The following is a 66,034-nucleotide window of genomic DNA, read 5'->3' as shown; positions in this document are numbered from 1 at the left end:
GAGATTAACAACTATAGGTCACCGTACGGCCTTCAAAAACAAGAAAAGCCCATACTGCATACTCAGCTTTAAAAGGCACCGAAATGACAATTCAAACGAGAAAATTAGCGGCCTTATTTATGTACAAAAAATGAAGGAAAAACAAATATGTAACACATAAACAAACAACAACCACTGAATTACAGGCTCCTTACTTAAATGTGCATAACAAACTAAATGTATGTTCATATTGAAACTGATAGAAAACCAAAAATTGGGAACTTTGGAAATAAAGGTGGAGGGATAAGAAAAAACATTTTCCTGTCCCCAATAACCTATGACTTATGATACTTTTGCTGAAATTCTCCAGTCATTCAGTATTTTACAAAATTCTTTCCAACAACACTTTACATACTTTAAACTATACGCTCTGAATGCCCGCGATTTCGCGGGTGTGTTCTAATATGAGGAACATTTTAACAATTGTTTACTACGGTAATGATACTGATGATCCACCACAAAATAATATAAATAGAACCATACAAATAGTAAGCAAACACATATAAAAAAAGATGTGGTATGATTGCCAATGAGACAATTCTCCACAAGAGACCAAAATGACACAGAAATTAACAACTACAAGTCACCATATGGCCATCAACAATGAGCAAAGACAATACCCCATCATCAGCTATAAAAAGCCCTGAAATGAAAATATAAAACAATTCAAACGAGAAAACTAACAGCCTTATTTATGTACCAAAAATTATACAAAAAGCGAATATGTAACACACAAACAAACGACAACCACTGAATTACAGGCTCCTTATATCATGTTATCAAATCTTTATATCATCTCCCATTTAGAAAAAAAAACACATGAAAAAATGAACCTATTATGTGTTGCTCTCCTAGCTACAAAGTGAATCAAAAATCAAAGATGTGGAACATATTCGATCATAATCATTTGGTAACTAATGTAATTACTGTCTCTTCCATGCCCATCTTGAACATAAAAACTAAATATTGAATAAACAATACTCCTAATGCTCAGGTTGGTTGTCCTCGTGCAACGCCGTTAATAACACCATATAGGAAAACATAGAACTCCCTTTTGTCATAAGTAACGTTTTTACTGTCAAACATCCAAACATACTATCCACACTCATCTGTGTCCACACTTGTTAATGATTAAAAATATATATTTTTGATTTCTTAATAATTTTTCAATTTTTATATAATACAAATGTATATGTAAGTAATATTTTTCAATTTTTATTTTTAATTTTTGGTATAAGATAAAAACAAGATACATATTATACATGTAAGTGTTTGTAAGTGTCAAGCAGCATCTCTCTAGTGAGTTTCTCCTTGAAGCACTCAGTAGTGGTGCTGCAGGCTATTGGTTCAGGTAATTTGTTCCAGTCTTTTATAGTTTGGCAGAAAAATGAAAATTTGTAACTGTCTTTGCTGCATCGAATTTGTCGGTATGTTTGTTCGTGGCTAGACCTGGTGTTTGATTGGCTTTTAATTAATGTCAGTATGTGGTATATCAATTTTGTTGTTTGTTATTCTATGGAACATATTTAATCTGCTTTTGAGTCTCCTTTCTTGTAATGTTGGCCAGTGAAGTGTGTTAATCATGTTTGTTACACTTTCAGTATATTTCAGCTTATTCGTAGTTATAACTCAGAGAAAATATTATTGACGATCTTAAGGAAGCACAGGTAGTTCCACTGCATAAAAAGAATAGTCAGTTAGAGGCAGGAAACTACAGACCTGTTAGCATTCTTCCGGTGGTGTCAAAGTTCTTTGAAAGGGCCATATATCAGCAGCTAATAGAATATTTTAGTAAAATATTTCATCCTTCCTTGTCAGCTTTTAGACCTGGCTATGGCTGTAACACCGCCTTACTAAAAGTCATTGAGGACTGGAAAAAAACAGTCGATCAAAATTTATATGTGGCTGCTGTGCTAATGGACCTTTCTAAGGCCTTTGACTGCTTACCCCATAATTTACTTCTTTTAAAATTGAAGGCATATGGCCTGTCAAATGAGGCACTTAATTTAATTGATAATTATTTATCAAATAGGAAACAGTGTGTAAAAGTCGGTGCATATTTTAGTACCTGGCAAAATATCTATAAAGGTGTACCGCAGGGCTCGATTTTGGGTCCTGTGCTTTTTAATATTTTTCTAAACGACATTTTCAATTTTGTGAAAGAAAATGAACTGTATAATTATGCAGACGATAACACATTGTCACACTCAGGACCAGACCTAAATGGATTAGTTAAATCTTTGGAAAAGGAAAGTGCTGTTTTAATTGATTGGTTTGCTAATAACAAAATGAAAGCTAATCCAGATAAATTTCAGGCTATTGCTGTTGGGAATAAATCAAAAAGTGGGAATATTAAATTCAATTTGGATGGGAATGAAATTGTATGTGACACTGAGGTAAAGCTCCTGGGGGTGACAATAGATTATCAACTCAAGTTTAAAACTCATATCTCTGATATTTGTAAAAAAGCATCAAGGCAGTTAAATGTTCTTAAAAGAATTGGAAAACATCTATCTAAATTGGGAAGGTTAACTATTTATCATTCATATATTATGTCTAATTTCAATTATTGTCCTGTGGTTTGGCATTTTTGTGGGGAGGGTAATACTAAAAAGATGGAAAAAATACAAGAACGTGACTTGAGGTTCATATATGAAGATTTTGATAGTGATTATGAAACTCTGTTGTTAAAATCTGGTTTACCTTCTTTAAAAATAAGACGCCTAAGAATGATGGCAATAGAAACTTTTAAAATATTACATAAAGAATCACCGGTGTATCTCCATGATATCATTAATTTTAAAAATGTATCTTATACTTTTAGAAAACAACAAACTGTTGAAATTCCACAGGTGAGAACCACACATTTTGGCCTTCATTCATTAAGATATGCTGGAGCTACACTATGGAATGAGTTGCCTGACACGATCCGTGCACAGAAAAACCTAAACCAGTTTAAAAGTATGATCAACAACTGGAATGGCAACTCATGCAGGTGTGGCTCCTGCAGATCTTAATACCTTTATTTTATTTTGTGTTAAATGTTTGTTCCATGTAGCTTATAGAAATTAGTTTGCTTTATTTATTTCATTCTGCTTTGCATGTGCTTATGTTTCAGTTTTAGTGCTTTGCTTGCATGTGCTATGCTTTTTATTTATGAACTTTTTACTTGCAATATAGCTATCTTAATTTGTATGTCTCATGTATCTTAATATGTGTGTTGTTATTGTTATTAATGTCGGCAAAAAGCTCTACAGAGCTTATGTTTGTATTTAATGTAACCCGACTTGAAATAAAATTTCTTATCTTATCTTATCTGTTACTGTTTTACTGTTATATCGGTATATCCACTAATATTGCCGTAAACATTTATCTTTATATATATATATATATATATATACTCAAACTTTTGCATGGTGTGAACTTAATCAATTACAAATTCTTAGCAAATCCAGCACCCATAATTGGGGATATTGCCATAGTCGCCCCCCTTACGTTCTCTTGGAAAATTTTGGTTGATTATATGGGGAATCACTGAAACCCCGTCTTAGGGCAATCAGTGCTCCACCACCCCCCTCTTTAAGCAAATTTCTAGATCCGCCACTGATTGCTAAAACATATATGGTACATCTCCAATAGAAATATAGGGATAAACTACTAAACAAGCATAATGTGTGAAGTGCTCCATCTCCAAAGAAAAAGATATGTACACCTAACTATCATTCCATGCACCAAATATAGTTTGACCTAAAGGTAATAAAATATGAAAAAGACAATCATGAAACTTCACATGATCAGTGAAAAATAAATGTGATGTTATGGCCAGATGAAACTTGTGCAACTAATATCAACACGTTAAAACTATTCCATACACCAAATAAACTGGCAATATTGTAGATTCTTAATTAAAAGACAAAACCCCAAACACTTTACATTGTCCAATGGCAATGGAACAATAAATTAAGGAGTCGGATGAAACCAACCAGAGGGTACACTTTGCAATAATTTCATCAAATGGTTATAGTACCCGAAGGCAGGCAATACAATGAAAAAGTAAAATCACAAAAATATCCAACTCCAAGGAAAGTCCCTAATCAAGACAAAATCAAAGGCACACACATCAAACGAATGGATAACAATTGTCATATTCCTGACCTAATACAGATGTAGAAAATGGTAGATTTAACCTGGTTTTATAGCTAGCTAAATCTTTCACTTGTACGACAATCGCATAAAATTCCATATATTGACGATGAAACTATACATTGAAACAGTGATCCATGAAATGATGCTGAGGTTACTAAGGTGATCCCTGGCGAATGGACATGCAGAACTTGGAAGGATTTCATATACAAATAATGCAAATATAGTTATCTATTACTGATTAGAATTGAGAATTTCCCATGCTCACTTTTTTCAAGCAGTAGCTGAACCATGAAAATGATAGACATGACAGAGAGAAACTTAACATGAGGTATCTGTGTACCAATACGCTATCCTTTCAAGTGAGAATAAAAGTAGTTAAGTCACTGAACAATGAAAATTATACAGCTATGAACATAAGTTTGGTGGTCAGTTGATGATTTCTTTCATATTAGTATTTCTTTACAAATTGTAGTGCTGACATGTTTTGCACTTTTTAGTTCATCGTGACAACACTGAGTGGTTTTTTTTTAACGACATTGACTACTTAAATGGGTTATAATTGTCATTCTAGGACATTGACTCATACTAGAAGTTTCTGATAAAATTCTAGGACATTAACTCATTCGAGAAGTTACTGATAAAATTCTATATAAATGAAGGATAAATAGATCATGCCAACATTTTTTGTCAGATAATCTGTTCAGATTGTACTTTTTAAGAAATTTGACTTTTTTGTATTAGTATGATCTATTCTTAGTCATGGTGGCTATAGTTGTTGCAAGACCAAAATCAGTTACAACTTGTGAACTAGACAGTTAAAAGACAAAAGCCTGTGTTGGTTAATATTAATTGGTTTAGCTAATTAAGGGATCTCTGAAATAGTTGACAAGGATTGCAGTGGCGGATCCAGAACTTTTCATAAGGGGGGGCCCGCTGACTGACCTAAGGGGGGGCCGCTCCAGTCATGCTTCAATGATTCCCTATATAATCAACCAAATTTTTCCCATGAAAGGGGGGGCCCGGACCCCCAGGGCCCCCCCCTGGATCCGCCTATGGATTGGAAGATAAAAGCCAACAAGGTGATGCACATACTGGTCTGTCTGATTTAAGTAAATAACAAGGAACAACTTTTATAAGCCTCACAAATTCAAAAATATTATAGTTTTTTTCCTTTTTATTTACACAATCGGAACGCATTTAATACAATTGCCTACAATAAAACATAAAACCATGATGAAAGTAAAATCATTGTTCGTTAGTTGTGATTAAATATAGCCACGTCCAACACATTAGTTCTAAGATGTAAATTTTTATCCAGAACCCTAAAAACAAACATCTTGATGTCTTCTTCTAAATCCTGAATGTATATTCTGACATTAGTTGGATGGATTTGTTAATGTTGGTTTAAGTCAAAAAGATTTTACTTTTTAGAGAATCATTCTTAAGGTTGCAACATGACTTGTACTTGTCTAATGACTTACTACCCTTAAGGTGGATTAAGTGTACAAATAATTGTCCTATTACTTAACAAATAATTAAGTTGGTTGTCTAGTTGGTTCCTTAATTTTAAATTTGTAGGAACTTAACTTCCAACATTCTACAAGAAATCTTTACACCTACCAACAGAACACGATAAATTGTAAATAACATGCTGCCTTTTATACACAGTACATGAACAGTCCACATCCGTAACTCTTTGAATGTGTTAATAATAGCTTTAGCCTTTTAAAAAATAGAGAAATTTTATTTTGACAAATATTAGTTTTGTTTAGTTTTAGTAATTTAAGCTCCTACAGCATCAGTTAGTGATTTGATGGTCACAAATACTTGTATAATGGATACGCTAACCGCCACCAATAAACTGATTTACAACCATCAAATCACCAATTGAAGCCATCGGATATAAGATAATAAAACTTGACTCATTGGATGTATGAAATTAATCTTTTTATCAAATGGATGTCATATTTTGCAAAGTTCATGATGTTTATGAATGAATGATTGAGAGATGTAAGCGGATTCTCAGATGTTTAAATGTACATTAAAGAAACTTTGTTCACGTTTAGGGAATATTTTCCACTAAATAAAATCCAATGTCATGAAAAAGAACAATATATATACATACAACACACAAGATTGTGAAATAGCACTTGTGTAACGATGGATTTTAGATTTGAAGCAATGAGTAAAAAACAATATAGTAATAAATGATTTCATCTAGTCTTTTCTTTGATCTGTTCATGGACTTGGACTTCTGCTCTTAGATCTGGCAACTGGTGACCTATAATTAAAAGGCAATAGGTCAAATAAAAATATTTCAATCAATATGAGGCAAAAAGTGAAGAATGGTTATATTGTCATGATAAGTGTAAATTACGAAAACAAGCTCTCACACATAAAATATGAAGATTTTCTGATCAGTTGAACTAATGACATATGTCACTAAAATCAAAATACATTGTCAACAGCTACATTTTTTGTTACTATAAATCAAAACAAATTTAATTTATAGGTTTTCTCAATAGAATTATTTCATACTTTTAAGATTTGAATGTCCAGGCCTTTTCTACCCTACACTAAACGTATGGGTTTTTCATACAGTTGTCTATAGTTGTTAATATCCACTTCATATGAGCTTTAGTGGAGAGTTGTGCCATTGGCAATCCTACCATATCTTCTTATTTTCTTACTGGTAAATCCAGCAAGTGCTTACACTTTGCAACATGTCAAACTACAGACCAAATAGAGTAAATATGTTTTCAGTCAGATAAGTGTAATAAAAACATTTGTTGGACTCAAGTACAAGGGGATTGCAATATTGCTACGAACCAGTGTGATAATTTAACACAGCTTAATTATTTAAATATATAATTTTTCATATCTAAATCGATCTTGATATTCACTTCTATATATCTGGACCAAGCTGGTTAAAATGCTTACCTGCTACGAGATCTTGAGTAAGATCTTGCCTTGCCCCTGCTATTACTCCTGGATCTGGATCTTGAGTATGATCTAGACCTATGAAAGAGACATCCAAATACATTAACAGCCTAATTATTACCCATCACTAAGGATTACCACCTGTGTACTGTTTTCACTTAGGTTAGAAATAATATAATTTTCTGTTAATGTTTACCTACAACTAACATGTTTACATTTTTTTGTGGCCTAGTTCATATAAATTGCCTTTTAATTTTTAGACTTTCAATGAAATTGTCTCCTCAAAAAACATCCATTTATTTTCAGTAAAATAACAAAACCACAAGTACAGGCATGGCATTTTGAATTTTGATGAAATTTCTGTCCATCAGCAAGTTAAAGCACCATCTCAAGATACAATTTTAAACTTTTGAAATAATTCTGAATTCATAGACTAATTCTATTTGTTGTATTTAATTTTTGTAGAAAATTATTAATTATGTGTATGTGTATGTTGTGCCATTTGTTCCAAAATGGTGTAACTGGGGGAAAATTACATCTTGAGATGGTCCCTGGTTATCCACACCCTCCAAAAGAGTGCTCTTTTCGAATTTCTCCTTTAAAAATCCCCTGAATTTATAGAAGATATACTTAATATGATACAACTTTTAAAATCCAGCAAATTTCAAGTTTTAAATCTGCACTCTTTCATATTCAGAAATTCCCCACTTACTCACACAGCTGTCATATGCAATTGTTAAGATGATATCAAAAATATGTAGTGCTGTTAAAAATCTGTTGAAGAAGAAAAGATGAGTAGAAATCGTTCTCAATGTGTTTGGGTTGTGAAGAAATCATTCTCATAGGGCGAGGATCTGCTGGGATGACATTCTCAGTGTATGTAGAAGAGAATTGCCGAAGAGGGTTCGATAGTCGTTCTGACAGTCCTAGTACATGAGGGCTGAAGCAGATTCTCATAGGCTGACTGATTCTCCTGTAGGAGTGAAGAGAACTGAAGAATGACGATCTCTCTCGGTAGATTGAAGGGTTGTCTCTCGGTAGAATGATTTAAAGGTGTGAACACTAAGCATGTTGCCTTATCATGTGATCAAACTTTTGATGAGGAGGATCACTGCTATCAAATGACGGTGTTCTGCAATGCATGGATAGGAAAAACTATTATTTTATCATGTCGACAGAGAAGACAAGCACACACCATAGCCAGCATGCATGCAAAAATAATAGAAAAGTCAAGTTCTTTCTATACAATAAACATAAATGACAAAAAACATCATTTCTGAAGTAGTGATGTCTTAAAATGTGATCACTTTCAAAGACAAGAAATAAAATATAAACATGTCTACTTCTATGAATATTCAATAAACTATTTTTTCTTTTTTTCTTTAACATTTACGATTCATATTAAAAATAATTCAACAAAAACCTGAAATCAGAATGCAGTGTAAAAATAATCAAGTTAAAATATCTTGTTTATAAATAAATGTCTAGTACAAAAGTGTTACATTTTGCTTACACACTGAAAATAAGAAAATTCTGATCTTGAACAAGGAGCAATTCAATTGCTTTAGCTTAAATTTAATGGTAATTTTGTATGTGTGTGCGTGTATATTATCTTTTTTCTTTACATCTTTTTCCTTAACAAAACAAAAGATTTTTGAACCAAATCTTTATCCAACTAAAATGAAACAATGTTGACTGAAATCTAGAGCATAACATAGATACGAGGATTAGCATTAAGACTGAGTACAAAGACACTTACATATATATCGGTTGATTTTTACACTATTTCTATACATGTATGACAAATGTCATTTGTATTTATAATATATACATTTAAAATTTCTTTTTTTTTAAACGTTTGACCAAATGTGCAAACTTTTAAGTCAATTTTTATGCAGTGATATTGTTTGCCTTAAATTACCGTAGAATAAAGGCTTTTCCCCCTGGAAAAGAACCCCAATTTGAAAAAAATAGCTTAAAATTATTCCCAAAAAGACAACTTTTTTCCCCAATAGTGCATTCTCAGTAGTAATGTAATTGTGCATGAATACAAACTGGAAAACATTCGTTTGAATATTTACATGCCTAAAATGACTATATGTGCGGATTTAAGGGTCTATCTATGTATCATTACTGAGAATAAAGGGTCTTATTTCAAATGAGGGTTAACCTTTTGAAAAGGGGTCTGCAAATTGAAGTTCCAGTCAAATTCATGGTTTATTATAAATTTCCCAATTTGATGAAAAAGACGCATATTTTCCCAATAAAAAAGGATACAGGTAGTTTTGAAAAAGCCAACAAAATCACTGTTATGGGATTGCGAATATCATGTGTTCAAATACATGTAGGTGACAGCATTTTGTATTGATGACTTTTTTACTTTGAACTCTTAGACTATTCCCACAAAGTATCATTAAACAAAATAGCTTCAAAATGTCACAGCAGACAAAAAAGATTCAAAGAAACATCTGAAATTCAATTTCTAAGGTTAAGTTTGAAACATACCTTGATCTTTTTGAATAACTGCTGCTCTTTCTAGCTCTATCTTTGCCTCTGTAACGTGAACAGTCGTAGGCATAATGGCCTTTGTCTCCACACTCGTAACATCTGTCTGCTGGATCAAAAGGTTTACGTCCCCCTGCTCCACCATCTCCTCCTCTGCCACCACCCCCACTTCTTTCTCCTCCGCCTCGGTCATCTCTGCCTCCACCACGGCGGTCATCTCTTCCTCCACGTCCACCTCCCCCGCCTCCCCTTAACCATGGTTTAGGTCGAACTTTGCCAGTCGAATGTTCAACACGGATTCTAGATCCACATAGATTTCTGAAAAAGACATACAAGCTATATAAAGTTTGACAATGAATGCTTTCCCTTCTTCAACAAACTTCTGATTAAAAAAGACTGCACTTGAAAAAGGCTTAATGTTTGTTAAAATTGATGCATTCTGATTCAGATTAAATCATGCTTTTCTATTCAAGTTAACAAATTTGGAAACAATGTATAACATCCAGTTGTTACTGAGTTGCTATTTGATTGAAGAGGCATACAACTACATATCGCCTTTTGATCTATAATTAATAAACATTTAAAGTACATGTAGTAACAGGTCTTGTGATTTCTTATATCATGTATATATAATCCCGCTGCAAATGTTTGCACCTGTCCTAAGTCAGGAATCTGATGTACAGTAGTTGTCGTTTGTTTATGTAATATATACGTGTTTCTCGTTTCTCGTTTTGTTTATATAGATTAGACCGTTGGTTTTCCCGTTTGAATGGTTTTACACTAGTAATTTTGGGGCCCTTTATAGCTTGTTGTTCGGTGTGAGCTAAGGCTCCGTGTTGAAGGCCGTACTTTAACCTATAATGGTTTACTTTTTAAATTGTTATTTGTATGGAGAGTTGTCTCATTGGCACTCACACCACATCTTCCTATATCATGAACATTAATCTGTAAGTTGTAACAGTTTTATAACCTTATTTGTCTAGTTGTATTTGATTAATAAAATCTTTTTTTCTCCCTAAGGCAATACAGCATACATGTATATGAGGTTTGTGTTTCTATTTGTCTAGTTATTCCTGAATAATTAAATCTTGTTTTTTCTCACTAAGGTAAAACAGCATATGAGTTTTATTGCAAGGTGCTCAACTCTGATCATCTCTAATAGTATTAACATAAATGTCTGTAAAATGACTGCTTACGTTCCATCTAAAGCTCTAACAGCGTCATCAGCATCCCTTGGATCTTCAAACTCAACAAAAGCAAATCCGGCTGGATTTCTTGCAACCCAAACATTGCGTAGCCGTCCATAATAACTGAATGCTCTTTCTAGGTCTCTTTCATGCGCATCTCTGGCAAGATCACCAACATATAACTTTGTGTCTGGGTCCCCACCGCCTCCTCCTCTTCCCCGATCACGATCTGAATCACGACTGGAATATCTGGACATCTGTAAATAGATCATTCAAAATAATAAATTAAACATCAAAACTAACTAAATTAAAGAAGTTTGTCAATGGTAGTCTAATATAGATTTAAAGTTCTTATTCATATTTAGTAAATTACCTCTGTTTAGTTTTTAGATAATTCAACACTTAGTCTAACTAGCAATCAGTAAAAGGTCAAATGTTACTTTCAAGTACGGCAGTCTGTGACGTAAAGCGGTAGCCCGAAGCCTGTGTCTAGTTTAAATTAGCTCGGACTAGTTAACGTACACTGCCGATAGTCCGACCGGTCTTGTGCATATCTGTGTGCACTTTTTTAATCGTTACCGTAAGTAATATTAACACAGAATGTCACCCAACGCCATCGATATTAATAAACTGATACTCTCTTCCTTGCAAAAATTCCGTAAACCAGTTTTGACGGTCTCCCTAATAACCGATTGTTCAAAATAAAAAAAAAAGCGCAAAAACGGTCAGTACCACGTGTTTTGAAAATGTCAAATTTTGGTAATTATTGATTGATTTATGTTGAATAGACTAAATAAAATATAATCATAACAGAAAATAAAAAAACATTGAACATTTTTGCGTCGGAAGACATTAATTCCTAACTGCCCGCTTGACATCGTGTGTATTTTAGACGATTGGTTATTAGGACGACTTCAGTGACTGGTTACCGTTAATTTTATGAAGAAGTGGAACCAGTTTTGTTTTCACTTTTAAAATTATCAGTTTGTAGGGTTTCACCCTCAAGATTTTGTGTAATGTGTGTCCAAAATTGGGAAAACCCCGGTTCTGAGAGTTCCTCCAGTGTCCGGTGAACTTCACACATGCCAAAAATAGCTTATTTTAAATAGAGGAAAGATCTGCTGCTACGAAATATAGCTTTATTCAAACCAAGCACACTGCCAAGGATCCAGAGCAAAAATTTTACTTAAGTAAAACAAGTTTTATCTGATGCTGTATTTTTTTTTAAATGGACATTGGCTAAATATTGTTAATCACAGGATTGCAGTTATTATTTCAATCTGGAACTTATCAATTGTATTCTTTTTAATCCCTTTGGAATGCTAAAACAATAACAATTTGTGTTACGGTGTTGACATAACGAAATAAGCTAATGTGCGATATCAAAAGCCGTATGGACACTGGGGACTCCACTCAGGGGCGGATCCAGCCATTTTAAAAAGGGGGTTCCAACTATATGCTCCCATTCAAAAGCATTGATCGTCAAAAAAATATATCAATGAGCAGTCTTCACGCCGAGTGGCAGCCCAGACAGCCCAGGCTGGTAAAATTGGTCTCGGGCCTGTAAAAATTAGACCTACAGGCCAACAGAATCTAACTAAAAATTTTCAAAAATTGAGCTGCGGGCCTGTAGATTTAGCAGTTCATCGTGAAGACTGAATGAGACTGCCCGTTCATTCATTTACAATAAGCTTGTCATGTTTTTATTTGTAAAAGTAGTCAAAGCAGGTTTTATTTTTGATGAAAAATTGATTGGTAAGTTTTGTTTAGGGTTTGAAATCAAACAAAAATGAGAAAGGAGTAGGTCCGGTAAGGACTCATTTTGGCCTCAAATTTCAGTTTCATCTGACGAAAGATTTTGCCCACTTTTTAAAGACTTAAGTGTCTATTTCACTTGATTTAATTAGTATAAGTAAAAGATTTTAACTGATTTAGTCATCAGTCAGGGGACTTACTTAAATAAGTGATTTTCTAAATCACTGATTCAAGTAACATTATTTCCACAAAGGTTGGAAGTTAGAGTTGTCTTTCTTTAATAATCACCTATTTAGGTAGTACAAATTAATCACTAGAAGAAGTGATTTAATTTTATTGTACTTTAAATATAGAATACTAATGATCCAGGGACTAATTATGTTTCTAAACTTATCAGAACCAGATCTGTGTTGTCTAGGATGACCAGGTCATTTCAGGTGATGACCTTGTACTGAATCTAGGATAATGACATAAAAATCACTTGTTTAAGTATCAGACCTCAATTTACTTCCCAAAAATCACTTCTTTAAGTATCATTCTTTTAATAACCCCCACTAATTTCAACACCCCTGAACAGTGAAATTTTTATCACGAACAGTAGAATTTTATTACATAATCTGAAAGATGAAACCTTGAACTTCACAGGAAAAATACTCCCACTGCTGGGAAAAATCTTTTAAGAAAGTATCAGTTCATTATGTAAAGCCATTATTATAGCATTTTTTCAACTAAAATAGAATTTTCAGCTAAATGATAGCATCAAAGGCATAAACCTTGCTACTTAAAAGAAGCAAAAAGTTCATTTTTTTTAAATTTTACTAATTAAAAGATATTGTTTAAACCTATGTGTTTAAAATTTTGAAAAAACTACATAATCCCAATTTGTGACAAAACCTCGAATTTGCTAGTCAAATAAGTGATTTAAAAATCACTTATTTCAGTAAGTCCCCTGACTGGTCATTAAAAACGATATGATTCAAGCTCAAATATGAACCAGATGCTCCGCAGGGCGCAGCTTTATACGATCGCAGAGGTTGAACCCTGAACGGTTGGGGCAAGTATGGACACAACATTCAAGCTGGATTCAGCTCTAAATTTGGATTGTGATTAAATAGTTGACACAATATAGCTTTCTGACACAGAATGAATGTGGTCTAATGAACTTAAAAAAATTTTTTTGCCTTTGAGCAATTCACTATGCTGTTGAATATTAATCCTCTCAAAAAAATGTTTGAAGAAATTTTCTTTTTATTTATGAAATCTGAAATGAAAAAAATTGACCCCCCAATTTTTTTTTCACATCCTCCTTTCCCTTATTTCAAAACTGATCTCAATTCAAATTTCTAATGAAGTTTGCAACAATAACTACTCATTTAAATACATCATAAAATATTAAAATGTAAACCAGATGCTCCGCAGGGCGTAGCTTTATACGACCGCAGAGGTTGAACCCTGAACGGTTAGGGCAAGTATGGACACAACATTCAAGCTGGATTCAGCTCTAAATTTGGATTGTGATTAAATAGTTGACACAGCATAGGTTTCTGACACAGAATGAATGTGTTCTAATGAACATAAAATTTTTGTTTCTCTTAGAGCAATTCACTATGCTGTTGAATATTAATCCTCTCAAAAAAATGTTTGAAGAAATTTTCTTTTTTATTTATGAAATTTCAAATGAGAAAAATTGAACCCAATTTTTTTAATCACATCCCCCTTTCCCTTATTCCAAAACTAATCTCAATTAAAATTTCTAATGGAGTTTGCAACAATAACTACTCATTTAAATACATCATAAAATATTAAGATGTAAAAAAACTGCTTGTTATCACTGAATGGTAAAGATTATTTTAATTTATCAGTTGGTAGTAAAAAGTGAATATACACTGTATATTGTATATAACAAAGATTTAAGTTGATTCTGGACAAAGAAAGATAACTCCAATTAAAAAAAAATCTTGCTATTGCACAATATTTTGCAATTAGATATTTCTTGCTTACTATTCTGGACAAAGAAAGATAACTCTAATTAAAAAAAAAATTTGCTATTTCACAATATTGTGCAATTAGATATTTCTTGCCATTGCGCAATACTGTGCAATTGAAAAGACTTGCTATTGCACAATACTTAATATAATAATTTTAGATCCTGATTTGGACCAACTTGAAAACTGGGCCCATAATAAAAATCTAAGTACATTTTTGGATTCAGCATATCAAAGAACTTCAAGATTTCAATTTTTGTTAAAATCAGACTAAGTTTAATTTTGGACCCTTTGGACTTTAGTGTAGACCAATTTGAAAACAGGACCAAAAATGAAGAATCTACATACACATTTAGATTTGGTATATCAAAGAACCCCATTTATTCAATTTTTGATGAAATCAAACAAAGTTTAATTTTGGACCCCGATTTGGACCAACTTGAAAACTGGGCCAATAATCAAGAATCTAAGTACATTTTTAGATTCAGCAAATCAAAGAACCTAACTGATTCATTTTTTGTCAAAATCAAACTAAGTTTAATTTTGGACCCTTTGGACCTTAATGTAGACCAATTTGAAAACGGGACCAAAAGTTAAGAATCTACATACACAGTCATGACAGTTAGATTCAGCATATCAAAGAACCCCAATTATTCAATTTTGATGAAATCAAACAAAAGTTTAATTTTGGACCCTTTGGGCCCCTTATTATGTTGGGACCAAAACTCCCAAAATCAAACCCAACCTTTCTTTTATGGTCATAAACCTTGTGTTTAAATTTCATAGATTTCTATTTACTTATACTAATGTTATTGTGCGAAAACCAAGAATAATGCTTATTTGGGCCCTTTTTTGGCCCCTAATTCCTAAACTGTTGAGACCAAAACTCCCAAAATCAATCTTAACCGTTCTTTTGTGGTCATAAACCTTGTGTCAAAATTTCATAGATTTCTATTAACTTAAACTAAAGTTATAGTGCGAAAACCAAGAAAATGCTTATTTGGGCCCTTTTTGGCCCCTAATTCCTAAAATGTTGGGACCAAAACTCCCAAAATCAATACCAACCTTCCTTTTGTGGTCATAAACCTTGTGTTAAAATTTCATAGATTTCCATTCACTTTTACTAAAGTTAGAGTGCGAAAACTAAAAGTATTCGGACGCCGGACGACGACGACGACGACGACGACAACGCTGACGCCAACGTGATAGCAATATACGACGAAAATTTTTTCAAAATTTGCGGTCGTATAAAAAAGTGCTTGTTATCACTGAATGGTAAAGATTGTTTTAATCTATCAGTTGGTAGTAAAAGTGAATATACATTGTATATTGTATAAAACAATGATTTAAGTTGATTCAACTACTATTCTGGACAAAGAAAGATAACTCCAATTGAAATCCAATTGGAATTTCTTGATATTGCACATATTGTGCAATTAGATATTTCTTGCTATTGTGCAATACTGTGCAATTGAAAATATTTGCTATTGCACAATACTGTGCAATTGAAGATTTCTTGCTATTGCACAATACTGTGCAATTGAAGATTTCTTGCTATTGCTGAATACTGTGCAATTGAAAATTTCTTGCTATTGCACAATACTTAATATAATAATTTTGGATCTTGATTTGGACCAACTTGAAAACTGGGCCCATAATCAAAAATCTAAGTACATGTTTAGATTCAGCATATCAAAGAGGCCCAAGAATTCAATTTTTGTTAAAATCAAACTTAGTTTAATTTTGGACCCTTTGAACTTTAATGTAGACCAATTTTAAAACGGGACCAAAAATTAAGAATCTACATACACAGTTAGATTTGGCATATCAAAGAACCTCAATTATTCAATTTTTGATGAAATCAAACAAAGTTAAATTTTGGACCCCGATTTGGACCAACTTGAAAACTGGGCCAATAATAAAAAATCTAAGTACATTTTTAGATTCAGCATACTGTGAAAGTACTTTTATTCGTGGGGTACCAATTTTCGTGGTTTTCGTGGATGACTTTATCCACGAATTTAAGTGTCCAACGAAATAAAACAACCATTGTCCAAATCAAGTCATGCAAAGATCCCCATCGGTAGGTTTGACTATTGATATGATCTAGAGAAATATTGAATAACGCCAAATCTGAGAATACTTTAATAGCAGTCACAGAACTACAACCGTATGCAGGATTATACCCATTTAATCTTTAATAACCTAAACTGTACAACTGTTGATCTTTTTATTCTCATAAAAGATATTTTTGATCGACGAAAGTCAGATTTCCGGTATTGATATGACAGTATGATAAAGTGTTCATTTTATATCCTCATAGTTCTCGTACATATGGGAAATAATAATTTCATGCTGGGTTTGATTTTGATAAGAATTATTTGACAATTTAAGGTACGTTTAAAGCATTTGTTTATGTTACTGTTTTCTTTACATGACATATTTATGGCCTAATTAACACCTTTGATGGTCTTTAATCTGTTGATCCCTTTATCATGGGTTAATTAGTGTTATCACTACGATTTACACGGGTCAATGTTTACTTTGCAATTTCCTTCAATCAAGACTATTTGTAACCTTCGTTTCTAAAGGCTTTAGTTTTTCAATTATTTTTTATTAGAAAACTAAAATCCACGAATTTAAAAACCCACGAACATGTTAATATTGATCAAACCACGAAAATTGATACCCACGAATTAAAGTACTTTCACAGTATCAAAGAACCCCAAGGATTCAATTTTTGTTAAAATCAAACTAAGTTTAATTTTGGACCCTTTGGACCTAAATGTAGACCAATTTGAAAACGGGACCAAAAATTAAGAATCTACATACACAGTTAGATTCGGCATATCAAAGAACCCCAATTATTCAATTTTTGATGAAATCAAACAAAGTTTAATTTTGGACCCTTTGGGCTCTTTATTCCTAAACTGTTGGGACCAAAACTCCCAAAATCTATACCAACCTTCCTTTTATGGTCATAAACCTTGTGTTTAAATTTCATAGATTTCTATTTACTAATACTAAAGTTATTGTGTGAAAACCAAGAAAAATGCTTATTTGGGTCCCTTTTTGGCCCCTAATTCCTAAACTGTTGGGACCTAAACTCCCAAAATCAATACCAACCTTCCTTTTGTGGTCATAAACATTGTGTTTAAATTTCATTGATTTCTATTTACCTAAACTAAAGTTATTGTGCGAAAACCAAGAATAATGCTTATTTGGGCCCTTTTTGGCCCCTAATTCCTAAAATGTTGGGACCAAATCTCCCAAAATCAATCCCAACCTTCCTTTTGCGGTCATAAACCTTGTGTTAAAATTTCATAGATTTCTATTCACTTTTACTAAAGTTAGAGTGCGAAAACTAAAAGTATTCGGACGACGACGACGCCGACGCCAACGTGACAGCAATATACGACGAAAAATTTTTCAAATTTTTGTGGTCGTATAAAAATATGCCAAAAACGTCACTTTTGAGATGGTTTTTGTCAAAAATGAAAGTGGCCGCATCAGTGTTCATCCACAACCTTTATACATGTTATGTACTATCATAAAATACAACTTACATTTCAATATTAAGGAAGAACACAAATGTGGCCACTTTCGTTTTACAAGGAAACCGTCTAAAATTTAACTAAAATGAAAGAATTTTGAAGATTTCAGTAATTTAGCATGACTTAATGGTGCTACAACCAGATATAAGTGAATTGTATTGTCAAAAAAGCCCATATTTATGTAGCAGAAGCATTCAACTGTCCAATAAAAAACTAAAAGTTTACATTTTAACAATTTTGTAAAACTGTTATATTTTGTGGCCAAAAAGGGGTCTTACGGGACCTACTCCTTTATGGCTTGGATTAAAAATAAAAGTAACCATTGTCATATTTTACCCGAAATTCTAATATGACGTGCTTCTTTAGCTTTGTAAACAACACTGTGATAAAATTCTCGATAAAATATACTTAGCGCAGACTCAGAGATATGCATAATAATTGCTGTTACAATATACTTTCCACGTAAATCTACATGTATTGGAACCTATTTGCAGATCCTTTGCCGATTTTATTGTTTTAAAAAGTGCAATTAAAAAAGACAAAATAACTTTTATTCTTATTCGTATGTACATGTATAATAAAAAGAAGAAATGCACAAGAGCTCAGAGAAATCAACAAAATAAAAATTAAATAAAATTCCACGAAAGTCTATTAATCTTTTTGTCATTTCAAAACATGACGTCATACAAATGAAACCGCTAAACTTGAAAGTTTTCTGTTACGTGAACCATCGAAATTCGTATGATGTTGTATTAAAACTGATTTTTTTTAGGTAGGTTTTGTTTTGTTTTCTATTCTATTGCATTATTCCCATATTTACCCATTTCAGCAAGTCAACATGGCGTCTCCTTAGTTACAAAATGTCAACTTTTGATTTGACGGAAGCTTACGAGAAAAACATGTAAATTAAAAATGACAAATGTTGGGTTTGAGAACTTAAAAGAATTAAAAAGTTTTTTTCTAGCAGTTATTCTCAAAATAACCTACGCAAGTTGCATATTTATAAAGATATAACGCTCAGGATAAAATTCGAATATCACGGTCTGTAAATTTCCAACAATCTAGACTATGGCTTCCATGAATTATTTCTAATTACCGTTTTAAATTAAGTGGAGCGAGTTGGCAGGAGTAATATTAACGGGATCATCTATTGTCCTTTAAATATTTTTTTGCCATATCTATGGTCAGCAAATATTAGAATCATCAAAAGAACCTTAAGAGCTACGTATTCGTAGCGTCTCGAAAGCTATTTTTTTTTAAATTTTGATAGAATGGCTTTGTTATTACGAGATATTCAGACAAGTAACATTGTTAAAAGTATACAGACAGTTGCTTTCAAATGTATTTTTAAAATAACAAAAACATTACAGCTATTTTAAGACACTTCAATGCGGTGTTAGCCTAGTGGGTTTTCTGTTCACACACAGCGAACTCTAGTCAAATCTTGAAACAAAATGGCGTCTGGCGGTTTAACATTATCCCATAATGCAACATTTTTTTTAAAGTTAAAACAATTAAAAAAAAATTTTATTCCATAAAAAGTATTTTTCTTCTAAAATCCTTTTTTTTTATGATTCTAGATATAAAAAAAAATGTAAATTTTATACAACAACTTATTTTGAAGATACTATCATCGTTAAAACGTTTATAGAGATACGACTATTATCGTTTAATTCAAGCGTGCCATAGATAAAGACAAGTGCGTGTGGCGAAAGCATTGGACATTTTAATCAGTAAGAATTAATCGCTATCGACTGATTTGCACCAAAGAATATAGAACCATCAGTAAGTTTTTATATGCATGGCCTTATACTGTTTGTTATGAGTCCAGCATTATGATATTCTGTGATCACACAGTCTTTGGTTGAGTTTGTGGCAAGTATGAAAATTTATCCTCAATCCGCAAGGCTGATGATAAACTAGTCCAAATAATTATGACGTCTTGAAAGGCTATTTTAATTTTTTTTCTTTGACGCCTTACATCGACGTAAGGCGTCAAAGAAAAAAAATATAATAGCCTTTCAAGACGTCATAATTATTTGGACTAATGATAAACATGATAAAGCATAAAAGATTTATTTAAAGTCGGTTATACATATAACAATACAACATAAGCTCTGTAGAGCTTTTGTCTGACATCAAATAATATGTTACCCTATGATAAACCATGTTTTTTTCGTGTGTTTTATGATGCATCTTGATGTTGTTATTGTGTTTTATTCTTTATTTTCGGTTAAAAGTTAACCCCTTAATGATAGACTGTCAAATTAAAAGAGGGTCGAAAGACACCAGAGGGACTCTTCAAAATGATGATGTCTTGAACATTTTTTTTCTTTGACGCCTTAATACATCGACAGGAAGCAGTTGAAGCAAAAATTTGAAATAACCTTCCGAGATATCAACATTATTTGGTCTACAGAGGGACATAGATCGAAAGCAAACTGACAATGCCTTGTCTAAAAATAAAAAAAGATGAACAGCCAAATAATAGTAGATAGTACACAAGACACAACATAGAAAACTTAAGAATTCTAGTCAAATCGGCACTTGGTTAAATTGGCACCTGGTCAAATTGGCACAGGGTATAGTCAAATTGGCACCTCCTCACAAAATACCCACAGTGATCGGTAAGGACGTGCGCCCTGCGCCTATAGCGCATATTGACAAGAAATTGCGCATACAGTGACAAATGTAAGCGCCCACATTGTGCACAATATTTTTCACTTCGTTTTGAAACGTTTAGATATCGTATAATGGATTTCTGATCGTGTTTCGTGCCGCCATGTGTGTGGACACAACTGTGTTATGTTCCTCCAATAATAGGAGCACCAATATATTTTGGACGTCTCAGGTGTTTTCCTATGATAATAGAACCATTCGGTTTAACGTCTCTGGAGTTTTCCTATGGTAATAATATAGAACCATGCTGTTTAACTGATAACCCAAAAAACGTAATTAACCATCATTCATGATATAATTTTTTATAAACAACTTGAAATTTGTGAAATTTGGCTAGTACAGACGAATTTAAATCTAATAATAAGGCCACACCAATTTAATTTCTTGTTCTACGGATTTTTGTACTCCAAAATTTGGGGCGAGCGAGCGATTTGAAAATTTTAATAAAAAAATATTTAATTTGCAAATTTTTGAGGCGAAGCTTTAAAAGTAAAGGCGAGCGATTATAATTTTTTTTGTAAACATAAAATAGTAGGTTTTGACAATATTAAAGCTTGATTTATCACTTGTACTTTGACATTTCTTTAATTTCTGAAGTATTTTTTCCCTGTTCACCAAGAAATAATTAAATCTGGTCTATGTATGTGTGACTGACAATGAGACAATTCTCCATCCAAGTCATAATCAGTTTGGGGACAACCCCTTAATGTTATAAATATCCCTTTTACATGTTTTATGAGGGATCAATATAAGTTATAATATATATTTGTTTGTACAAAAGGGCTCATATTTTTTCAAAGAACTACATATCTATCTGGTATTAAATGGTCAAAACATGTCCAAGAATTTTGTAATATTCCTGGACTTTAATCATGTTAACACATTTACTTTAACAGTTTAATATTATTCAAAATAAGTGGACCCCTCTTTTAGAAAAAATTGTTTAAAATATGATGGAACTCTCCTCTTTTTGAGTACAAAATTCTAAGTTTTCAACGGTTTTGTATAGAAGAACTTTACAAATCCTTGGTATTTCTATTTTCTTTTCTACATCAGTAAAATGACCCCTTGTCTGAGGGAGGGTTGTTCTCAACCTGATAATAACAAACACATGTCAAAGTACGGCTTTTTACACAGGGCTTTGATACAGACCAAACAGCAGGCTATTAAGGACCCCAAAATTATTAGCGTACACAATTCTAACAGGAAAACCAACGATCTAAACGGGAAAATACCAATGAACAACATCAACAAACGATAACTGCTGAACGACAGGCCCCTCAATCAATCAGGACAGGTGCATAAACATGCAGCGGCTATAGATAGTTTTGTTTCGCCAGCATGCAATATAATTGCAGTTGAAGGCAAATCCTTCAGAAGTTCTTTGTACTTTATTCTACCAACGAAAATTTTTTGATAGGGAATATAAGTAAGGGGGAAAGTAACCAATTTTTTGTTCTTTACAGGTATTTCCTCTGTACAAACATTACGAATTTATATCGGAGCACTCCCGCTTTGGATAAATAGGTTTCATGATGCTGAAACAAATATTCTCACAGATATTTACAAAGTGTGGTGGGGTGCTTTTATGTTTAAAATCGTTATATATACAGGTTAGACTGTGATTTTAAAAACAAATGTTGATATCTTTTTATAATATTTACAAAAAAACGGTGCGGGAAATGGACATGATTACATTTCCGGATGCGGGAAGCGGGAATATAAAAAAAATAAAAAAAATTCTGTTTAGAAAAAAATAGGTGCGGGCGGGTCCGTCGAACAAGGAATCAGATTGGTGTGGCCTAATCTCATTTAGTTTAGCTTGCTATTATTTCGATTAAAAAAAACCAAGCCTTTTTATGAATATAGTTTTTGTCTCCACTATCTTTGTCATTTTTTGGTCTTTGGCTCGTTTTGACATTTTGTTAACATGACTTCAGCAAATTGTTGTTTTGTTCTATGAATTAATGGTACTCTCTACTGTTATTCTTGTCACCGTGATGAAGTTATAATAATACAAGAAGTGCAGAGGAAATGCCTGAAATGTCCTTTGATACCGAGCATCTGGAATAAGTATAGTATAGACGAAGACCCAAATTTAATGTACAAAAAAAACATGAACATGAACAAGGCAACAGTACCAGTTTAAACATTGTAAATAAAGGTTAACTTAAATATTGTTCGGTTTGGAAGAAGTTATTGTATATTCATTGAAATTGAAATTACAAAATCACAGGAACAATATTCATGATATTATAATATTTAAAATCATAAACATGATAAAGGTAAGTACCAACACCTCTTTGCCAAAATATACTGATACTTTTTTGTTTTTTTGTTTTTACAGAAGTCAACTCAAATGGCCCACTCATTTTACAACATGGCCCATTATTTTTTTAAATGGCCCATTGAATTTATTTTTGAGGGGCCCTGGGCCCATAGTGAAAAAAAACCTTCCAGATCACTGTACCCACTTTAATTGGTACTTAGCATGCTTAGTTCGATTAGTGATGAAAGGGACTCATGGTTTTCCTTTGTATTGTTCTTACATTCTCGTAATTAAACAACAGCTTGATTATTTAAGGGCTAATTCATTGTTTTATTAAGTTTTTAACCCTTTCGCCGATGAGTCCCGGTTTACCGGGATTCACGCTTCAGACGGCTGACGATGAGTCCCGTTTTACCGGGATCGGAATACCTCTTTTATGTTTCCCGCTCAAAACAGTGCAAACATGAGTTATCTTTCTTTGATAATTACCCGGATGAAAGTGTAAACATGGCGCTTCCGTTTGTTGAAAACCGTGTCAAAATCAGATGAAATTTACGGAGTTTACGAGAATTTGAAATGAGGGAACATTTTTTTTGAAAGAATATGGAAGAATTGAAGCCAAACTAGTATACTTTTTTGACATAAAATGTCGTTTTAAGTACAAAACACTTGGAATGGACATCGTTCAGTGTGAGGAATTTGTACAGCCTCATAAAATTTTTCAAAATTTTGCCGTTTTGGGTAAAAAAAAGTACGATTTGGGGTCAAAGAGCAGAATTTTGAGAATTTCACCTAGAAAATGCCGAAAATTTGAAAATTTGAATATTTAAAGAAGAAAAAATAATTAAAACATGAACAAAACTGTGAACATGGTGTTAGTGAATGAAATAAATACACAAATAACTACAAACAAGCTTTTATTGACATTTATTATGAAGATCTCCCACTTGAGATTTATAGTAGCCAGGGAAGCCATCGTCTCAGAGTAGCTTCTGTCTGGGCAGCAATCGGTGAAAGTGTTAAAGAAAAAAATAGCAATGGCTACCTGTAAATAGAACAACAAAAATGTTAATTATGTAACTGATAAATTAAATATAAAACTTTTTAAAAACAATAAATTTAGGAATTCGTTTTTAACAATGGATCTAATTATTTAATCCAACCCCAAAATAATTAAAAATAGAAAGATCATTAATACATTTTTAGAATTAATTATATATAAATATCATATAAAATATTATTGGATGCCGAATTGACTTTAAATGGGTGCCGATTTGACTAGATGCCAATTTAACCAGGTGCCGATTTGACTTTTTCTATGGGTGCGGATTTGACCAGGTGCCGATTTGACTTGTACCCAAAACTTAAGGCTTAGCAACACTAAACCTAACTAAAAGTGTGGGTGATCTTGGGTGCTCCAGAAGGGTAAGCAGATCCTGCACCACATGTTGCACCCTTCGTCATGTCTGTGTTGCTCATGTTATTACAAACTTTAGTAGTCTAATTCGGTAGGTCACATTCATGAAAACGGAAGGGACTGGTCGTATATATATTGGTATCACGTTGGCGTCGTCGCCGTCCGAATACTTTTAGTTTTCACACTCTAACTTTAGTAAAAGTAAATAGAAATCATTAAAATTTTAACACAAGGTTTATGACCAAAAAAGGAAGGTGGGGATTGATTTTGGAAGTTTTGGTCCCAACACTTTAGGAATTAGGAGCCAAAAAGGGCCCAAATAAGCATTTTCTTGGTTTTCACACTATAACTTTAGTTAAAGTAAATAGAAATCTATGAAATTTTGATACAAGGTTTATGACCACAAAAGGAAGGTTGGGATTGATTTTGGGAGTTTTGGTTTCAACAGTTTAGGAATTAGGGGCCAAAAAAGGGCCCAAATAAGCATTATTCTTGTTTTTTGCACAATAACTTTAGTATAAGTAAATAGAAATCAATGAAATTTAAACACAAGGTTTATGACCAAAAAAGGAAAGTTGGGATTGATTTTGGGAGTTGAGGTCCAAACAGTTTAGGAATTAGGGGCCAAAAAGGGGCCAAAATAAGCATTTTTCTTGGTTTTAGCACCATAACTTTAGAATAAGTAAATAGAAATCTATGAAATTTGTACACAAGGTTTATGACCATAAAAGGAAGGTTGGGTTTGATTTTGGGAGTTTTGGTCTTAAAACAATCTTTACCATTCAGTGATAACAAGCACTTTATTTTACATTTTTATCAGTCAGGGGACTTACTTATATAAGTGATTTTCTAAATCACTGATTCAAGTAACATTATTTCCTTAAAGGTTGGAAGTTAGAGTTGTCTTTCTTTAATAATCACCTATTTAAGTAGTACAAATTAATCACTAGAAGAAGTGATTTAATTTTATTGTAGCTTTAAATATAGAATACTAATGATCCAGGGACTAATTATGTTTCTAAACTTGTCAGAACCAACATCTGTGTTGTCTAGGATGACCAGGTCATTTCAGGTGATGACCTTGTACTGAATCTAGGATAATGACATAAAAATCACTTGTTTAAGTATCATACCTCAATTTCCTTCCCAAAAATCACTTCTTTAAGTATCATTCTTTTAATAACCCCCACTAATTTCAACACCCCTGAACAGTGAAATTTTTATCGCGAACAGTAGAATTTTATTACATAATCTGAAAGATGAAACCTTGAACTTCACAGGAAAAATACTCCCACTGCTGGGAAAAATCTTTTAAGAAAGTATCAGTTCATTATGTTAAGCCATTATTATAGCATTTTTTCAACTAAAATAGAATTTTCAGCTAAATGATAGCATCAAAGGCATAAACCTTGCTACTTAAAAGAAGCAAAAAGTTCATTTTTTTTTAATTTTACTAATTAAAATATATTATTTAAACCTATGTGTTTAAAATTTTGAAAAAACTACAAAATCCCAATTTGTGACAAAACCTCAAATTTGCTACTCAAATAAGTGATTTAAAAATCCCCTGACTGTTTATACGACTCCAAAAAAATTTTGGGTTCGTATAATGGTATGATGTCGTCGTATGCGTCATCGTCGTCCGAAGACACTTTGGTTTCCGGATAATAACTTTAGTTTAAGTGAATAGATCTTAATGAAATTTTTTCAGAAGGTTCAATACCACAAAAGGAAGGTTGGGATTTATTTTGGAGATGATGGTCCGAACCGTTTAGGAATTAGGGGCCCAAAAGGGCCCAAAACAAGCATTTTTCTAGTTTCAGGATAATAACTTGTTTACCAGTATTTCAATTGCTCTGAAAGTATACTGCAATGTTTAAAATCACAAGTAGAAGGTTTGGATTCATTTAAGGGGTTAAGGGGCCAAAACAAGCATTTTTCTAGTTTCCAGACAATACCTTGTGTGTAATTGCATGGATCTTTCTGAAATTGTACCACAATGTACCATATAACAAAGGGGAGGCTGGGATTAAGTTTTGGGTTAATTACCAAAAATATGTAGGAATTAAGGGCCAAAAAAGGGCCAAAAAGAAGCATGTTTCTAGTTTCCAAACAATCATGACAATAACTTGTGTTTAAGTGTATGGATCTCTGAAATCGTACTACAACTACAAGGTTCAATATTACAAAGGAAAGCACATGGGATTGAGTTTAAGGGTTATTGCTCCAAGGGGGGTTTCAATAAATTGGGGGGGGGGGGGATCTCAGTTTACCATTTTTTAAAAGGATTTTTTTTTTTATCAACATTTTTCAAATTTCAAATTTTGAAAAGTTTCAATAAAAAATATTCAATTGCACAGTATTGTGCAATAGATGTGTTAGATCTTGAACCACATTTATTTTGTGGCAAAAACCTATATTATGTCAAAAATTTGATCACAATCAAAATTCAGACAGTATCAAGCTTGAATATTGTGACCAAATTTGCCCCAACTGTTCAGGGTTCGACCACTTGGGTCGTATAAAGCTGCGCCCTGCAGAGCACCTGGTTATATTTGATGATGTATTTATGACTTTATGATTAATAAATTCCATTGGAAATTTGCCAAAAACTTAAGGTTAATGAACTTCATTGGAAATTTGCCAATATAAAATGTTGCATTGGAGTTATCTTTCTTTGTCCAGAATAGTAGTTTAATTAATTTAAATCATGATTGTATGACATTTTATATTATATGATGTATTTAAATGAGTAGTTATTGTTGCAAACTCCATTAGAAATTTGAATTGAGATCAGTTTTGGAAAAAGGGAAAGGGGGGAAATAAAAATGGGGGGGGGGGAATTTTTCTCATTTTAGATTTCATAAATGAAAAGAAAATTTCTTCAAACATTTTTTTGAGAGGATTAATATTCAACAGCATAGTGAATTGCTCCAAGGCAAAAAAAATATTTTAAGTTCATTAGACCACATTCATTCTGTGTCAGAAACCTATGCTGTCTCAACTATTTAATCACAATCAAAATTTAATGCTGAATCCAGCTTGAATGTTGTGTCCATACTTGCCCCAACCGTTCAGTGTTCAACCTCGGCTGTATTTTTAAAGCTGCGCCCTGTGGAGCATCTGGTGTAACTTAAAAATGGGAAAATTCATTATTATTATATTTGGAAAAACTTTTCTAAATGAGGGGTCCAATTATTTTGAATAATAAAGAAAATATAAGTCTATGAACATTTCAAAATTATTGTACATGTGTTGACCATATATAATACCAGATAGATCATAAGATGTATACATTTGTAGTTCTTTGTGAAAATTTCTTCAGATAGTATGAATATGTGCTAATTTGTAAAAAAGTGGGTTTTAATATCCTTACATTGAGGGGTTACCCCTAGGTGTTGTTCCCAACTTGATAAAGGTCCTTCTTTGTGCATAACTTTATATTGGAAAAGCCAACAATCATTTAATATCCTTACACATGAAAATAAATCCTGGTCTTATAGCTACATGTTCATCTTTTCTACTGATATACTAACTACAATCATGCAAATAAACTTAAGAAAAAGGCTTGTAAGCTCATCATACAAATAGAACACTTTTTATAGACCACAAAACAGCACACGCAAAATACGTCGCAAAGAATTTAACCTTTCGGGCCCGTAACTACATTGAGGCAAATGAGGCAAATGCCTCATGTTTTAAATTTAAAAAAAAAAAAAAAAACTAAAACAAAAGATTGTCTTCATATCAAATTGTTTTCACTGAAAATGTCTTGCAAGAAGCAAGTTCTCTTCACTCTTTGATGTCGCCCCTGCATATTTTTCGTAATCCATGTTTATATTTTACTTTTGGTTTTCAGAGTTGATGGTCTATTCATGCTATTGTTTGTACTTCTGTGTCCCGGGTTTGTCTTTTGTTCATTTATTGTCCTACTTAATGACTAGTCTAAGTGTTGATTTTCATTTGTAAACGTGTCACACTGTGTAATATTGCATGTCCACCGATGTCCAGGCATTATGCGAGAAATATTTTAAGAATATACGATGCTACTGGACACAGAAAAAAGTGGTCGTTTCTGCATGGAGAATTGAACTTGATATCAAAGAATACGAAACTGCCTTTCTTGTATATAAAACCATACCCAATTTTTCTTAGTATGGATTGCAAAATTAGGTATTTTCTGTAGGTGAGATATGCACAGAAGTGATAGATATGTATTAGAATGAAATTCAAAACAGTGTGGCTGTGGCCATTGATTGACACATTAAATTCATCCATTGACTGGGACAATTTACGTGAACGTTTGTCTGTAACGACCACTGTTCACGACGTACCTACGATAGACATTTAAACTGTGGGGTCACCAAAGGTTTCTTAACGCCTTTAATTATAAAATAATTCGAAAAATTAATCAGGAATAACCTTTATGTTTTGATTTATATAATTGATATAAATCAAAACATCGTGTTATTTCTGATTAATTTTTCGAATTACTTTATTAAGGTGTTGAGAACCTTTGGTGACCCCATAGTTTAAGTGTCTTTAAAAAGTACATAGTGAGCAGTGGTCGTTACATACAAACGTTCACCTAAATTGTCCCAGTCAATGGATGAATTTATGTGTCAATCAATGGCCACAGCCACACTGTTTTGAATTTCATTCTATAAATATAGAAAAATTGAATATCTTAATCAACAAAAAAATTAAAAAAAATATACCCAAGCGCCTGTGGATAAAACTAGATAGCTGACATGGTTTAAATTAAAGTAAGACCACCAATTTCCCGGTATCAAATCATTTGTTGAAAAAAACATCAATGTATTGCCATATGACCTTTTACATTCAAGGGTTAAATTTGCATTAAGTCGTGTTCAGACCCTTTAACAGAAAATAAAGGAATATGAAGTACACGTGCACGGGAGCTAATCGCACACAATGTCAATGTATAGAAAAAAATACAAATGATCAATGGTCAAAGTTTTTATTCCTGTTCTTCATCTTGATAGTTGCTGGAGGGTCTTCAATAATGAAAGAATCATAAATACCGTAAAACAAGGTCAATATGGTCCCTAGTGTCGACTTGACTGCAGTACTAGTATTTAACGTATATTACTGCACTAATGACTGTCACTATATTTAAATCTAGTCATAAAAAATCTCAAGTCAGCACAATTCAAGACAAGAACAGACAGACAGATCCGGTATTAATGATTATGAGAATTATGATTTTTGCTTTATCCTACATATCGGTCTTTTAATGTTTTGAATTTCCCTAAATCTTTAAAGTCTTAAATAACAATGAATCTATGTTTTTGCTTTGAGACCAGAATATTGTCGAAAAAATAGCTTAAAATGATTTGCGCTTCTATGTAACATGTGTAAGAAAGAATCCGGGAAACGCTCAGAATGCAAGATTTTGCGTTATATTTCTCAGAGCTTCTGGGGGCCTTAAGCGGCCCGACCCCTCGCCAAAATTTTTTCGCCTCGCTACGCTCGTCAAATATATTTTGCCTCAGTATTAAAAGGGGCTAGTTACGGCCCTGCCTTTGAAATTGTTGTTGCACACTAAAAAACCCATGGGCACTTTCAAAAGTTGGCAGGTATGCATTATAAAGTGCAGCTACAAAGCAAATTTCCTTGAGTAACCTCATTAAGGTTATAAGTCCAAAGTGTGTACCTGACGTAATAATTGTGTCAATGAATAGGCAATAGACAGCATTAATACTTGATTTAAGATTTTGCACTTAGGATTCATGCAACTTTGCAAGTTAGTACCTATGACTCAGTTTTCAATGGTTTAGAAGGCATTTTCATTCAAGTTGCTGCAAATAGACAGGTTAAAATATTAAAATGTAGAGACCTAAAATACTTACATTTTTATTTTGAAGGAGGAGATTGAAATGAGATTAATTAGTATAGGGAAGTTAAACTTGGTGACTACTTAAACTGGAAAGTTGGAACCTTTTTGCAGTCCTGCAAAAGAGACATACAGAATAAAAATAAAAGATAGATCATCATACCAAGTCATTGTGTTTAATTTATAATTTTTTATGGTAAACATAGTCAAGCGAGGGCATTATTTGTGTCTTGCAGGCAACACAACAATATAAAGTTATACATTTGTTATACTTCAGCTTCACTGTTTGTCAAATCACAAGCATGTGTAACTATACTCATGCATGTGACAAAGCAGAGAGGGCATTGTCTATATCTAGTTTATAACTTGATTATAAAAAATTAATGTTTGATAGAATACTTCCAAGAACATGCAAGTCAAATTAGTTAATGTCAGCTTTTTAAAAAGCTAAAACTTTATCAAAATTTAAGTCAAGGGCGACTTTTACCTTTATTTACCTTGTACTTTTATGACATGTAAAATTTGAATAAAAACTGAATCAAATACTTTTAACATTTTTTTGCATTGAAAGTTTACAAGTTGGCATCATGCATGATAGTTTTCACCATGTTAGTACGGACATGTTACAATGATTGAACGTCAGGTAACTTGTTCTTCAGAGTGATTAATGTGTTTGTCAGTATATATATACAATACACAAAGGAATTTAAATTTTATAAAGACAACTTCTACAGTTCAAGGAAGTAATTCCAAACATGTCTTCCAGGTAATTGTAGTCTTTATTATAATTTCATTTTAGAATTATCATTTTATGAAAGGGGGAAAAGGGGATATTATATAAATATAAGTTCTTCACTTTATCATGGTAAACACATTTTTGAAATTGCTATTTTTGGATAAAGCTATTATGCCATATGGGATCATATACTAGGTCTTGCCAAACAAGTGTGTCTTTTATTTTAAGGAGTTGAACAAAATCATTAATGTATAAAGAAATGGTTTTGAAACATGAGTACAAATTGTTGAACAAATGACATTTTATAATTGATATCTAATGTCATTGAGAAATATATGTTTCTTTATAGTATGAAAGAAAACTAAAAACACAAAAAAAAATAGAATGTTGTTTACCTCCCCCTTGAAATGTCTCTTGAAAGGTTAACTTTTTTTATCAATTTACATGACAAAAGGGTTAAAAGTGCCGTTTGCTTGTTTATATCTTTTTCAATTATTCAATACAAAAGATTTGGTAGGATTAATGACGTGTACGGCAGGTGTTTAAGTCCAACATCTCAAATGTTAGGGGGACAGTGCACGTGGAGTTAAAATTTTGTGAGCTCAAGACTACATGATTTATCTTGTATTATTTGTGATGTAGACACCTGCTTTAAACGCTTTTAAATAGTGGGGCATACTGTTTCACCTCTCTCTGTCTGTCAGTCTGTTCATCCATCTGTCAGTCAGTCCAATGAATATATACTGCATCTTTCTCAGGAACTACATGTATATTACAAGGATTTCAGAAAATTTTGTTTTAATAAGTCTGTTATATGGTTTGATGCATTTCAGATTCATCACTTATCAACTTCCTGTTTACCGAAAACACTTGTATCATTTTACACATGATAGCCAAGTTGAAAATTTTCGTCACATTTTTCTAAGGAACTACATACACTACACGAATTTCTGAAATTTAGTTTCAGGGTTTATATAAGTAAGCTATATGTGATGTTTTTTCAGATTCATCACTCAACAACTTCCTGTTTACAGTAATATTTGGACGGGGTATCATCATTGAGCAGTAGTTCGCGCTTTCACTTGTTATTTATATATATAATTAGGTTTTGGTTAAACGTTCTTCCAATGAACAAAGAAAAAGGACAGGACATACATAATATAAGGCTTGTTATTAAATGTTTGGCTCAGATTGATCATTCCAATGACATTTTTAAAAGTCTGACTCTAGTAGCATCTGCAAACTCTTGCGTGTCATACGAGTTCAGAAAAGTATACTCCATATTTGGGTGAGGTTGGTCTATTAATTGCTGCTAATGTGAGAAAATATATACGTAGCTTCAAAATTGAAATTGTCTCGTTTGTCAAAGATTTTAGTACCTAGATGATTTCTCTTAGTTTGTTCTATTATTTTTGTACTGTTAATAAGATCCCTCAATTTAATGACTTTTTTTAGTAACTATATATAAGATGGTATTCATATAAATATTTTGCATTGCAGATCTTCAACTAAGGATAAAACACGTAGAGAAAGTAAAGATAAAAAGAGGACCAAAGAAACAGAGAAGAGTCAAAAAAAAGAAGTTGCAAAAATGCCACGATCCAGATCAAGGAGTCGGAGCAGAAGTTTCAGCAGGGGACGCAACAGGGGGAGACAACAGAGCCGTAGTAGAAGTCACAGCAGAAGTTACTCCCCGGAGGAGGGATACAGAATACATGTGGCTGATCTAGGAATGGATCCATCCAAATCAGAGTTAGACAGAGCATTTGAAAAATTTGGACCAATACTTGAAGTTTGGGTTGCCAGAAATCCACCATGTTTTGCTTTTATTGTTTACAAGTACAGGGAAGATGCAGAAAGAGCTGTCCAGGACATGGATGGAAGGTAAGAAGGGGAGATAATCACATATAAAGGGAATACATAGATAGCTTTCAAGGACATGGATGGAAGGTAAGAAGGGGAGATAATCACATATAAAGGGAATACATAGATAGCTTTCAAGGACATGGATGGAAGGTAAGAAGGGGAGATAATCACATATAAAGGGAATACATAGATAGCTTTCAAGGACATGGATGGAAGGTAAGAAGGGGAGATAATCACATATAAAGGGAATACATAGATAGCTTTCAAGGACATGGATGGAAGGTAAGAAGGGGAGATAATCACATATAAAGGGAATACATAGATAGCTTTCAAGGACATGGATGGAAGGTAAGAAGGGGAGATAATCACATATAAAGGGAATACATAGAGCTTTCAAGGACATGGATGGAAGGTAAGAAGGGGAGATAATCACATATAAAGGGAATACATAGATAGCTTTCAAGGACAAGGATGGTAGGTAAAAGGGGTGAAAATTCTTTAATTTGTCCTCATTTAGAAAAAGTTTACTCTTTTTAATTGCTTGCTTCCAGGAAGCAATTCACTGACACATTTTCCATATATGCAAGTGACCTTAGTGTGACCCTTCTTGTAAAAATCAGGTGATCACAGTACTCATGGGTCTGTCATTAAAAAAAACTATTGTCTGATTATATATTTTATACACTTATATTAATATCCATGCTTTTTTGTTGATTGTTTACTATAAGGTGACAATTGGTAAACTATGGCGTCAAAACACAACAAGTAATTACCCACCATGTTTTCACATAACAACAGACAGAGAGAAAAACATTGAGGATTATACAATATGTTTGTGTAATTATTAAATCGTGCACAGAAGACTAAGGCCACGGTTTTTTAATTTGTTGGTTTACGGATTTTCTCCATGAAAAAGTCGGGTCGGTAGGTTGGGAAAAAAATAAAAAAAATACCTTTCAAGACAGAAAACTGATATGCAAAATAAATATATATTTCACCTTTCTAATAATATGTTTGTTATCCTATTTTGTCATCATTTCTTAAATTTTAGTTTAATGAAATATTATTGCTCAGTTGTAATAAAAATTGCATGACATTGCCTAATAATTTCCCGTAAAAAAGAGGGTGCACGGACAAAGACGTAATTAAATTTCATAAAGGAAGACAAATTCACATAGCTCTTAATCAATTCCAGAAAACTTGGTGAACAATGATCTTCAAGAACGAAAACTGATAAAGAAATAAATGTAAAAGCGTGGTAAGAAAATAATTTTCAACACACGCGTCAAAAACGTAATAGACTCGTCCACTGGAAAAAACGAGAATATCGGGTTAATCAGTTGTCACGCATTCCCGTTTTTATCCAAATGGACGAAAATTTTTTATTATCTATGAAACAAGAAAATTTTAAATGATCTGTTAATATTCAGTACTTTAACTTGATGTCCTGAACTTCCACCTGTCCACATTTGGACAAGTCTATTTCTATGAGAAGATGCATCTTACGGACTGTTGACAAATAAGAGAAACAAACTTATTGTGTAATTGGTTTTAAACACGGGTTTCGTTCCACAAAAGTATTTGTCCAAACGACATGTCAAGGTCATTAATAATTGATTTATCTATTTTTAGAACGTAAACTGGAAGTTGCATTTTTTTCACAACAGAAAGTGTTATCAATTCTGTTAGTGATTAATGCATTTCATTTTATAAAAAAAGGATAATTTATTTATTTTTCAGGGATAATGCATTTGTTAGGGTCGGCGGGAATGAAAAAGCATGAAAAGTCAATTTTATTTTTATTCTGGAAATAGGCAAAATCAGGTCGGCGGATCCGTAAACCAACAAATTAAAAAATCCTGGCCTAAGTTTATGATATATACATGCATTGGTTCAAGAATTAGATACTTTTCACCAGTCACTCGTTTCATATGACTTTAAGTTTTCAAAAGCTATTAAAAAGGAATAAACTTTTACAGATGGCTTATCATTCATTATACGTCTAAAAGATTTGTAAAAAGAAAACTGGGGGTCAATGGGCAAAATATTTTTAAGCATTCAAATGGGTAAAACCAGAGGATTCTGAAAATCTGACAAAAATCCCAAAACTTCCTTAAAGCGGAATATTGATAAATCTGTAATTGTTGAGTGAGAACATAAATGGAAGGTAATAAGGGGAGGTAATCATACAGAAAGTTGTACAGGAAAATAATGTGAGAGAAAGCTGTTCATGGTATAAATGAAAGGTTAAGAAGTGAGATAATCACATGATTTACTGTACAATCCCCTAGTTAACAATTAATGAGTATCACCAGTACTACTAAGCACACTGTTACAGTTTATTATTATATTTAGATTGAGTTCAAGATTTCAATGTAAATTATTGGAAATCATTACAAGGTACAAATAAGACAAACCTACAAAGTAATTCTGTTTAATAAACTAATGTAACATCTGTGATCATCCATTGGTATCAATTCATCTATAATGGTGTAAGTATAGGATAGTTATTTATTTCTATATGTTAAGTGATAGTTTTTTTTAATGGGTACAAAATTAAAATGTATTTATTTTTAGACATGTAAGACAGCAACTTTGTGTGCATTTCTTTTATCTTCGTTTTAAAGAATTGAGAATATTAAGTTTTTGTTTTCAGAAATTCATCAATGTTGTATAGACTGATACAACATGTCCAATAAAACATTTAATTTACTGAAAATAAATAATTAAAAAAAATGTGTTTATGTAAAACAGTAATCCAATAACACTTATTTAATGGAATCAACACATACATATAGTCCTTGATAATCTCATTATGGCTATTTTATGAAATTTTCCTTTGATCTTGCTGACTGATAATTTTCCTTCTCAGTGGAGTCGAATGATATGAAAATTATCGCCCGTTGTCAGGAAATTAGCAATGTCGTCATAGGTAAAATAGCAATAAACAGATTATCATTGGTCATGTCGTTGAGATGATCAACGATAATCTATAAATACATTCAAATAATAGTATGATTGTATCAAAATATAAAATATTAAACACAAATGCAGACCTCCCTATTGCTATTGCAGGTTATGATCCAGAGACTGAACTCAGACTGAATGTGTATGATGTATAGCTATGTGTTACATGTTTTATTGCATTCTATGTATAGAAGTGTTGAGGTTATATTTTTGATTGATTACAGAGTTTTGAGTGGTGGAAGAATTCGGGTATCGTTTGCCAGACCCAGGACTAGGGGAAGGAGAAGACGAGGGTTTGATCCAAACCTACGCTGTTATACCTGTGGGGAGAAGGGACACTTCTCACGAGACTGTGTAGAAATATGGAGACAAAGACGTAGGAATAGAAGCAGGTGTGTACACGTAGATGACCTTCATAGAAGGTCAATTTGACCTTGTCATGTGAATAATGTATATTATATTTATTGATAATAGATAAGTTTAGAAGTAAAAAGTATTAAGATTTGGTCCAGTCAGCAGTGGTAAGGACATTTGTTTGATTTCAGATTTTAATAGTAGAACTAGTCATTCTGCATATTTCAGTTTCAGGAGTTAGTGTATTTTTCTACTTAATCCAAATGGCGTCATATTTTCTTTCATGCCTCTATTTGTGGAATGAATGATAACAGTAACATGATAATTATATATTATTGTATAGCAATATAATATTTCCCACAGAACGTAACCAAAAGTTAGCGTGCAATAAATCTTCAAAATTCATGACGTCATCAACGTTTAAATATTAGTTTAAACCAATTTTTACTTTCAAATATTATATTGCTATATCGCAAGCTCGTGCAATATAAAATTCTACTCGGGACAATATTCCCCAATATTCATGCAATAACCCTATATTATTACATACAAATACAACAATTTAAGCTCTGTTCATTGAAACAAACTGAACAAAATCCTGAACATTTGCTATTATAAATACATGAGAAATTTTGCAATCTTCACAATCTGCTGATTAATCCAAAGATAAAATATTGATTGAAGCCACTTTTAACTATTTTGTCTCCTACTTTTGTAGATAATACTCAAACAATAAAGATTAAATAAGTCTTTAAGTCACATACTGCTTTTATGTTCCTTCTTGAACTTCACCAATTCTTTTGCAACTTTTTCTTTATTGTTTATGTTGTTTTCTTTATCTAAATATATAAAACCTACCAGGTCAATTGTGATGTTTTCTATGTATGTAGCTAGCTTCTCAAGTTGTTCTGTAGAACAATTCTGGAAAAAAAATTCCTTTAATTACCAAAAGTGCAGTAGTATTTCCCCTCCCCCTTATGTTAGCACTGCTTTAAAACATGATTCATTACTGCAGCTTTATTAGCCATTATCTTCCAGTAGAAGTGACACAGTAAATGAAAAAAGTCATATGTTATTAACAGACATTTTATAACCTACATTGTACATGTATCACTACAGACATGTTATAACCTACATTGTACATGTATCGCTAGCCAATATATTCAATGAGACTTGCTTTTGAGTTGACACATATAGTAAGACATATCCTTCAAAGCATCTATATCAATAATCTGATTGCTGTCCAACATTTTAGTAGCAAATTTCTCATTTTATGGGGATTTATACATATAGCATCCTTACTATTAAACTTATAGCCCACACATAACAGCTTTCCTTTAAGTTCATAGGTTATAAACTGTCCACACCTTTATTTCTTCACATTCTTGTTGGGTTTTGGTTAAGAAGTAAGTTTGCACACATCAAGTATAATATTTTCTACTTTAAAAAAAAACCAAGGAAAAAATACCTCTACTTGTGGACTGTCAGAGCTTTAATATATTGGAAAATCTTTAACCTCATTTCATTATTTTTACAACCAAGTACACCTTACACAACTTTGGCATTTCCCTTTTAGTTACAGTAAGTCAGTTCCAAGATATTTGTACATTTCAAACTTTTTGCTCATGAGCATTCCCAGTTGTGCTTGCCTTTTCTTGCGTTAATTAAAGTTTAATGGTTGAAATGGTACCAAAATGATGCACTGATTAAACTCCTGAATTCTTCTAAAGAGGTATGGGAACAACTGATTATCAGAGGTAGTTTATGCCCCCCCCCCTTTTTCTGGGAAAAATTTGGTTGCTTATATAGGGAATCACTGAAGCATGACCGGAACAGGCCCCCTCTTAGAATCAGTGGGCCCCAACTTATGAAAATTTCTAGATCTGCCACTGATTATAGTATAATGACAAATAATAAACAGATTTTATCCAACATTTAACAATACTGTTGTGATTAACTTATCCACTTATATTTTGAAACACCAATCCATACCTATTGTAAATTCAGATATTGCTATGTTTTTATTGCAAAAAATGAGACAAGGTTATAATCGCAATATTAATATTAACTTAATTGCACTTCCAAATATTTTATATGATTTAAACAGGATTTTTCTCAATATCGCAAAATTAAGAATCGTATTTTAGTCTAAAATGACAAAATCCCAATAATAAATAAACGCAATAATTTCTGAATTAACAGTATTCAAAATATAATGCAAATCTTTAAACTTGTAAAATGTATAATTTGCATAAAAACCTTGTAGATACAAGCTGCTGACATTTGTTTTTAAGAAAGCTTGTTTTCAATATATATTACATACATGATAATGAACTTTTATACTGCATGGTTTCAAAATTCTACATTATACTGTACCACCAAATTATTATCTTTGATTTAAAGAGTAAATCATGCATGTTACGATGAATGGAAGGACCTCTGGTTTTTATGTAGCAAATGAATTAAATATAATCTAAAACTCTGATATTTCTACCAGTGATATTGTATTTTTTGCATGGGTAACAGATAGCTGCTAGATTCTGCTTTATATACAAAATTTATCCTTACAGAATACTAAATATGGTTATAAAAACAAACAAAATCTATAAAAGCACAATATTCATTAAAGATGTTCTTTTCATCAATTTTTGTGGGAAGGAAATTTAATGAAAAGGTTATTTCTTAAAATAATCAGTATATTTTACAATTTACTATAATTTTACTTTCTACAGTTCAGAGAACTAATCTTTTGGACCCTCTTTCTGTAGACATTTAACAATTAAGTACAATTATTTTAGTTATAAACTGTCTATTCCCCTTTTGAAACAATGACAAATAAGATATGTTTTGTCTAGTCTTGTGGATTAAGGATGACATTATGGGCTATAGTGAATTTAAGGTATTTTTGGTTTGTTTGACCTAACATTAATCTCTTGGTTTAAAATACAGTCAAATAATGTAAAAGTCAAGTTCATTTCTGGATCATATGTTGAACTTTTCTCTAAGAGTTGCTGCTTTATTAATATACCACTGTTTATTTTATACCTATCAAAAAGATGATTTGTGAATTTTAGATTTTAATATAGCGTAATTATTTTACATTTACTGTGTCTTTTAGAAGGTTTGTATAAAGTTTATGTAGCAGATACTTAATATTTGTTGGTTCTTGTTTCAGAAGCCATTCTCAAGTGATTTTTTTTTACGATATCCCAGTTTTCAAAGTACAATAAATTTAAACTTTAGGTTGATATGCTTAAAGACCAGTTATTGCCATTATTAAGGCCACACTATTGTCATCATTAAGGCCACACTATTGTCATCATTAAGGCCACACTATTGCCATCATTAAGGCCACACTTAAAATTTATTTATTAGTTGTTTGTTGTATACTGCTATTAATTCCACGTACATGTATTAGTGGGTAAGTATACAATAACTTTGTTTTGATCTTAAAGTAAGGTAGCTATACAGCAAACACATTTTATATTTTCTTTTTGAAAAATTGTGTCAATCAGAAAACTACATTTCTTAATAATATGGTATAAATTTGAATTTGATCAATTATTTGTATAGTGTTAAATTATATATACCAGACATCATACATTATATATATTTGGATCAAATTGTTCCCTGCAGAAATTACTAACATCCTCCACAACCTAACCAACAATCATGGAATGTTATTTTGAAGAAAATTAATTGGCAAACAGCCAATTTGAATAAATTTGACTGACTTTTTAAATATTTTTGTCAGGAATGTGGTACTGGTAAAATGTGTCAGATCAAAGAGTGGTCATGTGATAATGGTATTGGTGATGATTGGTCAAAATTTGAATTTGAAATGACATGGTTTATGATTGGTTCCTCTGTGTGAAGGAGCCTTTTGATTGGTTGGGATAACCATTGTAATGGTTGTAAGTGATGTGATGAGAGAGAATGTGTCATTGATTTGTGTCATATTGGTTGCGTTTGTGTTTATTTATAGCAGGTAACAGGTAAGTAGAGACAAAATGTGTGAACAAAATTAAAAAATATAAAATATACAAATAAGTAAATCAATAATGAAAAAATAATAATGGAGATTTTGAGTGAGTTGCTGTGAAATATATCATAATATCAGCAGTGAACATGGTATGGTCTTTCACCAACAGAGGTCATGGTATGGTAATTCATTAGCAGTGCACATGGTATGTTTTTTGATCAGCAGTGGTGTCATGGAATAGTGATAGATCAGCTTTGAACATCTTTACATGGTATGTTCACTGATCATGGTATGGTCGTTGTTAGCAGAGGTCATGGAATGGTAATCCTTCGCATTGGAGATGGTCTTCCATCAAAGATCAGCAGCAGTGTTTCACAGTGACTCACTCATTTCTACCAAATTCCATTTTAACTGAAGCACTATAAAATCAATTTTAGTTGCAGATAAGAATTGTTATCCAATCTCCTTCCAAGTATGACTTTGAGGTTCGCAAACAGGGACAACGTTCAAATTAAAAAAGTCTTTTTATGTGTTGTAAAAGTCTTTTGGCAATCTATGCATCCTTAAAGTTATAAAGTGCAAATTTTGAAGATGAAATTTGGAGTAATAAGAGATAATATCAAGTATTTGTCCCTGTGTGAACCTCTGTTGCCATATTAACCATTTAGCTTCGTCCTCCTGGTAGCTATATCTTCCAAAATAATCAGAAATACACCTACAAGTTAAGAGTATGGATAACAAAAGTATTTTATGATTGTGTGTTTTATAAGTATATAATAATATATGATTTAGTGTGACTGTATACAATGCAGTCGCATTAGATAATTGACATGTTATGTAAATGGTGCATTTTACTTTTATTATTTCTCTTGTCTCATTTCAATCATCAATCATTCAAAAATAAAATGTAAAATCAAGGAATATGTCAATAATCATGATAATATTCAATCTTCAATAAGAAATAGGAGAAACTTTGAAAGCCCTGCTATTCATTTGAAATTGTTTTTATTATGGATTGAAAGAAAGGATAGGAACCAAAAACATTTGACAGATAATGGCTCTCATATTTCCTTAAGGTGGTACCTAACACTACAGGGAGATAACTCTGTAAAGTCAGCTAAATGTTTTAATTACGTAGTGTTGTAAAAGGAATATTAAGCTTCTCAATAATCAAAATTGGTGGTTGTCAAATAGCTATATAACCAGTGTAATTTTCTGACAAAACAGTTGGTTCAAAATTTTTAATTTTTTTATATTTTTGTTAAAGTGTCAAAGTATTTACTTAGACAAAATTTTATGAAAATTAAACGAGCCAAATTAATTTTAGTGAAAGTGTTGGGTACCACCTTAAGTCAAAACACCAAATCTACTGCAAATTGACTTTAAATTGTATGAGTGACATTGATTGAACATAAATAAGGATACAAGAAATTGGAGTCTGGGCACATTAGACCCTTTCCATTTGAAATGAAAGAAATACTGATAAATATAAATAGAGAAAAGATATAAGGGCCTACTATGTCTTAAGTGTCTTTCTAAGACTCCTTGATTTTACAGTTTATTTTAAAAAAAAATCATATGTAAACAAACCATTCTCAGTCTTTTGCATGGAGCTTGACTGTATAAACATGGTGTAGGGAAAAATGTCAAACTTGATAAAAAATACATTTGTTTGCTGAAAAATTGACTTATTTTGGAGTTAAGTATCAACTTTTGTCCTAATAGTGTGAACCAGGCAACTGCCAACCTATAATGATGAATAATGATTCTCATAACAATTTGGTAGTTTATACAGCAGCAAATGGATTAGTGTTTTAAGAAAGGCCTCATTATTATTAAGTATAAACATGGATTTTTTTTCTTAAATGTAGTATTTAAAACAGATATATACAAACTGAACAGAATTAAAGCAGAGAACTCAAAATTATTTAACTATTAATATTCATAATATTAAGTGCCTATGCTTAGTTAAAATTAAGTGTTGACAAAGCTGTTTGATAGAACTAAATTACCTCTACCTCCAGTATTGGACTTTTAAGAAGTTAACCACATGCAGAATAAAACATATTTTTCCAGATTTTTACAATATTTTTGCAAATTTTTTGAAAATTTGAGAATACCTTTTGTCTGGGCCTATAATTCTTTTTATTTATATCCTTTTTAATCGGTAAACAATTGTTTCATATATTTTTAGAGCACTAAATTCTGAAACCTTTTTCTTGTACACCCCCCCTCAAATAATCTGAATAAGAGTTTTTGATTTGTTTGTGGCAATTGTGGGTTTACTGAGAAAGTTTATAAAATTTGCATTTATGATTTAGATATATATTAAAATGTAGTTATCCTTTGCTTTACTCACTGTTATAGGAAAATAATTCATGTTTATACATTGGCCTGCTAAATCTGACATGTTACATGAATGTTTTTATTGTTTATTTTCAGGGACAGGGGAGATAATAATTTCACAGCAAGAAAACGCAGAAGTTACTCACGCTCTAAATCCAGATCCAAATCTCGATCACCGAAGAGATCCAAGAATCGCAGGTTGGTAAATTAGTATTTTATCATGCTATAGGTATTTTGAGGTCAACATCAGAAACAATTAATTAAATGCAGTTGTCAACTATGACAATGGAGATATTTTGGCAAAGATGTGGTGATGAAGTGTTATGAGTACCGGTAGGCTAGCTTGTTCAGAATTTAAAGAGAACCTTACCAGGATTTAGATTTCAGAATTTCATATGGTAGACAGAGATTTATATGATTTATTCTGTTCTAGAATATTTTTAGATCATCAAGTAAAGTATAAATGAACCAAAGTTACTTACTGTGATTTGATAGGAAAGATCGTTAATCATGTTAATCAGCATCCTCTCATATGCTCTTTGAAATCATAAAAATGTCTGTTGTCATTTGTTCAGGTCAAGGTCACGTTCAAACAGACGCAAAAGCAGAAGTCCCAGGTATGTATATGATAGCAGTCAATGGATCTAACAACTTCACTATCCCCTTCTAATTTCCACTCATTAATCAGAGTTAACTCCCTTTTTAATATGTGTCTTTGACAGTTGTCTCCCATCACTTTCTCACATTGCAATTTAGATAAACGATAGTCCAGGAAGGAATTACGATATTTGTAAATTATTTTTGAATAATACATTTGTAGCAAACAAAATTTGATAATCAATTTATACTAATGGTTTAGAAATCAGATGTTCAGCAAAAATAATTATGCTTTCTGAGAGGAACATTAATCAAAAAGGGAGCTAACTCTTTAAAACAGAAGTGCACTTCAACCACTACTGCCACAGTTTATAGTTTGTAAAGTAGCTCTTATAAGTTGCACTTTGTAAATACAGCTGTTTCTCAAACCACGCCTCTTTTGGGGAGATTTAGAATATTCAAGAAAATTAATTTTGTTTACATACTTGTTCCCAGTTATGCTCTCTGTGTCCCATCTCATAGAGACATAACTTGGGAATGATACCAGTAGATAAACATGTGCATATTGTTTACATTGAAATCTGTGGTAACCCTTCATTCGAGGTAGGGTTAGTTAAGAAAATTAGTGTTAGTTTAAACTCTGAAAAGTTCAGGGCATATAAACGTTGAAAATATGCTGCACAGCCCTATATTTTGACCTTTGAAAAAAATTGTAGTACTAGTGCATATGAACTTTTAATTCTCGGATAAGATTTTTTTCAAAACTTCATAGTAAAAGTGGTACAGTTTTAGCCGTAAAGGGAGTTCCTATGGGAAAATATATTGTCAATATTTACAGAAATGCAACCTATATGGAGTTTTGTCATAAGAATTTAAGAGTTTGAATTTTGACTCTTGAAAATGTCAAATATTATTGTCACTGCAGTTGTGTATCTTTTTTCTGTTCAAATTGTTCCTGTCCAAGTAAAATATTTATGATTAGTATATCTATAATACTAAAATTACGAGGTCCAATTTGTCAGCCGTCATCACGTAAAAACGATGAATCACAGAATTCAACTTTATATATAACTAATATAGTACAAAGGTGTAGATTAAAAATTACACCACTCCAGGCCCTTTTGTTTTCCACGTAATTAATATTGCCAATAATTAAGAAGTTCCGGGTCGAGTCCGCTACCGATACCAATAGTATATTCACCTGATACCTATTACCTTATCTGTACGTTCCGCATCTGACAGGCGCACCACCAAACGTTGTATTCAGGATTAATATGCTATATACACGGGTCATAACCACAGGGTTGACACTACTAAATTGTCAAATTGTTACCTATTGTAGTATTTTAATCAGTAAGACTTTCTAAGATAACAATACGAATACTAAAAATCTGGACTAAAAATAAGGCGTATAGGTACAGTTTTCAATTTGTTAGTGGGCATGACGTAAAACAGCAAAGCAAAGAATTCAACTTTATTTATAACTTAAATAGGACAATGCTGTTGATTAAAAAATACTCCATTCCAGGACCTTTTGTTTTCAAAATAATTAATATTACCAATAACTGATAAGTTCCAGTTCAACGGGTTCAAACAGAAAGACTTGAAAGCAGAGAAAAACTGTGTATCTTATAATCGACATGACTTTATCAGATGACAATACTAATACTAAAATAAGGCTTGCGCATAGTTGTATACTTTAATTCAGTCACGGACGCGTGATATCACGGGTGTGTTCTAGTAGTTATAAATATTATAAGACAAAATTGCTAACCATTATTGAAATATAACAGGAGTAGATTAATCAGCATGCTATACTGAAAGGTGGTGGAAAGTATTTAAAGTGACTTGTATGAGGGATTCAAAGGTGACTTACGAAGGAAAATATCTGATCCTGGTCAATATGGTCAAACTATTCAGGTGCACATGTGAATTAATGTTAACTTGTTATGCATGAAATATTTAACATTACACAAGCATTAGTTGTAAGATGTGTAAGTGTTTTTGGGTTTAAGACATGTTCTGAATGATAAAACCTTACTTCTCTATTCCAAGTCTTCAATCAGTACCACATCACTAACACCATAATAACTCATAATTAATTGAACAGTTTAATACATAAGATTTATTTATACCATACTTTCTTATCCCTTTATGTCAGTTTCCTTTCAAGAAAGATGTAAAACAGACGACAGTTGTCTGCTCTTTGGTCGTCTCTTTGACATATTCCCCATTTATATTTTCAATTTTAGAATGTATTGATTAGTATTTGAATGTACATTTGTTCTTTCTGTACAAGTTTTGAAAAAAAATCATAAAGCTTGAATTGTCAGCGTAGAAAAGATGAGTTGTATTAGCGGTAAGTGTTTTCATTTGAATCTGTTGAAAAAGGAATAGATTAATTCTAGTTGAATACATTGTCCTGAACCAGAGAAGATTCTAAAGTAGAAAGTAGGCCATCTAGTTTAAGAATGTTCTATGCAATCAAAGATGATGGATTTTGTAAACTAAACAAATTTAAGTCTTTTCATTAGAGTTAAAAGTTTGATAAGTTGACAAGTAGAACATATTAACCTACATTTACAACTTGTACGGACTTTGAAGATTTAGAACTTGATGTATGAAACACCCTTTCCATCGCTGAAGATTTTAATTGACCTCTAGTTTCATTATTTGTTTTGATGTTCTGTGGAGTTTCTGTCTGCTGTTTTCCTCTTATTTGATTTTGTTCATTTCATTAATAATTATTTCAATATAATTATCATTTGTCTGCTCTGTATAATTCTATTTTTTTACATTTGAACTTTGTTGTTTCACTGTACTTTCATATCATATCTTAATTTTAATTTCAGGTCAAGGTCACCTGTAAAGAGAAACCGTTCAAGATCAAAATCACCCAAGCGTAGCAGAAGCAGAAAAGACTCCGAGAGAGAGAAGAGATCCGTAGAAAAGATAAAGTTAGAATCACCAAAAAAGGAGTACAGATCTAGGTCACGGTCAAGATCAAGGTCAAGGTCAGTCTCCAGACCAGCTGAAGATGTTAGAAAATCTAGGTCAAGGTCGAGGAGCATGTCATACCATGGCAATGGTGAAATTGAGGCAGATGCATGAACTGTTTAAACATTAAACACTGAATTTTATAATGTTGTTGACGTAGAATCGTGACTCCAGAAAAATGTTCATGTTTGTTACTTGTTATAATAGATACTAGGAAAAAATTGTGGAATCTAAATTTTAACCATTTTATTTTTTTGTCATGTAGGTTCAATCATCATTTGATTTGGAATGTAATATTTTTAAAAAGGATATTATAGGATGAAGTGACCAATAATCATCTGAATTATTATAAGTAATTGACAAAGAATATCAACTATCATTTATCAAAGTACATCAGCAATTATTTTTAAATCAATTTCATTCAATTTTTGTAGTGATATATTATTGTCACCATATTAATGGGTTTTAGTACTTTGAATATTTTATGGCCTTAGAATTAAAAAATGAGAAAAAAAACCATGCAGGATTGTCTCATTGAAACACAAGAAAACCCTAATTTTAAAACAGATAATTAAAGAACTTGAAGTCTTAAAGGTATGATTTATATTAATGTGATTTATTCAGGCATATTCAGGCAGAAAGACTAAAAGAATGATGTATCCTTTCAGCTATTGTTTTACAGTCAAATTATAAGGAGATGTTATAAGAATGACAAAACCTTTGATGTTTTATTTGATGTTTTTAATCAGAGACTTTGTTGTATTTCATGACAATGTAAATGTTGTCTTATAGGATTCATACATAAATCATATCTCACAAGTAAGTGGAAGGAAAAGGCAAATTTTTCTGTTTTGAAAGAAATTATCATGTGTTATATTAATTTAACAAGGTTATATGTATTCAAAATGTCTTTATAATTAAGGGACAATTTCCATTTAACCATTATTTTATCAAATATGTTTGTAGAGCATGACTTGTTTTATTAATTCAATTTGATAGATTTAGAAAACCTTATGGAGTCACCCACTTTCAACTTTTTGTAAATAATATTTTAAACTACATCACTGCAAAATTTGGTCAAATTATTTTGCAGCAAAGAAAAACATGAACATTCATTATAGTTAATCATAAAAAATCAAACTGAATTTAGCCTTTAAAATTTTTTACTTTGAATCTATGAAGAAAAGTTTGAAACCTAGACAGGCGGTTTTCTTCTTAGTAATTTAATACATTCCAGAAAACCTAGTGCTGTTGATGCCATATCATTACAAATTTGATTGTGGCTATTCTCTACAGATCTCTAAAATGAGAAAATGAGAAGCTACCTGGCAGGTGATACCATTTCTTTTCTGAAATGTAAGAGTTTAATACCATTATTCATTTTAGATAATACATGATTGTTCATTTTAAGACACTCTTTTCTTTTGTCAGAGTTTTGTTCTTCATGTTACATTTATTACCATAAATTTCATGTAAACCTTGATTATGAAACCGTAAATGAAACAAAAACTGATATTTTCAAGTTTTCATCTTACTCTCATTGGCATGAAAAAAGATTGTGTATCAATCACATGGTAGGGGAGATAATTTGTGTCAGTTACATTGTAAAATGGATCAATAAGAAATCGTGACTGTATATTGCATTTTTTAATCCTCATTTATACAGAATATTAAAATAGAAATAAAAATACTGTATAAGTTTTATTGTCATTTGAAACTTAAAGGATGGTATAGAAGAGGGACGAAAGTTATCAGAGGGTCAGTCAAACTCCTAAATCGAAAATAAACTGACAACGCCATGGCTAAAAATGAAAGACAAACAATAGTGCATATGACATATGACTAACATGGAAAACTATAGAAAAAGTAACACAAACCCCACAAAAAACTAGGGGTGATCTCGGGTGCTCCATAAAGGTAAACAGGAATTGCTCTATGTGGCACCCGTCGCGTTGCTCATGTTATCTTATAGGTATTCTACCTAGTCCTTCCTGACGCTCAGTGAATTTGATGAATATTTTCCAACTCTACTCCTCGACCTAGACACAGTCATGGTCATTTTCATTATACATTAACTACTCTGCATGATATCTCTATTAATGACTTGCTGCCATTTATACATTAGCCTCTAGGTATTCATCACATTCACTGGAATTTTATTCATTACCCCTTTCAAAAACTCATTCTCTGTTCAATATTCGTTTGGAAACCACTGTTACAACCCCTTATTCAAACCAATACAAACTTACAGCTATCATTTTAGATATTGCAAGTCACATACTTTTCATTGCATTAAAAAAGATGAAATTAGAGAAAATATCTTTTCTTTAAAGAAAAAAAAAGACAAAGGTAAAATTACTCGATAAGATAAAATAGTGAAAAAAGGACCAGTAGGCGTGCTCTGTACATATGGTGGAAAGGTTAAGAGATAAAAATACCAATCAATTGGGGATGGAAAAATATTCACAGAGGATTAAAAAATGTACATGTTTGGAGATATAAAATCTAAAAATCATCTTATCCAACATAAGTAAAAAATAGATACTTGATTAAGTACAAAAGTCACTTAAAGTTTATTGTCTATAATATTCATTCCTTGAATTCACATACTTCCATTTGAATTTCACTTGATTTTCTAAATTCTTTAGAAGCTGTAAGCCACAGATATGTATTTTGTAACAGAAGTCTCTAGTCAGTGACTTGATATTCATCTCCTGGGTTTTACTGAGGTTTTGCAGATTGTAGAAAACTGAAAAATCAAGCAAAAGTGCTACAATGTTTTGGTTGATGTTAAAAAGTTGTTCCCATCCTTTGCAACCTATGATATTTGTGACCAGAACTTTGAGAGGAAGGAAATACTTCATACAAGTTTCCCTTAAAGCTGGACAGAATGTTAAGACGTGCGTTAAATCTTCGTCCTCCCTATGACACAGCAGGCATGTTGCATTTATCTTGTATTGGCTGAATTTGTATTTGTTGGTTTGTACCAAGTATGTACCAGTGAGCATACAAGCTTTGATCATGCTTTTCCGTACATCTAATAAGCTCTGTGATGCAAATTCCCAGACTGGGTGGAGAACGCCTATCTTTTAGATGGTTGTGTTAAGGAAACTCAATGAAGATTTTGACTTTGCCATTTCTTGTAGTTTATAGGTCCAGTATTTTTTGTTTGTGGATCTCGGGATTTTTTTCGATACAACTTTTGAAGGCAGTTTTATACTGGAGTTAAGGATGTTTGGCAGGTTGTATTGTTGTAGCACTAAAATTGATTGGTGAAAGAAGCTTTTAGGATTTTTGGAATTAACTGATATTTGTCTTTTAAGAATTCCTTTAATTTAGAGTTGTCACAAGACAGAATTGCATGTAAGAGTGTCAGTTTCTTTCTGTGGATTTCTACTACCGGTAGGACATCCAATAGTAGTTGAATGGCAGGAATAGCCGTTCTTTTAGAGAATGATTGAATTGATCTGAGAGTTTCTTTGTGAAACTTTTCCAGTAGTTCCATTTGAGCTCTATTTGTAAGAGTGAGGACTTCCAAGCCATACAGGAGTCTAGGCAATACATAGCTTTTGTATACTGTAACGGATATTTTGGGATTTAAGCCGTTGGTTCCATGTAGACCTGAGTTCATTAGAGCATACTTGGTTCTTCTTGCAGATTTGATGCGTTCCTCTATGTTGATATCACATTCCTTTCTAGCTGTTCGTTTTATACTTATTTTGCCAATAAAGGTGTCGATGGCATCAACTTGGGCAATATCCTTCATCATAATTTAGTTCAGTTGAAAATACCTCCTCATTTCAAGGATCAGTGTGTACCAATAATTTCTTATAGAATGAAACTCAAAACAGTGTGGCTGTGGCCATTGATTGACACATTAAATTCATCCATTGACTGGGACAATTAACGTGAGCGTTTGTCTGTAACGACCACTGATAACGACGTACCTACGATAGACATTTAAACTGTGGGGTCACCAAAGGTTTCTTAACGCCTTTAATTATAAAATAATTCGAAAAATTAATCAGGAATAACCTTTATGTTTTGATTTATATAATTGATATAAATCAAAACATCGTGTTATTTCTGATTAATTTTTCGAATTACTTTATTAAGGTGTTGAAAACCTTTGGTGACCCCATAGTTTAAGTGTCTTTAAAAGGTACATAGTGATCAGTGGTCGTTACATACAAACGTTCACCTAAATTGTCCCAGTCAATGGATGAATTTAATGTGTCAATCAATGGCCACAGCCACACTGTTTTGAATTTCATTCTATCTATACTGAACAAACTGCAACAAAAATTTTCAATTACAAACACGTTTTGCATTATCTCGATATTGATGACTTCAAGTCTAAATCTCTTGATTGCACCTCTGCTAGTTTCCAATTCACATATAATCTAACTGGCTACGTTATTACCGGAGACCTCAACATTGTCAATAACACTTTCCTGCTAAATGTGATATCCAAAGATCTGAAATATCATGAGCCTAAATTGGAAATACAGCTTCTAAATCCTGATGGATCACTTGAGGATTATGCCAGGCAATGGGATAAACATGAGAAAGAAGACGTAGATACTCTTTCCAAATTGATAAAGGCTGTGAGGTCGTTGATACAAATCCGAATTAAGAAACTTAATATGTCTGATCAATACCCATTTTACATCAAATCTTTACAGACCCAAATGTTGCAAAACACTTGTCCTACCTCCATAACAAACATGTTGCAGACACAGCCCAAAACAATATCATGTTTGTGTGTAAATCTCACTACATTAACTGCTTGATAAATGAACTAGGTATTGACAATTCACTTGGAAACTCAAAATATACCCTCACGACACTTACCATAAAGGAAATCCTGGATAATCATAGGTCTGTTCTATGTTCCTGTGGAATTTCAACCAAAGATGAAGAACTGGGTCTTCCATCACAGTGTGCAACAGCCCAGTATTCCACGCTTTTGTGTTGTCATGAGTTCATTGATATTCTCATAATTATTAATTAACTGTTAATAAAAAATATAATTTTTGAAATATTATGTTTCTTTTTACCCCAAGAGTAGATTACCCGAGCTGTATTTTGCAAAACTTTTAGCAATAGCATAAATTGTTCTATATAATAAGGATGTTCTTATCACATGCAGAAAACCCTAGCCGTATTTGGCACAACCTTTTTCAACTTTTGATCCTCAGAGCTGTACAACTATGTACCCCCTTTTTTTGACTTTCGAACTTTTATATATCAAGGCGTCACTGGTAAATCTTGTTTGGACGAGGCGCGTTTTTGACGTAATGAATTTTAAACCTGATGCCTTTTGTTATCTATTATTCATGTGTTTCTTTGCCTAATACGTTCTCCTATTTATTTGTATTGTAGTCCTGTATTATTATGTTGTCATTTTAATGTTATATGTAACAATGCCATCAAAGTGCGAGGTTTGGCATGCCACAAAACCAGGTTCAACCCATCATTTTTTTCTTTAAAAATGTCCTGTACCAAGTCAGAAAAATGGCCATTGTTATATCTTAGTTCGTTTCTGTGTGTGTAACATTTATACGTTGTGTTTCCGTTGTGTCGTTTGTTTTCTCCTATATTTGAGTGTGAATTCACATTACTATAAGACGTGTCACGGTACTTTTCTATCCCAAATTTATGTATTTGGTTTTGATGTTATATAGGTTATTCTCATCGGATTTTGTCTAATGCTTAGTCCGTTGCTGTGTGTGTTATATTTTAATGTTGTGTCGTTGTTCTCCTCTAATATTTAATGCGTTTCCCTCAGTTTTAGTTTGTTACCCCGGTTTTGTTTTTTGTCCATAGATTTATGAGTTTTGAACAGTGGTGTACTACTGTTGCCTTTATTTAGGAATTTTTGGTCATCAATGCTCTTCAACTTTCGTACTTTAATCGGCCTCTTAACCTTTTTTTTATTCGAGTGTCACTGGTGAGTCATTTACGGTAGACGAAACACGCGTCTGGCGTAAATATAAAATTAAATCCTGGTATCTATGATAGATATAGGAAGATGTGGTGTGAGTGTAAATCAGACAATTCTCCATCCAAATAACAATTTATAAAAGTAGACCATTATAGGTCAATGTACGGCCTTCAACACGGAGCCTTGGCTCACACCGAACAACAAGCTATAAAGGGCCCCAAAATTACTAGTGTAAAACCATTCAAACGGGAAAACCAACGGTCTAATCTTTATAAAAAAAAACGAGAAACGATGATGCCTTTATTTGATACCTAAACTACACAAGTGTCCTTGGAAACAAAGATTGTTTGATGGGGTCTTCCAAGTGCTCTATGAAACCTCTTTCTAAATTATAATCAACAATCAAAGCCGGTCTTCGACGTTTTTGTTGTACTGCCTATGCTAGGTGTGAATACAAAAAAAAAAAAATCCTAAGATTTTTTTAGAGTGCAAACGACCCGATACTCTCATATTGTAATAGTTTCAAATTTAAAACATTTGATTTTTCTACTCTTTACTTAAGAATTCCACCATTCCAGACAAATTGAAAGAGTAGATATTGCTTTGTTTCATAAAAAAGAATGGCAAACGTAGATACAGGTTATTAGCTTACCGTTCCAAAGGAACTGTGAGCTTTAGCCATCACTTGGCGTCCGTCGTCGTCCTCCATCTGGTGTAAACTATTTCAAACATCTTCTTCTTTGAAACTACACAAACAATTCCAACCAAACTTAAGCTGAATGATCCTTAGGGTATCTAGAATAAAGTTGGTGTTTTATTTTCTGTTCGTCAAAAAACATGGCAGATATGGCTGAAAATAGAACATAGGGGTAAAATGCAGTTTTCGGATTATATTTCAAAAACCAAAGCAGTTAGTGCAAATCTAACAAGGGTTAAAGTGTTCAATTGGTCAAGATCTATCAGCCCTGAAATTTTCAGACGAATCGAACAACCAAATGTTGGGTTGCTGCCACTAAATTGGTGATTTTAAGGAAATGTTTGAGCGATTGCGGCTATCAAGAGCCTTTTGTTAGTTTAAGGGAGGGATACATCCTTCTTTGTAAAGAATCACTCTCTGATTCAAACAAAAAACCTCTGAAACTGACATAATCAAATGCTTGAGTTTTTGATTGACAATATATTTTTTTACGTTTGGAGGACGTGTTTTTCAACCGACTGTCGGCGTTCCAATTGGAACCAATAGTGCCCCTCTTCTTGCCGACATGTTTCCTTATTAATATGAGACTGAATTTCATACAGAATTTATTGGAAGAAGGATAAGAAGTTAGCAATGTCCTTTAACTTTACTTTCCGCTATATAGATGATCTCTCACTAAATTATTCAAAATTTGGTGACCATATTTGGCACATCAACCCCGTCGAACTAGAGATAAAGGATCTATATCATTTTCAAAATTAAGTGGATGTTCTTGTCCCAGGAAAAGATTACCTTGGCCGTATTTGGCACACCTTTTTGGAATTTTGGATCCTCAATGCTCTTCATCTTTGTACTTGTTTGGCTTTATAACTATTTTGATATGAGCGTCACTGATCAGTCTTATGTAGACGAAATTTAACGCGCGTCTGGCGTACTAAATTATAATCCTGGTACTTTTGCCACTGGGTCGATGCCACTGCTGGTTGACGTTTCGTCCCCGAGGGTATCACCATCCCAGTAGTCAGCACTTCGGTGTTGACATTAATATCAATTATGTGGTCATCTTTATAAATTTCCTGTTTACAAAACTTTGAATTTTCGAAAAACTAAGGATGTTCTTGTCCCAGGATAGATTACCTTAGCCGTATTTGGCACCACTTTTTGGAATTTCGGATCCTCAAGCTCTTCAACTTTGTACTGGTTTGGCTAACTATTTTGATATGAGCGTCACTGATGAATCTTATGTAGATGAAACGCGCGTCTGGCGTACTAAATTATAATCCTGGTACTTTGATAACTATTTACACCACTGGGTCGATGCCACTGCTGGTGGACGTTTCGTCCCCGAGGGTATCACCAGCCCAGTAGTCAGCACTTCGGTGTAGACATGAACATCAATTATGTGGTCATTTTTATAAATTTCCTGTTTACAAAAATTTGAATTTTTCGAAAAACTAATGATGTTCTTGTCCCAGGAATAGATTACCTTAGCCGTATTTGGCACAACTTTTTGGAATTTTGGATCCTCAATGCTCTTCAACTTTGTACTTGTTTGGCTTTATAACTATTTTGATATGAGCGTCACTGATGAGTCTTATATAGACGAAACACGCGTCTGGCGTACTAAATTATAATCTTAGTACTTTTGATAACTATTTACACCACTGGGTGGATGCCACTGCTGGTGGAAGTTTCGTCCCCGAGGGTATCACCAGCCCGGTAGTCAGCACTTCGGTGTTGACATGAACATCAATTCTGTGGTCATCTTTATAAATGTCCTGTTTACAAAACTTTGAATTTTTCGAAAAACTAATGATGTTTTTGTCCCAGGAACAGATTACCTTAGCGGTATTTGGCACAACTTTTTGGAATTTTGGAATAGGATCCTCAATGCTCTTCAACTTTGTACTTGTTTCGCTTTATAACTATTGATATGGGCGTCGATCACTGATGAGTCTTATATAGACGAAACACGCGTCTGGCGTACTAAATTATAATCCTGGTACTTTTGATAACTATTTACCCTTACCTTTTCCTCCTGCTCCTTCGTTAATCACAGAAAATCCATAACTGTTGTGTATTTCATCCATATGTTTGTTCTTTTCTCTTCGATACTGAATCATAATACCTAGCTCTCCTGAATCAAATGAATATATTTTTTTGTATAAATTACAAAGAATATTCATAAAATATATATAAAGCAAATCATATGCAGATATATATCTGTTTCATGTGTAGTTTTTACTTTGCCTAGACGTTATAAATTTTTGAGTTTATCGTATATAAAATTTTCTCCCACACTATTTGGTGGTGGTATTGCGGGATTGCGGTTTGTTTGTGTCCAACTGGCCAACTGGCCACATGCTGGAGGTTTTTTTTAAAAATTGTAAGATATTTAATTTCAGATTCTTCATATTTAATCAGAGACATATAATATGTATGTAATTATATGTCTCTGAATTGATCAAATGCTGTAAAAACATATTTAGAGAAATCCGCAAACGACGTATGGGAAATGAAGTCATACCCCTTCTCTATTTAATTTCAAAAGATTGTTGTTTAATCCGTTTTATTGCTCTACTGGTTTTTTTAAAATTCCGGTGCAATAAGAAATAGTTGCTAAATAAGCTTCCGTATTTAAACTATTTAAAATTAAAAATAGAAATATGTAATTTGCACATGACGTAAACAACTGGGTTTTCCATAACTTTTTTAATAATTGAATTGAAAAGTCAACGGGGACAATGAAATGGGTTCTAAACAAACAAAGACATCAACAAATAGTAAAAAAGAAAACAGGAAAAGAGACGATATTTATTTAAAAGAATTCTGTGCATGCTTATCCAAAAGTCTCGACCTTCTTGGATACAGTCGAGATATGATTCAGTATCGGAGAGATAAGAACAAACATTTGGATGACATACATAACAGTAAAGGATTTTCTGTGATAAACGTAACAGCAGGAGGGAAAGGTGAGGGTATAGCACTATACTTTGAAAGTGATATAGATCGTTTATACGTTTTAAAAGGAATAGTTTGTGTTGATTACAGCAATCCTCACTCCAATACTAGTCCCATCGTGTTTCAGTTAAACAGAATGAATTGTTCACCTGGTTATACAAGATTGAAACTTATACGTGAGACTAAAAGCCATGTAAGACAATATATAGTATTGGAAAGCGGTGCAGAGTATATAAGTAACAACTATTGTATTTTAAAACCCGACCATGTAATGATTGACATAAACGGATTGCAAATAAACAAACAGAATAAAATCGGTCCTGCAGCACGGTATGGGAATGCGTTCACAAATTATGATTTTGTTCTCGGCTTTATATGTTTTTGCCCAGAGTTAATCGAAAAGTGGATAAGGCGTTCCCGTCAGCATGGATGGCCTGATCCGAATTTAATTAAAACAATTTCAACATTAGAAGGACATGTAGTTCCAGTTGCCAATAAAGGAAGTAACTATCCAGCAACTGAATGGAGAATTTGTTATACAAAAGCCGAATTACTGCTCATGCAATCGTTAACAGACCCCCAAACAAAACTATATGTACTTCTGAAACTGATTGCTAAGTCTTTACTTAATCCGTTATGTTCTGCAATGACGTCATACATTATGAAAAACATTGTATTGTGGATGGTAGAATCAAATCCAAAAGAGAGATTTTCACAGAATTCTCTAGTTGATAATTTGATTGATTCGCTGCTCTATCTAAAACAATGTTTACAATCAAATATCCTGAAGAGTTATATGATTGCAGAAAGGAATCTTTTAGAAGGACGAATACCTGAAAACGAAAGAGAAACATTGTTGAAAAGAGTGGATGAAATGATAAACGAAAGAGAGAACATTTTACAGCATTGCACAAAAATTCGCTTATCTCTTAATAAAATTAAAGATTGTCCTGAAGAATTCACTAGAGAAGCAATGAGACGGAATGAAATTGAAAAACTTGTTTTGAAAAAGAATGTTATATTTAAAGAGACAGAGTCACCATACGAAACTGCGGTTTCTGTTCAAAATTTGCTCAATCAAAATGCGACGTACGTGAAATACGAGCAAGAACTGCACACGCTTATTATTCCCGACAAAAAAGATCTTGTCAAACAAGGGGCTAATATTGACAATGTATTTCGATGTAGATTATTTAAAATTCTATCTTAATAACAAAACTGAACAAAAATTTGGAGAACTAAACAAACAAAAATTGTTCTACCTTTTGCCCCATTTTAATTTAAAACTTTTTCATAGCCAAACTTGCAATTAATATATTTCATTTACCCGGACATATAACTGGTTTTAGGTCAATACGACAGGTTTAGAAGCACATAATATGATATATATACAATACCAGGGCAACAAAACAGTAGAAGTGTGCTCTGCCGTAACAACTTTTGTCATTTTGCACACTCCCGTAAACTATGAGAAATTTTTTTAACCACTCTTCCACGTCAGTCAGAAACATTTAAAACCCTGGCATACTATACATATACCTGTCCCAAGTCAGAAATCTATGATCCAGTAGATGTTGTTAGTTGGTGCCTTCCATTATTGGCTTTTTTCATCTCGTTTGATTATTTAGAATCGTTTGACCTGTTTCATAACATGACCTCTTGTAGTTAATTATATATATACGGTATGATTGTTGTTCATTGTTGAAGGCCATACGGTAAAACCGTTAGTATCTTAGTTGTTTATATATGTACGGTTTGAGTGTTGTTTATTGTTGAAGGTCATACGGTATAACCGTTAGTATCTTAGATATATGTACGGTATGAGTGTTGTTTATTGTTGAAGGCCATACGGTATAAATGTGAGTTGTGTATATTCATATTCCGTTTGGTATTCAGGTTTATGGATTAAATCAGTGAATATTCCGTGAAAAAAAAATCTAATACAAATGTTATTATTTCGGGAATTTTTTGAAATCCCTAGTTAAAATCTGGAACTTTATAAAATCACCTATCAGTTCATGTGTTTTACAAAACTCAATACGTTTTAGAGGTTTTTCAAATGCAATGTAAAAGAAGCATTGATTCTGACAATGAAATTATCGATACTATCGGAATACCAACACAAAAGCATTAATTCTGACAATGTAATTATCGATAATATCGGAATACCAACACATCCGTCATAACCAATCCAGATAAATCAAATCCTATCATCATACAAGAGGGACGAAAGATACCAGAGGGACAGTCAAACCCAGAAATCGAAAATAAACTGACAACACCATGCATGGCTAAAAAAGAAAAAGACAAACAGACAAACAATAGTACACATGACACAACATAGAAAACTAAAGAATAAGCAAAACACGAACCCCACCATAAACTAGGGAGATATCAGGTGCTTCGGAAGGGTAAGCAGATCATACTCCACATGTGGCATCCGTCGAGTTGCTCATGTTATAACAAATCCGGTAAATAATTCGGTAGGTCACATTCATGACAGGGAAGGGGAATGTAGTTCCGACGTAAGGAACATATCCGATATCATCTGTGAAACGGTTATTCCATAACGGTCAACCAACTCGTGATGGCGTCCGTAACATTTACGAAGGGATAATTGCAACTCCACCATTTGGAACTTTTGGTTTAATAGCTTCCTTGTGAGCAGCAACCCTCTATCAAGAAAATCGTGATAGGAAATACAAGCACGGTAATATCGTATCAATTAGGAGAAACCCCGTATGCAGGTGTTGCTGGAATGTTGCTACTTAAAAATGGAAAGTTTACAATTGGAAAGCTGAAATAACCTCTTTTGTCGTAAATTTTTTTTTCAACCGACCCTCATTGTCAATTTCTAGGTGTACGTCAAGATATGAGGCCGACTTAACTGTAATCTGTTGTATCCTTTATCTCTAGTTCGATGGGATAGATGCGTTCAACATAGTCATAAGGGAGCAAGCATTTAACTTTAGGGCAGGGGGATTCTTTTCTTAGTCCGATTTTTTTTAGCAAAGCGTAAACAAATTTATTTAGTTTTTCGACGCGATCAATTAGATTATTTTTTTAAAATTAAACACTATAAGGTATCGGGAAAATTTAAATTCAGGATAATTATTTTTGTCATCTGCTTGATCAGAATATATTTTCCCAACATATTGGGGATCGGAATATTTAGAAAAAACACCACCCCGGAAGTAAAATGGTTGTCTCTTATTCAATTAAAAAAGAAAGAAAAAGGTCAATAGTGCAGGAAAAAACTCAGATCCACTAAAAGTGCTTTCAGTTGATAAAGAAAAAAAAACACACACCAGAAGTTGATCTCATTATTGACTCTTGTAAGACCAGCATTATATTATAAAAAGCATTGTATTGTGGATGGTAGAAACATTAAAACATTGAAACATTTTATTTCACTAAAAGTCTCACATGAGGCATGATAGTACAACACTATAACAAATAAGAAATAATGCATTAACAAACATATTTACAAATTCATGAAAAAATGGGAAGGTAAATATCATTTTTAAATTGACATTACAATTTTACAAATTATCGAAAAGAACGAAAACATTACAATTTTACAAAACTTAGCTAAGCTAACAAGAACAAATTTATATTTGCTGTTCATTAAATTAGAAAAAACTCATAATATTTTTAACTTTACAAATATTTGCTGGCAAAAATTCCAGCCGTTCAGCATTGAAGAAAGTTCAATCATACATGTAATGAAATTTATCTCCTAGCACATTTCTGTTACATAAATCACATATTATTTCTGATCTATCAATGCTATAAAATCTACTACATTCAATAGGTAACCTATGACTACTGCACCTATATTTACACAAATTCATTCTTAAATCAAAAGGCAATGTAGTGAAATATAATCCTAAAAACCAAACTCAGACTTGAACATTCTATGATTTAAACAGTTTGACGTATTAAATATCTGAGCTATCTATTCATTTATAAACAAATTGTGGTAATACTGTTTCACGTTTTTAGACAAATGACAGTTTGTATCTCTATATTGATTATTCCAGGCATTAATAAAACCACATTCAGATATTATATCTTTTACACAATTCAACCACTTAGAGTTTTATCCATCACCAGAATCAAGTTTAAATAGCATTTCATACAATGTACGAGAACTTTTCTCTTTTTTGCCAGTAACAATACGTTTCCAAAAAACAACCATGTTTGCCTTAATATCAACAGACATTGGTACTCTAATTAGTTCAACATATACAATGCAATGAGGTGTTCATTTTTCAACTTTCATTATATATTTACAAAATTCTAAGTGCAATGATTCAATAACATCATTTTCCACATACCACCAATCTTCTGCACCGTACAACAGTATAGGGCCAACTATAGCAAAAAGTTGGAACAATACATCTATAGGTAAATACAATTTTCTTGCCTTACGTAATACGTAAAACATTGCTTTTCTGGCTTGTTGAACCAGTCTAGATTTATTAACATGAAAAGTACCTGTTCTAGAAACTACAATACCTTAATATTGAAATTCATCAATAACAGATAAAAGGTTTTATTATATGTAAAATGAACATTTTCAGCCTGTCAGCATTTAGAAAATATAACAACATGTTTTTTGCAGTATTAACTTTGAGATTCCATGTTTCACAATAAAAATACATTGCAATCAATGCTGATTGTAACTCAGCTGCAGATTCTGCAAAAATTACTGTCAATATAACAACAGATACAATTTAAAATACACTTCAACATCACCATTGTCAAAAAGTAAATGAGACATATTACATACATCTCTTACACAAGATTTTGCATCTTTATACAAGTTTTGTAATACAATCAGTTATTTACCATCTATACCATTGCGTAACAATTTTTGCCATAATAATGTTCTGTTTACAGAGTCAAAAGCCTTACGAAAATCAACAAAGTCACAATACATTTTTTTTCTTCTAAATAAATACAAATCAAGATATTTCAAATTAAAGATATGATCAAAAGTGTCATACCCCTTTCTGAACCCTGCCTGTTCTTCACATAATAATCAAATAATTGAACAATATATTATTTAAAATACATGTATATAAACAATTTTCAATAACAACTCAATATTGAAATACCTCTATAGTTGTCAGCATTTGCAAGATCACCATTTTTTTTTTAAAATATGACAGATAAAACCCTTTGGCCATGAGTCTGTAATAATAACACTATCAAATACGATATTAATTATTTTCAAAAATACAGGCATAAGTTTACAAGCCGCATGTTTTAAAATTTCATTAAGTATCATGTGATCGCTACATGATTTGTTATTTTTCAAAGACTTTATTGCATTTACAACGTCATCTTCACAAAAAGACTGATTAAATACAGTATTGTACTCACTAATATTCTCTGGTAATACAACATCAATATCATTTTCTACATTATTCAAATTCTTAAAAAAGGGTTAAAAAGTAAGTCAAGAGCAACCTTCTGAGATACATTTTGACCTTTCTCAAAGCCCTTGTTTAACAATGACCAATTAGACTTAGGATCAGTGGTACGCACACAAATCAGTCCAGAAGAGAGATTTTCACAGTGAGTGCTGTCCCTTGACGTAATGGAAGTGTGAATTTTCAGAGAGACTAAAATCATCAAAAATGTAGAATTCACGAAAAGAATACACCATAGGACATTAAATATACTACATGGTGAGAAGAGGAAAACAACTGGGTCAATATCTTTATTTTTTTTACATAGGCGGTAATTGTAACCTTTTTTTTTCCTGTAGCTAAGTCCGCATCGTAAACTTGTATATGTATGATAGCTCGTTTCTAATTGGACTTAAGACCCTGTGACCACTTGATCATACGTTTACCAATATTTTAATACACATATAATGTCACTTAGTGAAACACGTCAGCTCTCGGAAGATTGCGGGATTCCGGTAAGAATATTATCATGTTTTTTGTCTGTGTCCAACTGGCCACATGTTCGAGGTCTTATATCGTAACATATTTAATTTCAAATCCTTCATATTTAATCAGAGACATATAATATGTATAATATGTCTCTGATTTAATCAAAGAGGGACGAAAGATACCAAAGGGACAGTCAAACTCATAAATCCAAAACAAACCGACAACGCCATGGCTAAAAATAAAAAAGACAAACAGAAAAACAATAGTTCACACGACACAACATAGAAAACTAAAGAATAAACAACACGAACCCCACCAAAAACTAGGGGTGATCTCAGGTGCTACGGAAGGGTAAGCAGATCCTGCTCCACATGTGGCACCCGTCGTGTTGCTTAAGTGATTACAAATCCCGTAAATAGTCTAATTCGGTAGGTCATATTCATGAAAGGGAAGGGGATTGTAGTTACGACGTAAGGAACATATCCGATATCATTTGTGAAACGGTTTTTCCATAACGGTCAACCAACTCGTGATGGCGTCCGTAAAATTTACGAAGGGATGATTTCAACTTCACCATTTGGAACTCTTGGTTTAATAGCTTCCTTGTGAGCAGCAAACCTCTATCAAGAAAATCATTGTTAAAAAAATATTTAGAGAAATTCGCAAACGTATGGACCATAAAGGGGAGGCGCACTGCCTCAATCCCCTCTCCATCAAATTTCGAAAGATTGTTATAGTTTAATTCGTTTTAAATGCTTTCCACTTTTTAAATTCCTGTGCCATAATGAAAACATATTTTTCAAACTTTTTAAATCTGGGCGCCACTAGTTAGTCTTGTGTGTACGAAACGCACTTCTGGAGTATTGAATTTGAAACCTGGTGCCTTTTGTTAGCTATTACTCGTGTGTTTCTTTGTCCAATATATTTTCCTATTTATTTGTAATGTAGTCCTGTAATGTTATGTTGTCTGTCATTTTAATATTATATTTAACATTGCCATTAAAGCAGGAGGTTTGGCATGTTACAAAACCAGGTTCAACCCACCATTTTTTCTTTAAAAAACGTCCTGTACCAAGTCAGGAATATAATGTAAACCAACTAATTTTCGCAGTTACTTTATTTCGCGTTTTACCCTCTCTAGTCCACTTCGTGGATATTTAATTTCGCGATTTTCTAATTTACTTGATGTAATTTGATAAAGAAAGATCCAAATTTTACATATTCGCGACGAATTATTTTAATTTAATGCATTTCCCTCAGTTTTAGTTTGCAACCCGTGTTTTTTTTCTATCGATTTATGAGTTTCGAACAGCGGTATACTAATGTTACTTTATTTTTCCAGTTGCTAAATGAGCGTCCGTATTTAAACTATTGAAACTTAAAAATAGAATTGTGTAATTTCCACATGACGTATAAAACTGGTTTTCCCAGGATTTTTATGTATTTTACTACCATGTATAGCAAATTGTTTATCCATTCGGTCATTACCATTTATTGTAAATGCGTTTGTGCCAATAAAATATTGTCTATATTGTCTATTGTAATAATTGTACACAATTATAAGAATTGAAAAGTCATTAGGGACAGTGAAATGGGTTCTAAACAAACAAAGACATCAACACAGAGTAAAACAGAAATCAGAAAAGTAGGAGACGGTAATTATTTAAAAGAATTCTGGGCATGCTTATCCAAAAGTCTCGACCTTCTTGGATACAGCCAAGATATGATTCAGTATCGGAGAGATAAGAACAAACATTTGGATGACTCACATGACAGTAAAGGATTTTCTGTGATAAATGTAAAAGCAGGAGGAAATGTAATGCCCTTTACCACTTGTAAGAAATTAAGAAAGTTTGGCAAAATTCTCAATTTCCAAGCGCAATAACTCTCACAAATTTAATCCCAACAGCAAAAGAATCAACTTGAAATCTCACTTATAAAAACCAAAAATAGAAACATTTGGTCAAAGCATTTCCTAACTGAAACTGAAGTGACAAGGACGTACAGATGGATGGACAGATCAACAGAAAACATTTAAAGTTATGGTGTTTTAAGAACACTTAACACATACCATAGGTAAAATCTCTTTGTTCTTACTGTGCTATAATTCGGATAATGCACATCTAAGGTGTGCATTAACTACCTCAGATAAACTGCACAGTTCATAAGTACTATAACCTTTAGGGGCGGATCCTTTATTTGAAAGGGGTGTAATTTCAAAAAATAAAAAAAATATCACCGAGTGAAGCGAGACTAAAAACAATTTTTGACGATTTTAGTGTAAAAATATGAAACAGTGTTTCTTATTCCTTAAACTAGGACACACAACATTTCATGATGTTTTGTGTACAGTGTAAATCTTAAATAAGTACTTGACTTTGTTGAACATGTTTCTTTTCTAACAAATCTTCTAGCTCAGGATATTTCAAGGTATGCTACACTATTTAATTTTTGACCAAATTGTGTATGATTTGGATGTTACCAATGAATTTCTTTGTTCCAGGCTTCAACTATTGAATGAAGTTCTGATGGTATGGCTAGGTTATTTGATTCACTGTTTGTCAGAATATTAACTACATGTTTTTGAAATAGGCCTTTTTCTTCTTTTCTTTCGAGCATTACACGGACGATATAATATTGAAGATTAGTATAGCATCCGCTAGTTGATGGTTTCCAGATACCATCAACCTTTTGTAGTGGGCTTAATCGTTTACAATCCTACATAACGTGATTACAATGCCCCTAACGATATATGTATAGCTTTCATTGCTGGAATAACTGTATTCTCCAGAATCAAATATTAAGTCTACATTTAGGTCAGTGAGCACTCGTTAAAGTTAAGACCTATTACGCATTCCGGTATGTGTGCAGACTTTATATGCTCTCCTCAATGTATCTATTTCTTGTCTCGAAATATATAGTTCAAACAGCTATTATTATTTTTCCATGCAATTATTTCCTTTTCGTTTTGCTTTACTTTAAATTGTGTATGTTGATCATCAAATTTTCTATTTTCTTTAAAGATTTTTTTCCATATTACAATGTTCTTCCAAGCATTCTTACAGTTTCTTATTCCAAGCATTGGCTCTTTGTTTTTTTAATAGATCATAAAAGGGCCAGTCGGAAGGTTAGTGCAATTTTTTCACCAGAGACCATAATTTTTCAAATCAATAGAATAAAATTGAGAATGGAAATGGGGAATGTGTCAAAGAGACAACAACCCGACCAAATAAAAAACAACAGCAAAATATATTTTTAAAGTCTTAGTAGTATTGAGCACATTTCATATATCCAATTTCTTTCTTTCACTGAATCTTGCAACTTCCTCAGTGTACGACTAGTAGGTCCAGGGTTGATCTCCACAACGCCTGAACACCATGATAGTAAACACAAGAAGGAGGCTTCGTATACATTGTAACCCTTTATCAAGAAAATCATGATAGGAAATGCAAGCACGGGAATATCGTATCAATTGGGAGATATATACACCGTATGCAGGTGCTGCTGGAATGTTGCTACTTAGAAATGGAAAGTTAGAAATGTGGCTGTATCTGTGATTTCTTCAAACTGTAGTTCAGAGGGATATATAATGTGGACAAATGATATTAAAAAACCAAAAATGTCGGCCGAAACGCATGTCTTGCGTACAAAATTTTATTCCCGGTATGTTGAATTTATTTGCGGTATATTATGATGTTCCGGGTAGTACAAGCCACACAAAAAAAAACAACAAAAAAAACCATACCACATATTATCAAATATTCGTTAAATGCATACATTGGGTGTTACCTGTATATTACTACGCAAGAGTATTGGTTTTTTTTATAGAATGTCATTTGCATTTTTCATTGAACCACTAATGTAATATGATTCTGTTTTGGAAATATACTTTTAAATCGTCTAACTACACTCATACGGTAAGAATGTCTTTCGATATTGCATAACGTAAAAATAATTCTTGTTTTGTCTTAACTAACTTTTTCAACTTTTTCTAATCTATATTTTCCCCTGAAAAAGCTTTTAATATAATAAGACATGTGCTCTTAGTTATAACCGACGTGTAATGGTTTGTTTACGGGAGTTTAAGGTGTATGTAGTTTCGATTTTAAATTATTATTAAGATGTATTAATATTTGCGGTTGCGATGTCGTCACATTTTGAGCAGGATCTGCTTACTGTTTATGAGATCCTGAGACTTTGAGATCGACCCATTTTTTGGTGGGGTTCGTGTTTAGTTTTAGATTAGTCTTTAGTTTTTTATGTTTGTTTTATATACTGTTACATTGTGTTGGTTTTTCCATTTTTTTAGCCATGTTTATTTTCGATTTTGAATGTCCCTTTG

General features: G+C 32.5%; 2 protein-coding genes across 6 annotated transcripts; one reads left to right on the top strand and one right to left on the bottom strand.

Annotated features, from left to right (window-relative positions):
• Positions 1–5,341: 5,341 nt before the first annotated feature.
• LOC139529711 (probable splicing factor, arginine/serine-rich 6) lies at positions 5,342–19,598 on the bottom strand. Of its 2 annotated transcripts, XR_011665879.1 has the most exons (6): positions 19,480–19,598; positions 10,827–11,074; positions 9,631–9,948; positions 7,838–8,257; positions 7,126–7,203; positions 5,342–6,466 (listed from the first exon to the last, which is right to left on the bottom strand). XR_011665879.1 is itself a non-coding variant. In XM_071325568.1 (5 exons), the coding sequence occupies exons 2-5, from the start codon at positions 11,072–11,074 to the stop codon at positions 6,424–6,426; spliced, it is 687 nt and encodes a 228-aa protein (XP_071181669.1). In that variant the 5' UTR covers positions 19,480–19,598; the 3' UTR covers positions 5,342–6,423. The 2 variants fall into 2 exon arrangements, 1 of the variants encoding a protein (XP_071181669.1); XM_071325568.1 differs by lacking the exon at positions 7,838–8,257.
• A 180-nt stretch (positions 19,599–19,778) lies between these two features.
• On the top strand, positions 19,779–47,876 carry LOC139529710 (serine/arginine-rich splicing factor 7-like). 4 transcript variants are annotated; one of them, XM_071325566.1, is made up of 6 exons: positions 19,779–19,896; positions 32,570–32,953; positions 36,127–36,294; positions 42,681–42,782; positions 43,160–43,201; positions 46,034–47,876. In XM_071325566.1, exons 2-6 carry the CDS (start codon positions 32,661–32,663, stop codon positions 46,290–46,292), a joined length of 864 nt encoding a protein of 287 aa, XP_071181667.1. In that variant the 5' UTR covers positions 19,779–19,896; positions 32,570–32,660; the 3' UTR covers positions 46,293–47,876. The 4 variants fall into 4 exon arrangements, with proteins under 4 accessions (XP_071181667.1, XP_071181668.1, XP_071181665.1 ...); XM_071325564.1 differs by lacking the exon at positions 19,779–19,896 and adding an exon at positions 30,858–31,099; XM_071325567.1 differs by lacking the exon at positions 43,160–43,201 and having other exon boundaries at positions 19,784–19,896.
• The last annotated feature ends 18,158 nt before the right edge of the window (positions 47,877–66,034 follow it).

Source organism: Mytilus edulis, chromosome 7 (assembly GCF_963676685.1).
Source record: "Mytilus edulis chromosome 7, xbMytEdul2.2, whole genome shotgun sequence".
Lineage (NCBI taxonomy): Eukaryota > Metazoa > Mollusca > Bivalvia > Mytilida > Mytilidae > Mytilus > Mytilus edulis.
The sequence above is the reverse complement of the archived record's forward strand: the minus strand, read 5'-3'. Positions and strand labels throughout refer to the sequence as shown.

Excerpts from the sequence above, each read along its gene's own strand:
- LOC139529711 (XM_071325568.1), bottom strand. The coding sequence starts at position 11,074 with ATGTCCAGATATTCCAGTCGTGATTCAGATCGTGATCGGGGAAGAGGA. Across the intron at positions 9,949-10,826 it reads GTTAGAGCTTTAGATGGAAC|AAATCTATGTGGATCTAGAA; the intron begins GTAAGCAGTCAT and ends TGTCTTTTTCAG. Across the intron at positions 6,467-7,125 it reads TACTCAAGATCTCGTAGCAG|GTCACCAGTTGCCAGATCTA; the intron begins GTAAGCATTTTA and ends TTTTAATTATAG.
- LOC139529710 (XM_071325564.1), top strand. Across the intron at positions 32,954-36,126 it reads GTCCAGGACATGGATGGAAG|AGTTTTGAGTGGTGGAAGAA; the intron begins GTAAGAAGGGGA and ends GATTGATTACAG. Across the intron at positions 42,783-43,159 it reads AAGAGATCCAAGAATCGCAG|GTCAAGGTCACGTTCAAACA; the intron begins GTTGGTAAATTA and ends TCATTTGTTCAG.